Consider the following 72,089-nt stretch of genomic DNA (forward strand, 5'->3'; position numbering starts at 1 on the left):
ATTCCACTGGTCTATGTGCCTGTTTTTGTGCCAATACTATACTATCTTGATTACAGCTTTGTAGTAAAGGCTAAAGTCCAGGATTGTGATGCTTTGGTGTTCTTTTTCAACATTACTTTGGCTATTTGGGGTCTTTTGTGGTTCTATACAAATTTTAGGATTGTTTGTTCTAGCTTTGAGATGAATGCCAGTGCAATTTTGATTAGGATTGCATTCTATGTACCTATTGCTTTGGGTAGTATTTACATTTTAACAATATTTGTTCTTCCAATCCATGAGCATGGAATGTTTTTCCACTTCTTTGTGTCTTCTTCATTTCTTTTATAAGCTTTCTATAGTTGTCAGCATACAGACCTTTTCCAGACATTTAAAGAAGAGTTACCATGTATTCTTCTCAAACTGTTCCAAAAAATAGGAATGGAAGGAAAACTTCCAAACTCATTCTATGAGGCCAGCATTACCTTGATTCCAAAACCAGACAAACACCCCTCTAAAAGGGCAAATTACAGGCCAATATCCCTGATGAACTGGATGTAACAATTCTCAGCAAGATACTAGGAAATCAAATCCAACAGTACATTAAAAGAATTATTCACCACAATCAAGTGGGATTTATTCCTGGGCTGCAGGGGTGGTTCATTTTTTTTTTCAACGTTTATTTATTTTTGGGACAGAGAGAGACAGAGCATGAATGGGGGAGGGGGCAGAGAGAGAGGGAGACACAGAATCGGAAACAGGCTCCAGGCTCTGAGCCATCAGCCCAGAGCCTGATGCGGGGCTCGAACTCACAGACCGCGAGATCGTGACCTGGCTGAAGTCGGACGCTTAACCGACTGCGCCACCCAGGCGCCCCCAGGGGTGGTTCAATATACACAAATTGATAAATGTGATACACCACATTAATAAAATAAAGGATAAGAACAATATATATGATCCTCATAATAGATGCAGAAAAAGCTTTGGCAAATACAGCATCCATTCTTGATAAAAAAAAAAAAACTCTCAAAAAAGTAGGTATAGATGAAACATACCTCAACATCATAAAAACCATGTATGAAAGACCCACAGCTAATATCATCCTCAGTGGGGAAAACCTAAGAGCTTTTCCTCTGTGGTCAGAAACAAGACAGGGATGTCCACTCTCACCGTTACTATTTAACATACTACTGGAAGTCTCAGCCTCAGCAATCAGACAACAAAAGGAAATAAACGGCATCCGAACTGGCAAGGAAGAAGTCAACTTTAACTATTTGCAAATGACATGATACTCTTATGTAGAAAACCCAAAAGACTCCACCAAAAATCGCTAGAATTAACACATGAATTCAGCAAAGTTGCATTCCTATACACCAATAATGAAGCAGCAGAAAAAAGAAATCAAGGAATCAATTCCATTTACAATTGAACACACACACAAAAACATCAAGGTATTCCTAGATCCCTAGGAATAAACCTAAACAAAAAGGTAAAAGAGCTGTACTCTGAAAAGTATAGAACACTTATGAAAGGAATTGAAGAGGGCACAAAGAAATGGGGAAAAATCCCATGCTCATGGATTAGAAGAACAAACATTGTTAAAATGTCTATACTACCCAAAGCAATCTACACATTCAATGCAATCCCTATCAAAATAACACCAGCATTTTTCACAGAGCTAGAGCAAACAAGTCTAACATTTGTATGGAACCACAAAAGGCACTGAATAGCCAAAGCAATCTTGAAAAAGAAAAGCAAAGCAGGAGGCATCACAGTTCTGGACTTCAAGCTATATTGCAAAGCTGGAGTCATAAAGACGGTATGGTACTGGCACAAAAACAGACACATAAATCAATGGAATAGAATAGAAAACCCAGTAATGTACCCACTACTATATGGTCAGCTAATCTTTGACAAAGCAGGAAAGAATAGCCAATGTAAAAATGACAGTCTCTTCAACAAATGGTGTTGGTAAAATTGGACAGGACATGCAAAAGAATGAAACTGGGCCACTTTCTTACACCATACACAAAAATAAATTCAAAATGGATAAAAGACCTAAGTGAGAGAAAGGATGCCATCAAAATCTTAGAGGAGAACACAGGCAGAAACCTCTCTGACCTCAGCCACATCAACTTCTTACTAAACATGTCTCCAGAGGCAAGGAAAACAAAAGCAAAAATGAACAACTGGAACTTCATCAAGATAACAACTTCTGCAGAGTGAAGGAAACAATCAACAAAACTAAAACATAGGCTACAGAATGGGAGAAGATATTTGCAAATAAAATACCTGATAAATACTTAGTATCCAAAATCTATAAAGAATTTATCAAACTCAACACCCCCCCAAAAAAAAATCCAGTGAAGAAATGGGCAAAGGACATAAAATAGACATTGTTCCAAAGAAGGCATCCCGATGGCTAACACACACATGAAAAGATGCTCAATTCAACATCACTCATCATCAGGGAAATACAAATCAAAACCACAATGAGATACCACCGCACACCAGTAAGAATGGCTAAATTTAACAACTCAGGAAAACAGAGATTATCGAGGATGTGAGGAAAGGGGAACGCTTTTGCACTGTTGGTGAGAATGCAAGCTGGTGCAGTCACACTGGAAAACAGTATGGAGGTTCCTCAAAAAATTAAAAATAGAATTACCCTACAAAGGTAGTTCTAGGTATTTATCCAAAGGATACAAAAATGCTGATTCAAAGGGGCACATGCACCCCAATGTTTATAGCAGTGCTATCAACAATAGCTAAATTATGGAAAGAGCCCAAATGTCCATCTGTTGACTGGTAAATGGATAAAGAAGTATACACACACACACACACACACACACACACACACACACAATGGAATATTACTCAGTGATCAAAAAGCATGAAATCTTGCCATTTGCAACCATGTGGATGGAACTGGAGTGTATTACGCAAAGTGAAATTAATCAATCAGAGAAAAAAAGTGTCATATGATTTCACTCATGTAGAATTTGAGAAACAAAACATATGAACACAGAGGAAGGGAAGAAAAAATAAGATAAAAACAGAGGGAGACAAACCATGAGACTTAAATACAGAGAGCAAACTGAGGGTTGCTGGAGGGGAGGTGGGGGGGGATGGGCTAAATGGGTGATGGCATCTAATTTTCTCCTCAGCTCCTTTTGAAGCATGGTGATTTGGGGGTGGGAGATGGAGAGAAACGTTTCTAATTTTTCTATGTGAATACATCTGCTTTGACATTCTGTATTTATTTACTCAATTTTGGTAAGTCATAGAAAATTACCATTTCACCCAGGTATTTCAGCCTAGAGTTATAAGTAATCTCTTAAGATTTAATTTTCTCTATCTTGATGGTCATCTCTTCTTCCTTTTAGGATTTCTGCTCTGTGTATATATGGTTTTACGTTTCTGGATTAGGTTATCTACTACTTATTTATTTTGTTGGTTGTTTTCAAAGAACTGGGCTTTTATTTGTTAATTCTACTGTTTCTCTGTTTTCCAACTTGTTAATTTCTGACCATCCCTTATTAATGGCTACTTTCAGTTTATTCAATTGTTATTAATTTAAATTTTGGAATTTGACATTTCATTCATTTTTCTTTCTTTTGTTTTTCTTGATATAAATATAAGGCTGTCAGGGGCGCCTGGGTGGCTCAGTCGGTTAGGTGTCCGACTTCAGCTCAGGTCACGATCTCACGGTCCGTGAGTTCAAGCCCAGTGTCGGGCTCTGGGCTGATGGCCCAGAGCCTGGAGCCTGCTTCTGGTTCTGTGTCTACCTCTCTCTCTGCCCCTCCCCCATTCATGCTCTGTCTCTCTCTGTCTCAAAAATAAATAAACGTTAAAAAAAATTTTTTTTAATAAATAAAATAAATATAAGGCTGTAAGTTTGTCTCTGACCACTGCCCGAGCAACACTCCCTGGATTCTGATATGTTTTCATTACCAACATCTTCTAGCAATTCTGAAATTGGTTTGTATTTATCCTTTGACACAAGAGTTTTTAAACAAAGTTTTAAAATATACAGGCAAAAGAACATTTAAACTTTGTTTTGATTCTTAGTTTTATCATGTTGTTTACATTATTTCTATCTCGAACTGAAATGTTCACGTGGCCTAATTTGTGGTCAGTTTTCATGATTCTTCTATGTGTCCTGGAACAGAAAATGTGTATTCTTTATGATCAGAGCACAGACTTCAACAGCTATTCACAAGACCTACCACACCATGCTATATCGGACTTCTCCATTCTAACCTCCTTGTGTCCCCTGGATCTGTTTTGGACTGATAGAAGAGCACTAAATCTAATAGTGGGATTTCTTTCTGTTTCTCCTATTATGTCCTATAGTTTCTGCTTCATAACAATTGTGGCCGTGTCATTTGCTGCATAAATAGCTGTCACTGAAATGCAATCATTATGAAAAGTAGCCCACACTCTGAGGTCCTTCCTCCTCTCATTTAATGTTTTTTGGCCCCAAATGTGTCCTGTACAATATAAATATCATGACCCTTGTATTCTTTTACTCAAATCAACTTTACTAAAACAAATTTATATGCAATAAAATGAGCCTGTTTTAAGTGTATAGTTAGGTTAAGTTTTGCCAAACGTGCATTCCTGCATAGCAGCTACCACAACCAAGAACATTGTCATCCCCAACCTTGGGCCTCATCCCATACCCCAAGCAGACACTGACATCCTTCTGACACTATAGATTAGATTTGTCTGGTCTAGAGTTGCATAATAGTGGAATCATACAGTATGCACTCTTTTTTCTGGGCTCTTTCACCCAACATAATGTTTTTGAGGTCCATCCACGTTGTCAGGAATCTATTCCTTTCTGCTGTTGAGCAGTGAGTTTCCATTGTATGAGTAGTCTGGTTGATGAGTAGTCAGTCCTTGACATACTGATGATAATTGGATGTGTTTCCAGGTTTGGGTTTTTATGAATGAGGCTGCTATGAACTCTTCAGTACAGATTTTGGTTTAGACCAATATCTTCATTTTTCTTGGATAAATACCTAAAAGAGGAATTGCTGGATTGTATGGTAAGTATCTGTTTAACGTTTTAACTGTTTTCCAAAGTGTTTGTACCATTTTATATTTCCATCAGAAATGTACGCATTATAGCTGCTTCATCTGTGTCAACACTTAATATTACCAATCTTATTAATTTTAGTGTTCTGGTGGGTGTGCAGTGGTATCTTATCATGGTTTTAATTTTCTTTTCCCTGATCGCTAATGATTAGCACTTATTGACTAGTCACTCCATTTTGAGGTGCCTGTTACAATCTCCTGTCCAATTTTATTGGATTGTGTGGTTTTCTAGTTCTATGTATGTAGTTGTGTATGAGTTCTTTTAAAAATCTGAATACAAGTCTTTTATTACATATATTTTGCAATTTTTTTTGCACTCCATGACTTGTCTAATCACCATATTCCCAATGTGATCTTTTGATAAGCAGATTTCAATCTTTATAATGTCTAATATTCCATTTTTATCTCATGGTTATTGCTTTTTTGTGGGTCCTAAAAAATCTTTGCCTAACCCCAAGTCATGAGGACACTCTCTTCTAACATTTGTTTAAGCATTTACATGTAGGCCTATGAGCCACCTCAAATTACCCTGTGTGTATAGTGTGTGTGTCTGTGGAGGGTCTATGAAAGGAGAAGGCCACAGAGGGGGCAGGGTGTCCACCCATAATGGGAAGGGTGTCCATTCATATGACCACTGAACTGTACATATTCAAGGGAGAGTGCAAGAGGCCCGAAGAAAAACATGGGTTAAAAGGGGAAGGCAAAGCAAAGATTTAAGCTGGTGGGGAAAGAAAACTCTTTCAATTAATGGTTTAAGAGGAACCAAACACCTATATTAAAAAAAAAAAGAAGGGGCGCCTGGGTGGCGCAGTCGGTTAAGCGTCTGACTTCAGCCAGGTCACGATCTCACGGTCCGTGAGTTCGAGCCCCGCGTCAGGCTCTGGGCTGATGGCTCAGAGCCTGGAGCCTGTTTCTGATTCTGTGTCTCCCTCTCTCTCTGCCCCTCCCCCGTTCATGCTCTGTCTCTCTCTGTCCCAAAAATAAATAAACATTGAAAAAAAAAATTAAAAAAAAAAAAAAAAGAAAAGAAAAAACAAACCTGAAACTTACAGACATTATGGGCATCCTGATAGGGTACACTAAAAAGACACAACATCATCTCTGTGGTATCCCTGCCCATAACGTAATGATATAAATGCATAACTAGAATCTAAATCATGAGGAAACATCCAACTACCCCAAATTGAGGCATGTTCTACAAAATAACTGGTCTATATTACTCCAAGATGTCAAAGTCACAAAACATCGAGAAGGGCTGAGCAACTGTTTCAGATTAAAGGAGACTAGAGACATGACGACCAAATGCAACATGTGACCTGAGACTGGATCATGCGCCAGAAGAGAAAAAATGCTATAAAGGGAATTATTGAGACAATCATCAAAATTTGAATATAGTCTGTGGATGGCATTGTGTCAATATTAAGTTTCCTAATTTGATCACTGCACTGGCTATGTAAGACAATGTTCTTATTCTTAGGAAACACACATTGAAGTACTTAGGGATAAAAATAATACCAAGTATAGTCACTGATGAAATTAGCCTTTGTTTAGAAGTTTTAATAAGCAACTTTTGCAAAAGTACTAACAGCCACACAATTAAAATGTTTTCAACAAAGTGTTCGTTTGGAATAAATTTACTAATAACAATTAAGCAAGGAAAATAGGGCATGTAAAGAAAAATCCTCACAAACACATAACTAACATATTTTAGTGTGTATTTCTGTAACAGTTTTATTTCTATTGCTTTCTGAATATCCAGAGTGATCCAAAATGTTCAAATGAAGGAGCTAATCCTGGAGCCAACTTCCCATAAGCTGAGGACTAAGTTTCTCTTGGGGAAAAAATGACAGATGTTGCTAAACTTCCCCCCCAAAAAAGTCTACAAAAAAATGGAGTCTTGTTGATAATTCATGGCCATGACCATTTCTCCACACATTTATCAGCTATGAACATTTGTATACAAATTTTCGTGTGGACATACCTTTTCATATCTTTTAGGTAAAAACCTCAGAGTGAAATGATTGGGTCATATGATAGATATAGGTTTAAATTTTTAAGAAACAAGCTGTTTTCCAAGTAGTTGTACCATTTTACACTCCCACCAGCAGCATATAAGAGAATTCAATTGCTTCACATTCTCACCAACAACTGGTATGATCAGTCTTAAATTGTAGCCATTCTAACCTCATTATAGTTTTAATTTGTATTTCCCTAATGACTCATGATGTTGAGGTTTCCTGTGCTTGTTATCCATATATCTTCTTTGTTGAAGTGTCTCTTCAAACCCTTTGTCTGTTTTTTAAAAATTGGGTTGTTAGTCTCATTATTTAGTTTTAAGGGTTCTTAATGCATGCTGAATACAAGTCCTTTATTAGATGTATGATTTGCAATTTTTTTCTCCCAGTCTGTGGCTTGTGTTTTCATTCCCGTAACAATGTCTTTCAAAGAGCAGAAGTTTTGTTGTTGTTGTTGTTGTTGTTTATGAAGTCCATTTCAGCTTTTTCTTCAAAAAAAAAATGGGATCTTGCTTTTTGAGTCATATGTATAAAGTGCCCACACCCAAAATTTTTCCATAAATTTTATAGTTTTATGTTTTAAATTATCTATTTTGAGTTAATATTTGCATATGGTTCAAGATATGGATCAATGCTCATTTTTACATATTATGCAATTATCACAGTACCATTTGTTGAAAAGACTTCTTTTGCACTGAATTACATTTGCACCTTTGTAAAAAAAAAATAGTTGTAAATATATGTGTGGATCTATTTTTGGACTCTATTCTGTTCCATTGATCTATTTGTCTATCTTGTTTCAATACTGCACTGTCCTGATTACTACAATTTATAAGTCTCAAAATTAGTATTATTCCCCCAACCTTCTTTTTCAAAATGATTGCAGCTATTCTGGGTCCTTTGCATTCCCATTTGAATTTTAAAATCAGCTTATCAATTCTACAAAGTAGCCTGTTAAATTTTTAATTGAGCCAATAGATCAATTTGGAGAGAAAGAACATCTTAACAATACCATTACCATAGTATATCTCTCCATTTATTAGGGTGTTTTTTAATCAAGAAAAGATATTGAATGTTATCAAATACTTTTCTGCATCTTTTGAGATGATCATAGCTTTTTTTCTGTTTTGGTTTGTTATCATGGTGAATTACATTTATTGATTTTCAAATGCGAAACAAATTTTGTAATGTTTCATGTACTTAAATTTCTTTAAATAATTTATTCTGAGACAATTGATTCACATGCAGTTTTAAGAAATAATGTAGAAAGACCCTGTGTATGCATTACCCGACTTTTCCCAATGGTAACATCTTATAAAACTATACAATGTGTTGTGTACAATGACACAACCAGGATATTGACATTGACAGAGTTATGATACAGAACAGTTCCATAGAGGATCCCTCTAGGGCTCTTTTATGGTCACATCCCTTTCCCTCCTACTTCTACTCCATCCTTTAACTACAAGCAATCACTAATATGTTTTTCATTTCTTTAACTTTGTCATTTCACAAGTGTTTTTGGATAAGTGTTTTTTCACTCAGCATAATTCTCTAGAGATTTATCTAGGTGTTGTATGTATCAGCAGCTAATTTCTTTTTATTGCTGAGTAATATTTCATGGTATAGATATGCCACAGTTTGCTTAACCATTCACCCACTGAAGGACAACTTGTTCCTTCTAGTTTGAGGCTTTTATGAATAAAGCTGCTATATACATTTGTTTACAGGTTTTTGTGTGAGTGTAAATCTTCAATTTTCTGGGATAAAGGCCCAGGAATGAAAATTGCTGGGTCATACAATAGTTGCATTTTTAAAAAAAATTCCAAACTGTTTTCCAGAATTCCTATACCATTTTCTATTCCTTCCAACATCATATAAGTAAGTCTCTCCATATCCTCAACCATATTTGGTACTAACACCACCCTTCATTTTAGCCATTGTGATAAATATGCAATGATATCTCATTGTGCTTTTAATTAGCATTTTCCTGATGAATAATGATGCTGAACATCTTATCATGTGTTTACTTTCCATCAATATCTTCTGCAGTGAGATTTCTCTTCATGTCTTCTGCCTATTTCCTAGCTGGATTATCTTTTTCCTTATTGAAGTTTGAGAGTTCTTTATATATTTTAGTTACTAGACCTTTTCAGATATGTGGTTTGCAAACATTTTCTACAACTCTATAGCTTTTCACCCTTTTAACAGGATCATTCACAGAGCAAACATTTCTGATTTTGATAAACTCCAATTTATAAATTTTCCTATTATGTATCATGCTTTTGGTGTCAAGTCTAAGAATTCTGCCTAGTGCTAGATCCTAAAATTTTTCTATTTTTTTCCTAATAGTTTCATTATTTCTATGTTTTACATTTGGTTCTATGATCCATGTAAAATTAATGTTTATATAAAGTGTGAGATTTAGGTGGAGGTTCATTTTTTTTTACTTATGAATGTCCGATTGCTTCAGAATCATTTATTGAAATGGCAATTTTTCTTCCATTGAATTGATTGTGCACCTTTGTGGAAAAATCTTTGAGTACTTTTTCAACCCTACCCTTTTTCTCCTCTCCCTCTGGGACCCTGATGTCATGAATGTCAAATCATTTGTCACAGTCCCATAGGTCCTTGAGCCTCTGCTCATTTTTTTTTTAGTCTATTATCTCTCTATTGTTCATATTAGGTAATTTCTATTGTTTTATCTTTCAGTTCATGGACTCTTTCCCCATTCTACTGTTTGTTTTTTTTAATTTCTTGTCAAGTTCCTCATTCTAGTGTTGAACCCATCCTTGTTGAGCTTTTATTTTGGTTATTATAGTTTTTAGTTTTAAATTTTGTTTGGTTCTTCTTTACACCTTCTATTTCTTAAGACTTTCTATTCCATTTCTTTACTGAGGCCTTTCTATTTTTCATTTGTTTCAAGCATGTTTGTAATTATTCACTGAAGCATTTTTATCAGATAATTCTAACATCTGTTATCTCAGTGTTGGCATCTATTGATTGTCTTTTTCATTCATTTTGAGATCCTCCTGATTCTTGGTATAATTAGTAATGTTTGGTTAAAATCAGGACATTTTTGTATTATGTTATGAGATTCTGGATCTGTTTTAAATCTTGTTTTAGTTGGCTTTCTTTGACAGTGCTCTGGCAAAGAGAAGGGGCACTATCTTGTTACAGTCAGACAGAGGTAGAAGTCAGATAGAGGTAGAAGTGATAGAGGTATCACTGAAACCCTCCAGTGATACACAAGGAGAGGAGAACTCTGTTACTTCTGGGTGATGGAGGGAGTTCCAGCTCCCCATGTGGTCTCCACTGATAACCACACTGGAGGTGGCCTCATTCCTGCTGAGCAATATGTAAGTCCTAAGTCTTCAACAGGATCCACTGACACCATTCCAGTGAGGAGGGAGAAATATACCTCATTACTGATGGATAAAGGTGGAAATCCATTCTTTCTGTGGTCTCCACTGAGCTGCAAGGAGTCATGCTTCATTTCCAACTAATGGGGATGAAAAGCCTGGCTCTCTATTTGGCATTCTGTAGTATCATTCTTGTGAGGGTGAAAGTCTACGCTCCTCCACTTGGCCTTTGTTTGCATGGTGGGAGTGGGGCCATAGTTTTCCTTTTATGTGGTTTATAACTAGAATAGAGAGATTAATGTCTCAAAGTTTTCTGCCTTTCTAGGTTGTCCCTTTCCTGATCCTTTGATTTGATCCCTTTCCTTGATCCAAGAGCAAGCTTTTGTTGGGACTAGTTTTGTCTGCATCATTGTTATTTCTAGGTTACCAGCTTTTTCAGCTCCAAGCCTGAAATGTATAAAGCAGAAAGAAAACCCAGAGAACTTACCACCATGTTGTTCCTCAGTTCCTAATGTCCCTGGTGGTCTCCCTTCTTTTCTGTACCTTGTAGAATCTTTTTAGGTTTGTTTTATATACAATATCCAGATTTTTAGTTGTACTTAGTGGGTGGAATAGGGAAAAGTAATCCCATGTCCCAAAGAAGTAGCCAGTTTCACATATTTTTATTGCTATATTATTTGGTGTATTGAGATTTGTGACAATTTTATCTCCGTTATAAATATACAGTGACATTTTATCTTGTTTCATAATTTGTGTCTTAAATTCAATCTGCCTTGTCTTCCTAAGGTTGAATGGGTCTTTTCTGAATCACTTTAATTTCTTATCTATAACATATATGTTGGCTTTGCTATTTCTTTCAATGAGTTAATTTAATGTGAATTTGGCATAACAGATTTTTTTTGTCTTAATGCCAGTATCTTACATTTTCTATTTACAATTTTTTTTTAATTTTCTCATTCTTGTTATTTCACTTTCTTCTTTCTGAAGTTGGGTGTTTTCCTTCTGGTAATTTGAAAGGTTTTCAATCTGTTTAATTACTCCAGTTTCTTCTTTCATATATTATACTCTAACACTTTTCTTAGATTTAGCATATTTAGAGAATATCTATTGACCACGCACTAAAGAGGACAAGAAAGTGAAAGGCTGCCTCTTCGTCACAACTTTCCTCTCCTTGCTTACTTTCTGATTTTTTCTGGTTTTAACTCATGCTCATTTCTATTTAAGTTCTTCTCTCTCTGGGACCCTTTATAACTGTTTCTTGATTTTTTTTAACTTAGAAAATATCTGTGCCATCCCACTGTGAGAGATCAATATTCTAATATTCATACTCCCTTCCCCAAGCCTCTTGATTTCTTTTGTCAATTTTACTTTATCATCATTTATGACATTTTCTTCTGAGACTCCGTCCTATAGTTGTGGGACTTTACTTTTCTATAGTATTAAGTCTGTGCTCATCCCCTATCTTTGCCTTGTAGGTTTTCCTTTCATCTCTTAATTAAACAGTTTTATTTTATTTAACAGAGCTAACATCCAGAAATTCCATATTTGAGACTACTTCCTGCTTTTCTACTTGAATGACTGCTTGACATGACATAGCACCTGTTGACTTCTCAGTGCTTCAGTGTCCTCATGCCATCTTTGGCTGGGCAATTTCTTTTTTCACCTCTCTCATTAATCATTATATCACTGCAATCTTTTTTTTTTTTTTTTAAGTATAACTGGCGTTACCACCCCAACTGAAAATGCCTGTGGGATTTTCACCCTTGGATATTTTTCTTCCAGAAAAAAATTTTTCATATCAGGCTTCTCTCAGGCTTTCTTAACTGGGTTCCCCAAGAAAAATAAGTCATAATACCTTAAGGCATCCATTGCTGATAACAAATCAACTTGATTTCTCTGCATCTGGAATAGTACTAGTCATAAACCATCCTGGGAGAACTGAGAAAATAGTCACTTAATCATTTTTTGTGTCCTGTGGTCCAGCTGAGGAGCCCTATTGAAAAAAGCAAAAATGTTGGTTTTGCTTGTATTTTTCTTGCTCATGTGTACCTTGCTCAGTTCTTGCTAAATCTTTTCCTTATTCTTATATATTCAGGTCAATCACCTCAATGTTCCCCTCCACCCATCTATGACCCTTTGAGGACTGGACCCTCCCAAACTAGAAGACCAAGTCAAACTGTGTGCCTTGCTGGGTGCAGGCCTGGGCTCTGGCTTCTGTTCAATGGCCAGCACAAAAATCCACTCTACCCTGCCCATAACATATCTGGTCCAAGGCAGAGGGATCTCAGGTGTCACCCCTAAGTCTAATAGCTGTTTTGCTTTTGCCCAGTTTACCTTTTTCTGGAAGTTGGTGCTTTTCATATCTTTCCCTCGAATCAGAAGGGAATAAAAGCTAACAGCAGGCAGCTGAGGGCTACCATGTTGAATCCCCTGGCACGTTTAGTGTGCCAGCTCCCTCATCCTGCTCTCTGAGGTCTTCTCTCATTTGTCTTATCCTCTCTTTGTCTTTGGCCACATTTCTGTCTGTTGTTGGTGATAAGCTGCACTGGGTGTTCCATCTTTCATTCTCCTTGCCAGCTAGTGACCCCATCCTATCCCAGAAGAAATCACCATCACTGTGGTTGGGGCAAGAGGAAAGGGGTGAGAAAGACTCCACTCTCTTTGAAACTTTCACCTCCTTTCCCAGGGCTGCTGACTCCCATTTCATTCATACTCCTGCTGACAGGATCAGTGGGCATTTTCCCCAAGACTCTGACTTCAGCCTTCTCTCTTCACAGCTTCTAGGCAGGGTGGAGGCAAGTGCTGCTTTGCAGCAGCAAGCTGGTCTGCCTCTCTCCCTTTCAACAATAAAGACTTTTGCTGTTACTTGGCTTAACTTCTCCAAATTCCTGTGTTGTTCATATCCTTGTGTTTGAGAGTAGTAAGACTGAGAACTGGTTTCACCCAACCTCCTAAGCCAAAAGCAACTGACAACTCTGCAAAAATGTGGAGTGGTGACTTTGATCCCTAGCTTATGGATGAAGAAACCAGGAACTTCTTCCAGAGCTTCAGCCAGCAAGTGATGGGGCTATATAGCATGGAGGCTTCTCATTCCCATCTTGTACTTTTACTTCTTAAATATGGTAGGGACAGAAGCAAGATTTCCTGATCAAAATTGTTTCATTCAGTATGAGTGTTTCATTTAGTATGAGGTGTCTTGGTGGAAAGAACATTTGTTTTCTTGGAAAGAACTCCTTAACAAGTGCTAGAGTAGAAAGGCAAAGGAGTTGGCTCCTTCTCCTCTCATTGTGATCAAGGAGGGCAACAAGCCTTCAGAAAAGAGACAAGGTGATGTGGATGTACAGCACAGTAGAGAGGATTTTAAAGTCACTAGAGGAGTTTAAATGTGGTAAGGAAAAGAAAAATGCTGAGACTGTGTAGGATATGAGCTGGGAGAGAGCAAAGTGGACTTCAGAAAGTCAGGCACATCTTAGAGTCTTATACGAACCTCCTCCCCCCCACCCATGTACCACTCAGTATGGTCGGTGTTTCTCCTTTAAAGCTTCTGAGGGGTAATGAGATGTGAGGAGTCCTGTACCTGGTGGATATAGAGTAGGACTAGGGACAGTGTACAGACCTTGATGCTGGGGCACAGACGTCAGGAGAGTGAGAGTCTCCATGAATTAGCAGAAATCCCTAGGAACTTTGGATTTTCACTAGGCTGGGGTCAAGGCTAGTCTTATCTAATCTTTGCAGGACTTGAACTCAGACTTGCTAGCTTCCCGGTGTTGGTCCCTGACTGCTGTTCCAGAGGTAGCTGGGCGCTAATGTTAAGAGCACAGGCACCGGAGTCAACTGACTAGATTCAGATCTTGGTTGTTGGCTCCTCCATTTGCTCATCTCTGATATGGGAGCAGTAACAGCACACAAGGTAGACTGCTGGTCTGAAGGTTAGAGTGGTCTCTGTAAAGCACCTAGACAGTGCCTAGGACTCGGTAAGTATGATGCGAAGTGTTTAAATGAAGTCTATAAACCTGATAAAAGTGCCTATCCCGTGCTGTGAGATAAAGGGACAAGGAGGTTCTAACTGTGCCTTGCACTCCAGAAGTGTTCAATGCACACAAGTCACTGCTGTCCACTATCTTGAGTTTTGCAGGACAGCATTCCTAGGTCAGCTCCCCACTAACTTTGCCTTCATGTTGCTTTTCTGTGGATTCTGTCCCTGTGTTCTGCATATTTATTCATCTTTTGCCAGTTGGATCTAATGAAGTTTCTTCTCAGGCTTGTGTTTGATCTCCATTTCTCCCAGATGGTTCCCAAATGTGGCAGGAGAGGCTGTCAGCGCAGCCATAGTGTGGTTCAGACTCCCCTATGGTAGAGCACGTGTGGGATGGCTGAGCTGAGGACGGCAAGGGCCCACCTGCCCCCGAGGTCGGAGGGCACAGGTGAAGCAAGAAGTTCCAGACCCACGGGGGACTCTCCATGTGTCAGGCCACGCCCCACCAGCTGAGGGAGCGGAGGCAGCCATGTAGACCCAAAGCACAAGTTGAGCAGAGAACTGGAGACGGCACATGGACCCCGCGGGCTGCCGTCTCTTACGGGCAGCCCTCAGTCCCACCCCAGTCAAGCCCCCACGGCAGAGGTTCCCAGCCGACTTCACAGAGCACAAAGGCAGGAGTGGCCAAGGGGCCCTTAGAACCGCTGATGCCAGGCCCAGCCCAGCCCAGCCCAAGTAACTCTGACCCTCTGGACCGGAGCCCAGGCCCAGCCGGCTTTGGAGACAGCCCAGGTGATTTTAAGGAGCGGCCGCTGCCTGGGAGGAAGAGAAGCCCTTCGCATTCCTTACGTGCTGTGGGAGCTACAGAAACCAAACAACACACTTTGCCCAAACACCACTTGGAGGAAGATGAGAGCAACTCCGGCTGCAGCCGAGCATTCCTTCGGTGAGGGGGCCGAGCTTCCTGCCAGGCTTCCTGGAGAACTCCGGCTGCAAATCCCGGCAGTAACCGTCTCACAGCCCGGGGCCCCGGAAGACGAAGGCCCTCGGCCCGCACCCCGGGCTGGGGCGGCTCTAAACCGGGGCCACGGGCTTCGAGGAGCGAGGCTCTTCCTGCCCTGGCTGGGTTTGCTCTTTCCTTTTCCTCCTGCCGAGGGGAAGCCCGAGGCTGGCCTAGCGGCGGACTCGGCAGTCCACGGCGCCCCCTAGAAGCCCACTTGGCGCCTCGGCCCTCACCCCCACCCCCTCCCTGGGTCCTGACCAGACAGCGCCACGTCACCTGGCCACCACACGGGGACCACCTCACAGGACCACCACGTGGAGGCCACCACATGGGACCACCTCAGGAGACCCCCTCATGGGACCACAGCCGGGGCTATGTCACAACCCCCCTCACGGGACCACTTCGGGGACCATGTCACAAGCCCCCTCACGGGACCACTTCAGGGACCATGTCACAAGCCCCCTCACGGGACCACTTCGGGGACCATGTCACAACCCCCCACGGGACCACTTTGGGGAACCACGTCACAACCCCCCTCATGGGACCACCTCAGCGAGACCGCCTCATGGGACCACTGCCAGGGCTATGTCACAACCCCCCTCACGGAACCACTTCGGGGACCAGGTCACAACCCCCCCACGGGACCACTTTGGGGAACCACGTCACAACCCCCCTCACGGGACCACTTCGGGGACCATGTCACAAGCCCCCTCACAGGACCACTTCGGGGACCATGTCACAACCCCCCCACGGGACCACTTTGGGGAACCACGTCACAACCCCCCTCATGGGACCACCTCAGGAGATCCCCTCATGGGACCACAGCCGGGGCTATGTCACAACCCCCCTCACGGGCCACTCTGGGGAACCATGTCACAACCCCCCTCACGGGACCACTTCGGGGACCATGTCACAAGCCCCCTCACAGGACCACTTCAAGGGACATGTCACAAACCCCATCATGGGACCATCACAGAGGACCACCTCAGGGGGATCATCACTGAAGTCCACGTCACAGACCCCCTCTTGGGACCATTTCATGGGACCTCATTATAGGACCACTAGGCACTCACCCGACTAACCAGACATAGAGCTCTCTGCTTCTCTCCTTCTCTCCTCTCGCACTTTCTCTCTCCCTCTGTCTCGGGAAGAAAGCCCTTCCCAGAATCCCCCAGGGCAATCGTCCTCACACCTCATTGGCCAACGAGGCATCACGTGTGTCTTTCTAAGCCAATCACAGGCTGGGGAAGGAAATGCACGTCTTCAGCTGGGCGAGAGGCCCAGGTCGCACGCGCAGGGGCGTGGCCTAGGGGCAGTGGAGGAGGTCTCTCCAGGGCGCGGGGCTGTCGTGCCCTGAGGTCCCCGGGCGATCTGAAGGGCTGGGAACCCTTGTCTGGCCCTGGGCCGAAGGAGCAGAGGAGCCACTGCCGAACGAAGGGGCTCCACAGGAAGTGGGAGCTTGGCGCCAAACCGCCGGACCTCCGCGTCTCTGGGTGTGCGGGCTGGAAGCACCTGCTGTTCCCGGTAGTGTGTGCAGCAAGGACAGCTTTCCTGAGGCATCGCGGGATGCTGAGCACGTTCTGGCGATGTCCACACTGAGGCAATGGGACCCCCCGACAGCCCCCGGCCACAGGCCTGAACGCCCATCGGGAGATGAGAAAAGTGGGGCAGAGCCCGGATTCGAACTCTGGGTGGTCCCGTCCTGTCCACAACTCCATGGACCCTGCCACGAGCACTCTGAAGTCTCTTCTTATGGGACCACCTGGTTAGCCCCTCCCTCCTCCCTGGAGATCCGGTCAGCAGGAGTACTCTTCCTGTGTCAACAGTACTGTGGACGATTGCTGGATGCTGTTTTTAAGCAGGCTCCACACCCGATGGGGGACTCGAACTGGCTACCCTGGGATCCAGAATGGCACACTCCCCAAACTGAGACAGCCAGGCACCCCGATACAGCCATCTTATGAAATCATTCCTGTTCCTTTCCATATTTAGCAGGTGAGGCAAATGAGGCATGGAGAGGTTAAAGTTACTTACCCAGACTGACATGGCTAAAGAGTTGGGGAGCCAAAATTTAAGTCCGGGATGATCAACTTCAGAACACTTCACCACAGCCTAGGACGGTTTTCGGAATGGTTTCTGGGCTGGGTGTGTCATTCACTCATGGTCATCTTTCCTAGCCTTCTGGGTTTGGATGGACTCAAAGCTCTCCCAGGGTCAGGAACTTAAAAGAGGAAAGAGTTCTTCTAGGTCTAAATGGAGGAGACTTTTCCTGACACGAGCAGACAAAAGGAGTCCCTGGTGAGGGAGGCTGCTGATTTCCATCTTAGCAGCATGGGTCAGGCCGACCGAGACTGCAAGACTCAAGTCTGCAGGAGGGCTTCTAAGCTGTACAGCTTGCTCTGATCGCTTCTGTTTCTGCTGGTCTGCTTTGCTTCGGCAACAGGCAGAAAACTATTATTCTTAAAAATGCCTTGTTTAAAAGAGCAGCCAGGAAAGGAAAGCCAAGGAAATGTATCCCACCCATGCTGATGTCAGAGGAAATGGGAACCCCAGGAAAGAGCATTTCAAGAAACGGGAGATGAAAACACTGCTTGAACAGTGTTTCTGGGTTCAGAAGGGGAAAGTCCTCATGTTTCCATGATGTTTGGTTCCAGGTGGCTGTGTCCCATGAGACAAGGCAGCATAATGTTGGGCGGAAGGCTACGGACAGGCTGTAAGGGCTTTGCGTGACAGTCTGGCTCCCTTGAGCTTTATACTGCAGTGCCAAGTGCCCTGAGACCTGTGCCCACGAATACTTGCATGCAGACTCTGAGGTGGGGGTCCGGGATGTGTAATGCTACAGGGTTTTTAAGAATTAAAAATGGAGGGGCGCCTGGGTGGCGCAGTCGGTTAAGCGTCCGACTTCAGCCAGGTCACGATCTCGCGGTCCGTGAGTTCGAGCCCCGCGTCAGGCTCTGGGCTGATGGCTCGGAGCCTGGAGCCTGTTTCCGATTCTGTGTCTCCCTCTCTCTCTGCCCCTCCCCCGTTCATGCTCTGTCTCTCTCTGTCCCAAAAATAAATAAACATTGAAAAAAAAAATTTAAAAAAAAAAAAAGAATTAAAAATGGAAACAAAGATAATGTCCGCCAGTAATTAAATGCTTAAAGAAGTTCTAGAAATTCACACTGGGGAATACCATGCAGTCATTAAAAAGAATGGAAGAGCATCAGGGAAGTGCAAGTTAAAATCTGAGGTCTTACTACACACCCCAGAGAAAGGCAGACATCTAGAAAGACTGATAGTGCTAAATGTTGGTGAGGATGTAAAACAACTGTAACTTTCATACACTGCTGAAATATAAAATGGTTCCGTTACTTGGGAAAATTGACAGTTTCTACTAAAGCTATATATGCATCTCCCTTTGATACAACAATTCCACCCTAGGTAAAATTAGAAAAATTAGTGTGTATGCTTACCGGAAAACACATACAAGAACATTCATGTTGCCTTTGTTCGTAACAAAGCAAAAACCAGAAGCAACTCAATTGTCGATCAACTGGATAGTGAATAAATTATGCTATCATTCATCAGTGGAATATTATACGGCAGAACAGAAACAACATGAAATATATAACAACATGTATTAATCTCACAGATATTATTTGAGCAAAAGAGGCCAAACACAATACAAAACCTACCAAATGCTTTTAATTATATTAAACTCAAGAACAGGCAAAACCAATATATCGTGCTAGAAATCAAAATAATTATGTCTGGGAAACAGTATTCACTGGCAAGAGTCATGATGGAAGTCTCCCGTATCTTGATCTGAGTGGTGGTCACAAAGTATAAATGTATGTAAAGTTCATTGGGTTGGACCCTTAAGATGTGGGCACATTTACTGTGTGTGAATTATTCCTCAATCAAAAAGGCAAGAGAAGTTAACAACGGTCAGCCTAGAGATTATTTTTGTTGTATGTGTGTCCGTATTTTTAATACTTTACCAAGTTGCATGTAATGAAGAGGCATTACTTTTTTTAAAAACCAATAATGTTTAAAGCTCTAAAATTATGTGCTAAACCTGTCTGTGTTCACAAGGAAAGGTACCCATGATATACTGTTGACTGGAAAAAAGTATGTAGCAAAATGCTAAGTATAAGAGATTTCTGATTCATATTTGAATGAAAAAGACCTTCATTCCGATGGGAACAAGAGAAACCAAGACAAAATTTTACTTTTCTAAGAGTGGAAAGAGGAGAGGACAGAAGGAAGCCTTGAGAACCAAACTCCAGAAAGAAACAAGCATGGCTGTACAGAGACATGACGGCTGCCCGCGTCCACACTGAAGTCTGGGTAGAGTTGGCCTGTTCTAGATGAAGAAGCTTTGTGAAAACAAATGACTGTCAGCTTGACTTTGGATGCTGGTATGGGCCGATGGACAAATCGGAGTGCAGAAAAGCCATAAGGGCAAGGATAGAGCACTCAACCTGAACAGTTCTCCCCCTCCCCCACTCCAAGTTTTGTCATGAAAGTGGCAGTGGAGGAAGGTTGGAGAGAGAAATCACAAAGTCCCGTGCTTGCTTTTGGTTAATGGATCCCATATCCCTGCACGAGGTGAAGCTGCAGTCAGCCCCTTCTCAGCCCAAACACTGACAAACTCCAAAAAACTACAGCTCAGGACTTACGGTTTGGCTAATCACAAATTAACGCAACCGGAGGAAAGCTGCAGCTTCGCTGGCTCCAGTAGACACTAGCAGAAAGGTGAATGATTAGTTCCTCACCTTTACTGCCTTGGGAGGAAACAGACTACGATCTGTAAGGAAGAAACAGAGCAAAACAAAAATACTCGTGTCTTTTATTCTTTTCTGCACAATGTGAAGAATACAACAAAAACAATTATAAAACATGCAATTAATCAGAAAAATATGACCCAGGGGCACCTGGGTGGCTCAGTCGGTTGCGCATCCAACTTGAGCTCAGGTCATGATCTCACGGTTTAGAAGTTCGGGCCCCGCGACGGGCTCTGTGCTGACGGCTCAGAGCCTGGAGCCTGCTTCGGGATTCTGTGTCTCCCTTTCTTTCTGCCCCTCCCCCACTCCTGCCCTATCTCTGTCTCTCAAAAATAAATAAGCATTAAAAAAAATTTTTTAAAGAAAAATATGACCCATACTTACAAGGAAATACATTCTTGGAAAGTAACTATCAATGGTTCAGTTACTGGAATATGAATAAACTAAAATAACTATTTCAAATATAAATGAACAATGGTATATTTCAGGCAAGGAATGGAAATACATAAAAAAGAGCTGAAAAATAAAATATGTGAAAGAAAAACAATCAGCAGATGGGCTTAGATTGGACAGTGAAGAAGAAGGTATCAGTGAACTTGAAAAAAAGGCCAATGAAAAGTACCTAAACTGGAAAAAAGAGAAGAAATATATTTTAAGAACATGACAAGAATATGTGTGAAATACAGAATCACTATGAAGTTTTCTAATATCAAGTAGTATGAGATACGAGCATTTTGGAGTCCAAAAATAAGAGGAAAGAGAGAATGGAAGAAAAATATTTGAAAAATTAATGGCCAAAATATTCCAATCTGATGAAAAAGATCAACCCATATCCTCAGGAAATGAATGAATCTGAAACAAGGTAAATACAAAGAAAACCACAACTAGCCATAATCAAACTACTGAAAGCCAAATATAAAGAGAAATCTTAAAAGCAGTCAGAGAAATATGTATTAATAGAGAGAACAATGATTTTTTTAGACGGTTGATTCCATTGGAAACATTGGGGGGCAGAAGAAAATGAAATCAACATGTTTGAAGTGCTAAGAGAAAAAAAAATCTTCAATTTAAAATTCTATAACCAGCAAAATTATCCTTTAAAAAGAGGATAAAGTTGAGATTTTCACATAAACAAAAGCTAAAAAAAAAATAATAATCTGTAACAATTGAACCTCCACTACAAGTAATACTAAAGGCAGATGGGGGGGGTGGAGAGAAATGAAGCCAAATATAAACATGGATCTCTAGCAAGTTCTCAACCGTGGCACTGTTGACATTTGGGACCAAATAAGTCTCTGTTGGCGGGGGGAGGGAGGAGCTGCCCTGTGTTTTCCAGCAACCCTGGCTTCTACCCACTAGATTCGAGGAGCACCCTCCTCCAATTGTGACAATCAAAAAATGTCTCCTGTGGGAATTAGGTCTGCCTGAGAAAATGAAGAACAAAAGGAAACTGTTAATGTACCAAATGTTTGTGTTGTTTGGAAATTAAATGTTTCCCAAAATTCAATGCTCAAATCCTAACCCCTAACGTAACATGGGGGCTTTGGGAGGTAGTTAGGTCATGAGGGTACAGCACTTATAAATGGGATTAGTGCTCTTGTAGAAACCCCCAGAGAGCTGCCTGCCCCTCCCACCATGTGAAGACACAGTGAGAAGTTGACAGTCTGCAGCCTGGAGGAGGCCCCTCCGCAGTGCATGACCGTGCTGGCACCCTGATCTTGGACTTCCAGCCTCCAGAACCCTGAGACATTTCTGTTGTTTACAAGCCATCCAATCTTTGGCACTTTGTTACAGCAGCCCAAACTGAATAAGAGAGTAACTAGGTTACTGTTGATTAATATAAAATAATATTTTTATGTGTTTTTAATTTTTGAAAGCCAGTTAAAAGCAAAGACAGCAATACTGAATTCTGTTGGTTATAATATATGTAGAAGTAAAGTATAAGACAAAAATAGCACAGATATGAAAAAGGTAAATAGAAATATACCACTGTAAGGTTTTTGAATTACAGATGAAGTAGTATAATATTGATTCATGGTAGACTGATAAAAAAAGTATATGTAGAATTTATAAAACAATTAATAAAAATATATAGTTCAAATTCAATAAAGGAGAAAAAGTTGAATACAAAAATACACTGAAATAGTAAAAAAAAAAAAAAAGGAAAAAGTAATACAGTAAAATGGGAACAAAAATATAGAAAAAAAATACAAGGCAGCATATTTAAAACAAACCTTATTAATAATTACAATAAATAAAAATGACCTAAACCCTCCAATTAGAAAGCAGATATTGCCAAACTGGATTCTTAAAATATAAAAGCTGATTATATGTTGATTGTAAGAGATGTCAGAAAGATAAAAATTTAAAAAATGGAAAAAGTTAAGCCCTGAAAACATTAATCATAAGAAAGCTGGAGTGGCTGTATTCATAAACACCAAAGTAGATTTTTTTTAAATGTGTTTATCTTTATTTATTTTTGAGAGAGAGGGAGAGACAGAGTGCATGCAGGGGAAGGGCGGGGAGAGAGGGAGACACAGAATTCAAAGCAGGCTCCAGGCTCTGAGCTGTCAGCACAGAGCCCGATGTGGGGCTCAAACTCAAAAACCTCAAGATCGTGACCTGAGCCCAGGTTGGACACCCAACTGACTGAACCACCCAGGTGCCCCAAAACCAAAGTAGATTTTAAAACGGGAAATGTTAGTGGTGACAAGGAACATTTCATAATGATAACAGCATTAGTTCCTTAAGGAAACATAACAAATATAAATATATTCGCACCTACAAAGAGATAAATCTAGTATTACTATTGGAGATTTAACTCTTTTCTCTTTGACAAAAAAATATTAGTAAAGATACATAGTACCAAACAAGTGTCAGTTAGCTTAACCTAATTGACATTTACAAAACACTATACCCAACATTTGAAGAATACACATTATTTTCAAGTTCACATTGAACATACTCCAAGATAGGCTGTATGTTGGGCCATAAAATAAAGTCAATAAAATTACTAGGATTGAAAAAATACAGAATATGTTCTCTGACTATAATGGAATTGTTTAGAAATCAATAACAGAAATATATCTGACTGAGCAACTTTAACACACTAGAGGCATAATTCACAGCAGAGGAGATGACTCTGTGTTTGGGAATATTTTTTGAGGGGTCTTCAGTTGAGGAGGGTGAGCTCCTCCCCACCCTACCACTTCCAGAGGCTGACTAAAAGGAAAGATGCAACCGAGAAAGAGATACATTTCTGCATAAGAAAAAATAATAATAATAAAATAAAATAAATAAAATAATGAAATCCTCAGATATTTGGAAATTAAATTATATTAAAATATAAATATCAGAAGTATTTTCACTTCTCTAAAAATCCTCTGTGCTCTATCCACTCACTCCTCAACGATAATTTTTTAGAACAGCGTATTATTATATCAAAGCCATAAGCAATAAAAAGAAAAAATAGGTAAATCAGGCTTCATCAAAATTTAAAACTTTCATTCTTCAAAGGATACTATCAGGCTATATTAAGATATAATTCACAGAGGGGCGCCTGGGTGGCGCAGTCGGTTAAGCGTCCGACTTCAGCCGGGTCACGATCTCGCGGTCCGTGAGTTCGAGCCCCGCGTCGGGCTCTGGGCTGATGGCTCGGAGCCTGGAGCCTGTTTCCGATTCTGTGTCTCCCTCTCTCTCTGCCCCTCCCCCGTTCACGCTCTGTCTCTCTCTGTCCCAAAAATAAATTAAAAAAAAAAAAAGTTGGAAAAAAAAAGATATAATTCACAGAATAAGAGAAAATATTTGCAAATCATGTATCTGATAAGGGACTAGTATCCAGAATATATGAAGAACTCTTACAATTCAACAGTAAAAGGACAAATAACCAACTTTAAAGTGGACAAAAAAATTGAGTACACGTTTCTTCGAAGAAGACACGCAAATGGCCAATAAGCACAGGAAGATATTGCTCACATCATTTAAGGTTTTACTTTGAGTTTTTAAAAGTTTTTATTTATTTTGAGAGAGACAAAGACAGTGCAAGCAGGGGAGAGGCAGAGAGAAGGGAAGAATCTCAAGCAGGCTCCACACTGGCAGCACAGAGCCCCGCACGGGGCTCGAACTCATGAACTGTGAGATCACGACCTGAGCCGAAACCGAGAGTCGGATGCTTAACCGGCTGAGCCACCCAGGCGCTCTTTAAGATTTATTTTTAAGTAATCTCTACACACTCTACGTTGACTGTGGGGCTCGAACTCACAACCCCAAGATCAAGAGCTGGATGCTCCACTGCCTGAGCCAGCCAGATACCCCGACGTTGCTCACATTATGAGCCATCAGCGAAATGCAAAGCACAACCACAGTGATATACACTTCCATACCCTCTAGGATGGCTATGATAAAAAAGACAGACAATAACGAGTGTTAGCAAGGATGTGGAGAAATTAGAACCCTCGTGCACTGTCATAGGAATACAAAATGGTGCAGCCACTTTGAAAACAGTTTGGCAGCCCTTCAAAATGTTAAACACAGGGTTACCATATGATCCAAAAATTCCACACCATGGCACATACCGAAGAGAACTGAAAACACGTCCACATGAAAGCTTGTACGTGAATATTCATAGCAGCATTATTCATAATAGCCAAAATATGGAAACAGCCCAAATGTTCATTGTGATAAATGGATCCATAAGAGATGGTGTGTCCAAACAGTAGACTATTATTCGGCCATAAAAAGAAATGAAGTACTGATTCACGCTCCAATGTGGATGAGCCATGTAAACATTATGTTAAGTGAGAGAAGCCAGTCCCAGAAGATCACTGTATGATCCCAACTACATGAAATGTCCAGGATGGGGAAATCCACAGAGACAAAGAGTTGACTGGTTCTTGCCAGGAGCTGGGAGGGTGTGAAATGGAGAATGGCCGCCAATGGGTATGAGATTTCTTTGGGGGATTGTGACATGAGATGCTACTGATGGTTGCACAACCTTATGAATATACCAAAAAACACTGAATTATATACTTTATTTTTTTTTTATTTTAGACAGAGAGAGAGAGCATGTGAGGGGGGAAAGGGGCAGAAGGAGAGAATCTTAAGCAGACTCCATGCTCAGCACAGAGCCTGACACAGGGCTCAATCCCATGACCCTGGGATCATGACCTGAGCTAAAATCAAGAGTCAGAGATGTTTAACTGACTGAGATACCCAGGCACGCCTGAGTTGTATACTTTTATTTATATTAAAAAAATTTTTTTTAATGTTCACTTATTTTTGAAAGAGAGAGAGAACGTGCGCACATGCATGAGTGGGGAACAGGCAGAGAGAAAGGGAGACAGAATCTGAAGCAGGCTCCAGGCTCTGAGCTACCAGACAGAGCCTGACATGGGGCTCAAACTCAGGAACCGTGAGATCATGACCTGAGCCGAAGTCAGACACTTAACTGACTGAGCCACCCAGGCACCCATATATAGCTTCAAAAGGTAGATTTTATAGTACATGAATTATATCTCTAAACCTTTACTAAGAAATAGTGGAATATTATAAACAACCTTATATCAACCGCTTAGATGAAATGGATAAAAACCTTGAAAGATAAGCCTTACCAAAACTGACCCAAAAATAAATAAAATGGAATTCATACTTCAAGACATTCCAACAAAGAAATAACAAGGTCAGATGGCTTCAATGGTAAATTATATTAAGCATTTATGGAATAAGTTTTCCATAAAGTCACAACCCTATTATTCACAAACCCTTTCAGAAAAGAACAAAGGAGCATGGAATGCTTCCCAAATCATTTTATAAGGTCAGAATAATCTTAATACCAAACCCTTGCAAAACTAAAGAAAAACTACAGACCAATATCTTTACTGAACATAAACGAAACACACACACACACACACACACAGATGTTAGCTAATCAAACAGCAATACACAAAGGATAATCCTTCATGATCAAGTGAGGTTTATTCTAGGAATGCAATTCAAGACTCAATAAATGTATTCACCAGATTGAATGGTTAAAGGACAAAATTCATGAGATCATCTAAATAAAAAGTACTAAAAACCTTGTGACAAAATTCAAAACCTATTCATCTTAGAAACTATCAAAACACAGGAAACAGAAAAGAACTTAAGTTGAAAACTTACAGATAACATTCAGTATTAAAATACTGAATGTTTTGAATCTAAAATCGAAACAAGGCAAGGATGTTGGCTATTACTACTTCTAGTCAACATTGTACTGGTGTTCCTAGCTAAAGTCAATAAGAAAAAGAAACAAAATTGATAAACATAGGAAAGGAACAAGTAAACCCTTCTTTGTTGGATATGGTTGTGTATGCAGAAAACCCTAAGGATCGGGGCATCTGAGGGGCTCAGTTGGTTGAGCATCTGACTCTTGATTTTAACTCAGGTCATGATCTCACGGTTCCGGGGGTTGAGCCCCAAGTCAGGCTCCTCACTGTCAGCAAGGATTCTCATTCTCTCTCTCTCTCTCTCTCTCTCTCTCTCTTTCTCAATCTCTGCCTCTCTTCTCTCTTTCTCTCAAAATAAATAAATAAATAATCTTAGGGTGGAAAAAAGAAAACCCTGAAGATCAACAACAAAAAATTTTAAGGATAAATGAATTAAACAAGGTCATAGGTTATAAAGTCAATACAATAATCAAATGAATTCTTATACACTAGTAACAATTGGAAAATGCAACCATTTAATGGAAAAAATACTAGTAATAGCATCAAAACTTAACAATACTTAGGTTTAAATGTAACGAAAGATATGCAAGACCTATTCACAGAAAACTACAAAACATGGCCGAGAAAAATTCAAGAAAACCTAATTTTGAAACTACTGAAAATCCATTTGTGAAGATATGTATCATGCTCAAGGATTGAACAAGTCAATACTGTTAATATGCCAACTTCCCCAAAACTGATATCTAGGTTAATAAATGTCAACAACGATCCCAGTAGACTTTCTAAAAATAGAAAGTAACAGTTGATTCTAAAATTCACAAGAAAATGCCAAAAGATCAAGATTTGGGGAAAAAAACAACAGCAAAATCAGAGCACTTATCCTATCTGATTTCAAGACTTAGTAAAGGTCTAACAATTATGAGAGTGTGGTATTGATGTAAAGGCAGATAAGTAGATCAGTGAAACAGAATATAGTCCAGGAACAGACCAGCACTTTTATAGTCCATTTATTTTCAACCAAACCACTGAAACAACTCATTAGGGGGAAGTCTTTCCACAAATTGTGCTTGAACAACTGGTTAATCATAAGGAATAAATATGAATCTTAATGCCTATCTCACAACATACATGAAGAATAGCTCAGGGTGTATCAAAAACCTAGTGATAAAAAATAAAATTGTAAAACCTCCAAAAAGAAAATCTGGAGAATACCTTTGCAACCTTTGGACTGACAGGATACACAGAGATTACTATGAAAAAAAAAAAAAGACAACTTTAAGTTTATCAAGATTAAAAACATTTCCATATACGGGCACCTGGGTGGCTCAGTCAGCTAAGCGTCTGGCTTTCGCTTGGGTCATGGTCTCGCAGTTCATGAGTTCAAGCCCCATGTCGGTCTCTCTGCTGACAGCTTTGAGCCTGGATGGAGCATGCTTCAGATTCTGTGTCTCCCTCTCTCTACCCCTCACCCGCTACACTCTGTCTCTCTCTCTCTCAAAAATAAATAAACATTAAAAAATTTAAAAAGAAAACATTTCCATATCAAAACCCATACTTAAAAATAAATTGGCAAGCTACTGAATGGGATACAATATTTATAATACATATATCTGAAAAATGACTTATATTCATAATATATAAAGAACCTACCACCCAATAATAAAAAGACAACCCAATTAAAAGTGGGAAAAAGACTCAAAGAGTCATTTCTTTTTATTTTATTTTTTTAAGTTTTATTTATTTATTTTGAGAGAGAGAGAGAGAGACCATGAGCAGGGGAGAAGCAGAGAGAGGGAGAGAGAGAATCCCAAGCAGGCTCCATGCTGTCAGCACAGAGCCTGATGTAGGGCTCAAACTCACAAACCATGAGATCATGACCTGAGCCAAAATCAAGAGTCAGATGCTTAATTGACTGAACCACCCAGTTGCCCCTTAAGGAGTCATTTCTTAAACAAATACAAAGGTATCTAATAATCACTCCAAAAAAAAATAGGTGATCAACATCATTAGTCAACAGAGATATACCAATTAAAACCACTCTGTACTAACAATAAGGCTAAAGTTCAAAAGACTGACAACATCTAAGGTTGGTGAAGATATGAAGGGTTGGCCTTGCATGGACCAATCATGACACCATGCAAAAAACAAGTTTGTGATAAACAAATTCTGTGTCCTTAGGTTCCCTCTCAAGAAGGTATTTTGACCCATTCTATTATATTTTTCCCTCCTGTTGTGAACTTGCAAATTCAGCTCTAAATACAGAATGTTTGGCATGTGGCCTCCAGGCCAGATGTGACCCCAGTGAGGTTATCACAGAGCTTAGAAAACATTTTCAAATCATGATCCAGGATCTGGCATCTCTTAAAAACAGCTTTCATTTCAGGGGGATCTGCTGGATGGAGGACTGTCTGGCCTGCCAGGACTTTCATAAGAAGAGATTTGGTCTTTCCTTTGCTCTGAGCCACATACTTTCTTCAGCCCTGTTGGCACCAACCTCAGGTGGGTCATAGACCCAGCATCACAGAGAACTGACTAGGTCAACAGGCACACACATCAAAAGTGTTAACCCATTGTATTTTAAGTAATTCAAATTTTCTTTTCAGAGCCCTTCAATGCACATGCTTTGTCCTGAAGAAAATAAATTCAAAATGTTTTCTTTTTAAATCCACTTCTGCATCACCCTGCTTTTAAGTGGTTATGAAGCCGACAGGCATTATTCACAGCAGAGATTTAAATCCTTCTGGAGACTACCATTCACCGCAGTGCTGGAGGAAGCTGCCAACCTCCAACGAAAGCACACAAAATACTACCCCCCTTACAGCCTCTGCTCAGAGATTTCTGGGGAACATTACTGGAATGCTCTGGAATGAACTCACAGAGTAAGTCAGAGATTAGGGATCTGGTTTTTTTCTTTCCATAAATCTCCACTCTCAGAAAAATAAAGTAGGTGATAGCCAGAGCAGTAACACCATCCACCTGGTGGAGCAAAGAGAAGTTTGACACATGTCCTGGCCAGAGGTGCCCTCAGGTCTGCACGTGCTCATGGCCACAAGGAAGAGCAGACCTCTGTCCTCCTATTGCTAGCCCTCCCCCTGTCGCCCCCGACAGTGTGGCATCTGGGTGATTCTAAGTTAGTTGTTTGTAGTCTTACATCACCAGCCTCGAATACTGTTCAGCAGGCTTGTACTGAGCACCTGCCATGCATCTACTAAGTGTCCCAAACATGCGCACGTCCTATAGGAAGAGGGTGATATGTTCAATTTATAAATGAGGGAAGCAAGACTCTGAGAGGAAAGCAAGACTCTGAGATATTAACAATCTGTCCAAGACGACACAGCTCTCAGTGGCAGTTTGGATTCCAACCCACATCCGCCCAGCATTGAAGTCTGTTCTCTTTCAAATGAGCCTACCTGCTCCATGACACTGTATTATCAACAAGGATAAGAAATGTACATCCAGTCAGGGAAGAAAGAACGTCACCATGGAAGTGAGGGCCCCTGGTTGCTTGCCCCTTCCACATTGCCTAAGACAGCAAACTCAGAGGAGTGCAGACCACAGTCCTCTGGAAGGAGCAGGGCCACAGAAGAACACTCACTGGGGAGGCTGGATGCCTGTGTTCTCATTCTGGCTCTGCTGCCAACCTGCTGTGTGGTCCCAAGGAGCTCACTACCTTCTGTCTCTTGCCTCAAATATGAAGGAGAGTCCAAATTTCAAACAGAGAAAATAGCGTCTACCACCCAGATGCATTGTAGTCCTACTACTAAACTTCAGGGATAGACCAAATGCCTACAAAAGAACAGCTACACTAACAGCAGGCTTCTCATCAAGATTAAGAGAATCAAGAAAATAATGGAGAAACAGCTCCAACTGACACCCTAGAATTTTATACCCAGCTAAGGTTTTACTCAGGAGTGAGAATATGATACAAACAATTGGGTGTAGAGACATAACCTAAAAACAATGAACTGTTCAGTTTCCCAGCAGAGTTTGGAGAAAACAGGAGGTTTAGGACAATCTTTCCAGGCAACAGAGAACTCTCAAAACAAGAAAGGGCCTTGGGGCAAAGATAAAACCCAGGATAGGCAGGGAAACAGTCTCTGGGGAAAGATGAAGCCAAGGGTGGGACGGTAAAATGCCTTAAGATTTTGGGAGCTGAAAGCTGGATGTTGCTGTACCAAAAACTCAAAGTCTGTTACCTTGGAGAGTAGACAGCAGGCAGAAGCCTGGTGGGCCTTGAGAAAGGCTTAAAGGAATAGGATAAGAATGTCCTTGGAAGCTGGAAGAAAGGGAGTACTCCTTACGCAGCATGGAAAACTTGGAAGCACTTATCTACAGTGATGGGGAAAACAGGGAATGTTCTACTACACGTGATGACCTAGCTGAGGAGATTTCTGGGCAGGAGGTGGTGAAGGCTCTGCCTGGACTCTTCACTGTCTACCATAAAATGCAACAGGAAAGAGACAAACTGAAAATCAAATTTCTCCGATTCCAAGCAAAATTTAAGACGCTTAGAGAGGCACAGTGCTCCCTGTCAGAGAACAACTCTCAAAGTGCTATGGAACTTGAGAATAAAGATCAAATGCAGTAACTGTTCAGAAAAATGTGGTCTCAGAATAAAGATTGAAACCAAGGGTGTGACTGTAAAACCCCTAGGTGAGGCCCCAGAAATGTTTAAAGCAGTGCTTCAAAGATCATTTCAAATAAACAACAGCTTTCTGAGGATCATACAGAAATGCCTTCCCGACCTTCTATGTTAGCCAGAGTTAAGAATTTTAAGGTCACCCTTGCGCAGTAGCCTCACAGGGAGGCTAAGTTACAGAGGGATCTATCCTTCAGGTGCACCTTTTGTGAAATACAGTTTATACAAAGTGAGCCTCGCAATGTTTTTAAAGGAATGTATCAGCTCCGTCCGGAGGGGACAGAGTACCATGGAACTGGCAGTGGTCTTTGGGTTCCCGAACTATTACAGAAAGGAAACAGGCCAGGCAAACTCAGCTGCAAACACTAGTCATTTCTTACAGAGGATGGAGGATGAGTCAGAGAGAGGGTCAACGAGAATGCAAAAAAAAAAAAAAAAAAAAGTTAAGAGAGAAGAGTCCCCTCCCCCCCCTAAGAAATGGATGGAGGCCTGATCAGGTACCTGCTGGTAGATACCCAGCGGTTTGGGGCTCGCTGGGACCAGGGACTGTGTGAGCCTCCCGCTGCAGCCCTGCTTGAATGCGTGCTCACTGAGATGGCCCTGCCCTACCCACCTCTGTATGCTGAGCGTGGAGGGCAAGACGGCTTGTCTCTTTTTCCCATAAGCCTTTGGAGCAAGAGGAACCATGCCTGGAGTGTCTTATTCAGATTCAGACTCAATTAAGGCACAAGACCCTCAACTCTGAGCAGCCGGGGGCAGACAGCAGGGGGCAATCTGTGACCCTTCCTCTCTGAATCTGAGTGAGCTTGTGATTCCGTCCACAAATGGAGGAATGAAGGACGGCAGGGTGGCTCTGTGTGGCCCCCAGGGCTGGGCCTGCAGAGCAGAGGATGTGTGGCTTCCGGGAAGCACTGCGCCATGTGGGAGGACTCCACCTTGGGACAGCCCATCCGAACCACATGGACAGGCCACGCGGGGGCGCTCTGGTCAGCACTGCCAGCTGAGCCTGGCCATTGAGGTGCCCCCGCCCAGACCCCAGACACCACAGGCAGAACTGAGCCATCCTGGGTCCCCTGTCAGAATTCCCAACCCCCAGAGTCCAGGAGCAAAATGGAAGAGCTGTCATTCACACCACTGTGTTTCGTCATGGTTTGTTAGGTAGGAACAGAGAACCACAACACAAACTGAAAAACCTTACCATCTAGATGTCCTCTCTAAAAGAGAGATTAAGGAGCATACTTCCATCAAAAAGAAAAATAATTTGAATAAATGGCGTGTGTAATAAGAAAAATGGTAAGCAAAAATGAACTGTTGGGATTTCATCAAAATAAAAAGCTTCTGCACAGCGAAGGAAACAATCAGCAAAACTAAAAGGCAGAATGGGAGAAGATATTTGCAAATGACATATCAGATAGAGGGTTAGTATCCAAAACCTGTAAAGAACTTATCAAACTCAACACCCACAAAACAACCCAGTGAAGAAACGGGCAAAAGACATGAATAGACACTTCTCCAAAGAAGACATCCAGATGGCCAACTGACACATGAAAAAATGCTCAATATCACTCATCTCTAGAGAAATACAAATCAAAACCACAATGAGATACCACCTCACACCTGTCAGAATGGCTAACATTAACAACTCAGGCAATAACAGATGTTGGCGAGGATGCTGAGAAAGAGGATCTCTTTTGCATTGTTGGTGGGGATGCAAGCTGGTGCAGCCACTCTGGAAAACAGTATGGAGGTTCCTCAAAAAATTAAAAATACAACTACCCTACAACCCAGCAATTACACTACTAGGTATTTATCCAAGGGATACAGGTATGCTGTTTCGAAGGGGCACATGCACCCCAATGTTTATAACAGCACTATCGACAATAGCCAAAGTATGGAAAGAGCCCAAATGTCCATGGATGGATGAATGGATAAAGAAGATGTGGTATATAAATATATACAATGGAGTAGCACTCGGCAATCAAAAAGGTTGAAATCTTGCCATTTGCAACTACGTGGATGGAGCTAGAGGATATTATCCTAAGCGAAATTAGTCAGAGAAAGACAAAAATCATATGACTTCATTCATATGAGAACTTTAAGGGACAACACAGGTGAACATAAGAGAAGAGAAGCCAAAATAATATAAAAACAGGGAAGGGGACAAAACAGAAGAGACGCATAAATATGGAGAACAAACAGAGGGTTGCTGGAGGGGCAGTGGGAGGGGGGATGGGCTAAATGGGTAGGGGGCATTAGGGAATCTACTCTTGAACTCATTGTTGCACTCTATGCTAACTAATGTGGATGTAAAGTTAAAAATAAATAAAAAGAAAAATGGTTAAATTACTTTTTGAAAAGTTTAGTCTTTTCAGAGTAAATTACTTTTTGAAAAGTTTAGTCTTTTAAAAAGGTAAAAAAGGGGCACCTGGGTGGCTCAGTCGGTTAAGTGTTCAACTCTTGATTTCCAGCCCCATAAGTTCAAGCCCCACGCTGGGCTCTGTGCTGATGGCACAGAGCCAGCTTGGGATTCTCTGTCTCCCTCTCTCTGCCCCTCCCCTGCTCATGCTGTCTCTCTCTTTCTCTCTCAAAATAAATACTTTTTAAAACTTTTAATTAAATAAATAAATAAGTACATGAATAATGAAAGCATGCTAAGATTTCATATTCTGCAGAAGATAGAAATACTGAGTAGCTTTGGACTTTTCTTAGAAAATTTCTATTGCATAATGAAATTTTAAGGTAACCTCAGAAAGAATAAAATTATAAATCTTAGCTTCCAAACTAACAGAGAAGGGGAGAATAGATTTTTTAATAAACATATCAATCAGGGGCACCTGAGTGGCTCAGTCAGTTAAGTATCAGACTTCAGCTCAGGTCATGATCTCTTGCTTTGAGGGTTTGAGCCCCCATCAGGCTCTCTGCTGTCAGCACAGAGCCTGCTTCAGATCCTCTGTCCCCCCTCTCTTTGCCCCTCTCCCACTTGTACGCATGTTCTCTCTCTCTCTTACAAATAAAAATAAGCATTAAAAAAACATATCCATCAGAAGTAAGGAAAGAAAGAAAAAAAGCAAAGGGAAAAACTCTTGCAAGTAGAAAACTCAAAATAAGATGGTAGAAAAAAAGTTCAAATGTGTCAGTAATTATCGTAATTGTAAATGGATTAAACTCATATTTTAAAAAATAAAGATGGGGTGCCCGGGTGGCTCAGTCGGTTAAGTGTCCAACTTCAGCTCAGGTCATGATCTCACCGCTCATGGGTTCAAGACCCACATTGGGCTCTGTGCTGACAGCTTGGAGCCTAGAGCCTACTTCAGATTCTATGTCTCTCTCTCTCTCTGCCCCTCTCTGGCTTGAGCTCTCTTTCTCTCAAAAATAAATAAACATTAAAAAAATATTAAAAATAATAAATAAAATAAAATAATAAAATTTTTTAATTAAAAAAAGTTTTAAATAAAGAATAAAGATCAACAGACTTTATGAAAATAAAATAAAATAATACTCAGTTAATGCTGTTTACATGAGACACACCTAAAATAAACCACACTGACAGGCTAAAAATAAAGAAAAAGTATAGCTCAGGTTAACACTCATTAAACAAAAACTTTGTCTATGTTAGTATTAGACAAAAGAGCACTATTTGAAAAATTACCAGGGATGAAGAAGGACTGAACGGTCCCACTCTCTCTTGCTCCCAAACAAACTCAGTGCTAACGTGGGATTTATCACTTGTAGACAGGTGGCATGAACATTTTGTTGTGGCCTCTGGAAAATAACCACTGCCATGATATGCAATTTCATCTTGTTCCTGACTACAATGGAACTTTCTAGTTGCGCTACTAAGTTTGATGTTAATGATGGATTTTTTATGAACATCCTCCTTCAGGTTAAGAATAATTCTGTTCTTACTTGTTAATGTTTTGTTTTGAGTGAGTATTGAATTTTATTCAATGCTATTTTTGCACCTATTACCATTATTGTGTGGGTTTTTTCTTTAATCTGTTCCTGTAGTACCGTGAGTGAGTACATTTTCTAGTGTTGAACAGGATCGTTATTTCTTCTTTAAGCAGCCAGCGCCTTTTGGACTTGGGGAAGAGCACTCATAGATTTGATTATATTCACAATGTTTTAGTTCTTAAAGAAAGCAAATACAACAAAATGCCAACATATGTTAAACCTGAGGGGTGGCACAGTGGGTGTCGAAAACATTGTTTCCGTATTCTTTTTGTTTGACATATTTCATTTTGAAAATGCAAAGAATGAATAGCAGTTCGGATTTTATAGACCAGATCATTTCAAAAAAAAAGCTCAAGAAAATTTCTTAGAATATGGACGAGACTATGAAGTGAAAAAAGTTATGAGAGGAAAATGAAGATGTATGGGGAACAGATGCAAAATATCTTATGTAAAAGATCCTTACCTCACACCGTACAGGACAATGTACACACATAGACTATTAGACAGTTAGAGATTGGTTTTGAATAATTAAAAAAAAAAAAGAATGGAACCTCAAGAACTGGGAACACAATACAAAGAAACAGTCTAGAAGGGAATCTGTGGTCCAGTCTCTTTAACATGGTGCTTCAGAAACCATGGGTTCTCTCCAGCTCCCGCCCAGAACAATTTCAAATATCTGGCTCAGGCAAGGAGACCCTGATGGACATGGCGACAGCTCCGGGCATGTGCCTTCAATGTCCTCGACTCAGTCCTCTCTTCACAAGGCTCAAAGGCCTCCAGAACCTCCTACCAGCCACACTGCACCCCCTTGGCTGAAGTGTTGCCTCCAAGAGGAAAGGGTCAAGGAGTCATGATCCCCTGCCAGGAGGGCAGAAACTTCTATCCAAAGCACAGAGGTTTCTGCTCAGCCCAGCAGGACTGCCCCGGTGCTCCTCCCCAAGTGAGCATCACCCGAGGGTAAGGAAGTCCCCACTTCCTGCACAGAAAGCATGGGTCCAGCCTCTGCCCAGAGGCCCAGAGCCCCAAGCTCCGGGCTTTAGCAGAGCACAGGGTCCCAGCTTGGGTGGGGAGGGTGTGGGTCAGGGAGCCTGGAGTCTGGGAATCCTGTGGCTGCATCATCTGAGCAGATAAAAGAGTGGGGCCCGTGTGCACCTGAGGGATGAGTCCCGGGGCAGAGCTGCCCAGCTCCGTCTTCTAAGTCCTGGCCTGGCTGGCTCCGCTCTCTCCAGGTGGAACGAGCGTGGCCATGGTCAAAAGTCACACCCCAGCCCGGTGAGTGGGTTCACATCCCCATGAGGCCAGGGCAGAGGTCCCATGGCCAGACACCACTTCCTGTTGAGAGAGCGTGGCCTCCTGTGGCGCTGTCCTTAAGGGCTCCCCTTGTGGTGGTTCTGCCTTGGGGGGGGGCATGGGGGGACAGGTACTCAAGGTCAGTCTGGGGCTCCTGCGACAAGAATGCACTTCCTTTCTGGAGTGAGAAAAGTCGGTCTGCGTGCAGGGGACCAATGGCCAGTTGACACGGTGGGGCACAGAGCCCAGCTGGGACCCCCTTATCACCACCCGTTACCCCACGCCTTGTTCCACCAAAACCCGGCCTTTAAGTGCAAGGTGGGCTGTCACCATGATTGTCACTGCCTGCCTGCGGCTGGGCCCTGGCAGATGGAAAGCTGGCACTGGCAGGGTGGGCGGCAGGGACAGCGGTGCTGTGGGTGGGGTGGGTGGGTGCCCCTGAGCCAGGTCCAGCTAGCCCGTGTCCCCAGGCACCCACAGAAATGGCAAGGGTGCTGTCTGATTGAGCCCCGACTGCCTGCCTTGGATGCGGTGGCAGACGGTGGCAACCACAGTGGAGACCTACATGGTGACAGACCATGATGCAGAGACTGGCCTCGAAGACGCCACATGACGAAAGGAGCTGTGTGTATGGGGTTCCACTTGCATAAAGTTCAAAACCAGACAGGACAACCTGGTCCGTTAGGAATGAGGACTGTGGCTGCCCTGGGGTGGGGGTGGGGGGGGCTGGAAAGGGCCCGGGACTGCTTTTCCCATGGGAGGTGGGACCAGGACTCTGTCCTGTGGGAGGCCGGCTGACCACATCCAGGCAGTCTGTGCACGTTTCTGTGGGGGGTACGCCTGCTAGGCGCCAGCCTCCATGGTTCTAAGGAGTTTCTGGACTGAGATACACTGACAGAAGGAAGCCACCACTGTTTGAATCCCATTCTAGGGAGGGGGAAACTGAGGCCTGCAGAGATTGAGCTGCAGTCGGGACGCAACCCCGCCAAGCCTCACTGCCCACCACCGTGCCCAGACCAGTGAGGGCAAGCACAGGGGGATGGCAGGGAGCCGGGGGGGGGGGGTGGGCTCTGGAACTGGGGCTGAGGGAAGGGACCATGAGGGACGATGGCCCTCGGGGCTCAGGCAGCAGCAGCTGCCAGGACGGCCGCAACACCACACACTGACCCCCTGAGATAGAAACCACGTAGACTGTGTACAAACCCCAAAGCAAAGTCATTTCCTTGCGTCTGTTCTGTAATTGCTTTGTTAACATGTAGGTGCAGGTCATGCTTTGCAGTTTGGGGTGTTTGGGGTCTGTACCAGTCAGATGGGCTGGGAGACAAACATCCCCAAACAGCAGAGGCTAAAAGCAGCAGGTTTTGTGTTTGTTTCTCACTCGCTCACCTCATGTGTGTGTCTGTGGTCTGAGGACACAGCGCTGAGAGGGACTCACTTTGAAGCCACACGGGCATCTCACATCTTGGAGGATGTGAGCCATCCACCTGAACAGGTATTCTGTCCGCATCCCAACATCACCCCAGCCCCTGTGTCTCAGAGGACACACGGTGGCAACACCAAGGACAACCTGTGACGGGGGCAATGAGGGGCTTGCCCGGCCCCTGTTGGAGCTGCTGTGCCCACCGGCTGCCGTGGGTCAGGGTCCAGAAGTGACCTTGGTCTGCCCATTTGGGTCCACACAGGACATCCCTCAGGATGGAGAGAGGGGGAACACCCCTACTGTGAGACGGACCCCATTGGGCTGAGATCGGGTCCCTGTCCCGCTCCCCTCTTTGGCATTCCCCCAATCACCCCGGGACCAAGTGTCCTGCTCACTCCCGGGACAAGAGGTCGCCCTACCGGCCTGCCGGAGGTGGGGGCACCAGCCTTAGCGGGGCCTGGACGTTGTCCTCCCCCCAGGATGGGGCTGGGTCCCCACCCCCACCCAGAAGTCTGGGCCTCCCCTGGCCACTGTCGGCTTCAGGAGCTGAGGGCCTCTGTGAATCACCCCTTCCCTGTAACATGTCAGTTGACTCTAAACAAACACACTGAGAACACATCTGGAGAAGGATTTCTGCTGAACTGGAAGAAAGGAAATGAGGCCTTTGAGAGGACGCCAAGTCCCGCCTGCGGAGTGCCGAGGAGACATGGGCGGCAGGAGGGGCTTCTCGTCAGCCAGCTGCTTTATCACCACGCAGCCACGGTCCAGGGTCCCAAAGCCCGTTGGAGACCCGAGGGGCCCCGCAGGACGAGCCCTGGCCCGCCTCCCCCTGCCCCCACCGTGTCCCGCTCCCCAGACGCCGGCCTGGAGCACCCTGCCCTGGGCCTCACAACTTTGGGCGGGGCCGTCCAGATGGAGTGTCTGGGTGATGAGAACCTCCTGCCTTCCTGGAAGCCACCGCACTTGGCCTTGGAGGTGCTGGTGCAGGTCACTGACATGGCTCCCGAGGAAGGGTCACGTTGTAGCCTGGGCCCCAGCTGGCCAGCCTGCACGCAGGGTGTGCTGGGAGCCGGGCGCTCCGGCAGAGGGAGGGGCAGCTCTCCATTCCCACAGTCAGACATCTCCCCGTGGGCTCCCTGACTTAAGGAGCGTGCACACTCACTGCACCCATGCGGTTAACAGGTTCGCACACTGTCTCATCCGCCTTCCTCCCGATGGGGCGAGGACACCCTTCCAGGGGAGGCTGTGGTTTTCCCAAAACCACACAGCTAGTGGGTGCCCAGGGAAGGCCTTGAGTACACACCCAGACCCCAAGGCCGGGGTGGCCCAGGGAGGAGGCCGGAGGCTGGGCAGGGTCATGGGACTGTAAGGGCTTGCTCTGGGGACAGAGAAAAGCAGCCACCTGAGGCCCGCTAGGAGGGACATTCTTGGGCTCCAGGACACCAGATGGGGTGAACCGGGTCCCTGACACTGGGCTGGGTGGCTATGGCAGTAATAATAACAGTAATGTCGACAACACGGGTGAGAGCCCTCCGCCCTTGTTAACTCACTCTGCCCTCGAAACAGCCCCGTGTTAGGGGGACGGGAGAAATGCTGTCATTGCCCCCTCCTTACAGACAGGGAAACCGAGGCACAGAGTGGCAGTCACATGGCAGGTGAGCACCCCGGGCTGGGCGGTCCCGGCCTCACGCCTCATGGGATGTTCCACCAGGACGGCAGGGGGTTCCTGGATGGCAGACTGGGTTAGGCCTCCGAGGCGCGGGCCGCGGAGGTCCCGGGAGGAGACCAGGCAGGGGATAGGCCCTGCATTCTTCTTCCACCTACGGCCAGGGTCTCCAGGCCTCCCCAAAGATCTGAGCGTCGCCAACGGGCCAACAGCACATATATGTATCGTACTGGCTCAGCCATCAGGAGTTCCCCTGTCTCCTGCCGGCCCAGACGATGTCACGCATCGTGCTCTCACCAGGACCGCGAGTGGCCCCAAGCAGGGAGGCACGTCTTGACTGCAGGTACATCATCCACTTTCTGCCCAGCTCTGTGCCTCAGTGGTCCTGTCCTACAGGCATGCGCACGCACACACGCACATGCACACGCACACACACGCACACACCACGTGCAGGGCTACAGGCGGGTGAGGAGCATGACGAACACCCCCCCCCCCCCGGACACGTCTTCTTTGTCCCCGCTGAGCCAAGGAGGAGGTGTGGCTGGGTCAGCCCACCTGGGGGTGACCCAGACCCCTCTTGAGAGCGTTCTGTGGGGGGCGCGGGCGGGAGCCACAGGCCAGCTGCCGCTGCCGGAAGCCCATAAATATTTACACTGTCTCCTGCCAGCGAGTCGAGACGCTTCCAAAGCCCTTCTCCCAGGATGTTAGCATGAAAACAGCGCTGTCGGGCTTCATCCCGTGACTAACAGTCCTTGCTTTCTCTTGCTGTTTTTGATAACATTTTAACTCTTCCATTTCATGAAAAATGAAGATGCTTGGTCCTCACACCACAGCGCTCGGCGTGTAAACTGCTCCTTTCTTACCGTCACCCACAGCACAGAGGCTGTGACCCCTGGTGACAGCGCCCCGGGCGGCAGCGCCCTCCCGAGATCCGGAAGCCCAGCAGCACCTGCCCGAGGGCCAGGGCCACCTGCCACCCTCGCCCGGGGCTGGACCCCCTCAGCGGCCCCGCTGCCGTGGGACATCTGTCCTGCCCTCTGCAGACCGACGCCAGCGGGGCTTAGAAAGCCGGGAGGCCTGCCTTCTGCTGTGGTCCTTGTATGGAACTCACTTTACTTTTTTGTCTTCATTTTTTTTTATCAGCAATATGTATTTATTGAAATAAAAATGTTTATATATATAAAGGATTTTCTATTATATCAGTTTACATTGATACTATAAAAACAGTACACGGATGTGTCGATGTCTGCACACAGAGAAAACATTAGGGAGGATACAAACAAAAATATTAAAAGGGGGAATGATGGGGTGGTGGGTGGGCTTATGGAATTTTTTATTCTTTTTTCTAGGGGAAGGTGCAACTTCTTTTTCCCTTCCCTTTCTTTTTTTTGTTTTTAAGCAGGAGTACAGTCTTGGTGTTTTTTGTTTTGTTTTATTTTTTGAGAGATAATTCACATACCATAGAATTCACCATTTTCGATGTATAATCCAAGGCTTGTAGTATACTCACAGAGATGTGCACTATCCCCACGACCTAATTCCAGAGTATTTTCGTCACTCCAGAAATAAGCCCTATATCCATTAGCATTCCCCTACCCCCGGTGCCTGGCAGCTATGCTTTCCATCTCTGGATTTCCCTATTCTGACATTTCATCCATGTGGAATTATACAGTATGTGGCCTTTTGTGACTGGATCATTCACCGAGCATAATGTTTTCCAGGTTCGCCCATGCTATAGGCCGGGTCAGGGCTTCACCCCTTTTTGTGGCCGAATAGCATCCATTGCGTAGACACACCCCCTTTGGTTTATCCATTCATCAACTGATGGGCATTTAAGTTGTTTCCATTTTTTGGCCAGTATGAGTAATGTTGCTATAAACGTCTATGTAGAAGTTTTTGTGGATACACTGTTTTCAGTTCTCTTGGGTAGATACTTAGGAGCAGAATTGCTACATTGTATGGTAACTCTAGGTTTAACTTTTTGAAGTACTAGCAAACTCTTTTCCAAGGTGGCTGCATTTTACACTTTTACCAGCAATGTATGAAGCTCCTCATTGCTCTGCCTTCTAGCCACCGTTTCATAATATCGTGTTTTTTATTGTAGCCACCTTAGTGGGTGTGAAGTGGCATCTCATTGCGGGTTTGGTTTACATTTTCCCACGGCTATGGACGTTGGGTATTTTTTCATGTACTTAGTCATTTGTATGCCCTCTTCAGAGAAATGTCTATTCAAGTCCTTCGTTTACTTTTTAATCAGATGTCTTTTTATTATGGAGTTGTAAGACTTCTTTAAACATTGCTGATCAGATATATGATTTGAAAATGTTTTTGCTGCTTCTGTGGATTGTGTTGTAATTTTCTTAATGTCTCCTTCGAAGCTCAAACATTTTTAGTTGTGCTGAAGTCTAAATAATCTACCTTTTTTGTAATGTGTGTTTTTGGTATCATATCCCAGAAACCATTACCTAACTCAGGGTCATGAAGATGTTTTCTTATAAGGGCTTATAGTTTTATCTCTTACATTTAGGTCTTTGATCCAACTCGAGCTACTTTTTATATATGATGCGAGGTGGGAATACAACTTCATTCTAGTGCATGTGGATATCTAGGTGGTACAGAACGACTTGTTGATTAGATTATTTTCCCCTCATTCCATGGTCTTGGCAGCTTGTTGAAAATCAATCCACTGCAAATGTAAGGGTCTGCTTCTGGGCTCTCAACCATGTTTCATTGACCTAAATGTCTGTCCCTAGGTTAGTATCACGCTGATTTGATTATTGGAGCTTTGGAGTAAGCTTTGAAATTGGGAAGTGTGAGTCTTCCAAAGTGGTTCTTATTTTTCAATATTGTTTGACAGTTTGGATCCCTTGAACTTCCATACGGATTTTAGGATCAACCTGTCAATTTCTATTTTTGAAAAAGCCAGATGAGACTTTAGCTGAGTTTGTGATGACTCTGTAGACCACTTTGGGGAGTATTGCCATTTTCATATTATGTCTTCCAATCCATGTATGTGGGATGTCTTCGCGTGTGCTCACATCTTCTCTCATTTCTTTCAACAATGTTTTGTAATTTTCAGTGTATAAGCCACTCGTTTCTCTTGTTTTCAACAAATTCTCTTGGACAAAATGCTTTTTGCAGTATATGAGGTGTGAGTCAGCAAAAATGAAAACAAGCATTGTGAATGGGGTTGTACAGAAAGGTCAAAAAATAACTCTTAGAGAATTGTTATTTGGGGGAGGTCCAAACACACGCTGCCCCTTCCAGTGGCTGCTAGGCTGCTGGCTGGGTTTTGAAACAATCACCAGGTTATTGGTTTTGAAGGGCACCACAAAACCGGAAGGAGGGGGGGAAAGGATGGGAACAGAGCAAATTAAAACTCCACATTCTTACTGCGATTCAGTGGTTTGACCTGAATAAACACTCTTCTGACTGCTGCAAATTTTCACCGATTTCCAAAGTTCCTTCAACGTTGATTTTGACCGTTTTTGCCAGTGTGAGCATTGTTTTTATATGGTAGCAGGCTTTCAGGGGTTCTTACTCTTCCTTTCCCACCAATGTCACTTCTGTAACTTCCATGACATGGACATCACATGACAGGAACTGCCATGGGCCCAAGTCCCTTTCTTCCCGTCCTTTTGTATCCTCTGAGTACTGATTCCTCACAACAAGATCCAAGAACAGAAGGAGACTACCGGGATAGACCCTCGTCCAAGGAGGAGCAGGGGATGGGGAAGGCTGGAAGAGGAGGAGTCCCACTTTACTCTTGATGAAACACTTTTAAAGAGATCACTGCGTCTGGCCTCACCATATCACTTCCGGTGTGGACAGTCAGCTCCATTGTCAGGTGGCTTGGTAGCTGGTCAGGAGAGCTGAGATGAGGATCCTGGGCTCGGGACCCCATGACCACTGTGCCTCTGTCATTGCTACCTGCCACTATAGGACCTTGTGACAAGCCCTGGGACGACCCTGTCCTTGCTTGGCCCTGCAAATAGCCCAGTGCAGAGTAGGCATGAAATAAATCCTTGTTAAGAAGGCAGTGTTTTGGAAGCCACATTTTCTTTTCATGGACTTTTTTCCCTTTCTATTTTTTTTAACTTATTTTCTAATATACATCCAAGTTAGTTAGCATATAGTGTAACAATGATTTCAGGAGTAGATTCCAGTGATTCCTCCCCTATGTATAACACCCAGTGCTCATCCCAACAAGTGTCTTCCTTAATGCCCTTTACCCATTTAGCCCATTCCCCCTCCCACAACTCCTCCAGCAACCCTTCTGTTTGTTCTCCATATTTAAGAGTCTCTTATGTTTTGTCCCCCTCCCTGTTTTTATATTATTTTTGCTTCCCTTCCCTTATGTTCATCTGTTTTGTATATATATATCTCACAAAGAAACATCACCAAAACAAAATAATAAAAGGCCAGAGAAATGGCAACTTATTAGGTAAAAGTTGCAACTATTCTTTAGATTGAATCATATGAAAATGCTGTATCCCTTGGATAAATACCTAGTGGTGCAATTGCTGGGTTGTAGGGTAGTTCTGTTTTTATTTTTTTTAAGGAACCTCTATACTGTTTCCCAGAGTGGCTGCACCAGCTTGCATTCCCACCAACAATGCAAAAGAGATCCTCTTTCTCTGCATCCTCTCCAACATCTGTTGTTGCCTGAGTTTTTAATGTTAGCCATTCTGACAGGTGTAAAGGGGTATCTCATTGTGGTTTTGATTTGTATTTCCCTGATGATGAGTGATGTTGAGCATTTTTTCATGTGTCAGTTGGCCATCTGGATGTCTACTTTGGAGAAGTGTCTATTCATGTCTTTTGCCCATTTCTTCACTGGGTTGTTTTTTGGGTGTTGAGTTTGATAAGTTCTTTATAGATTTTGGACACTAACCCTTTATCTGACATGTCATTTGCAAATATCTTCTCCCATTCTGCCTTTTAGTTTTGCCTTTTAGTTTTGCTGATTGTTTCCTTCGCTGTGCAGAAGATTTTTATTTTGATGAGGTCCCAGTAGTTCATTTTTGCTTTTGTTTCCCTTGCCTCTGGAGACATGTTGAGTAAGAAGTTGCTGCTTCCAGAATCAAAGAGGTTTTTGCCTGCTTTCTCCTCAAGGATTTCAATGGCTTCCTGTCTTACATTGAGGTCCTTCATCCATTTTGAGTTTATTTTTGTGTATGGGGTAAGAAAGTGGTCTAGGTTCATTTTTCTCCATGTTGTTGTCCAGTTTTCCCAGCACCACTTGCTGAAGAGACCGTCTTTATTCCATTGGATTTCTTTGCTTTGTCAAAGATTAGTTGGCCATATGTTTGTGGGTTCATTTCTAAGTTCTCTACTCTGTTCCATTAATCTGAGCATCTGTTTGTGTGCCAGTACCGTACTGTCTTGATGACTACAGCTTTGAAATACAGCTTGAAGTCTGCTTGTCATGGATTTTTTTTTTAAATCAACTCCTTCAGGACATATCTTGAAAAAGTGTAGTCCAATAAAATAAGTATCTCAGAAACTTAGTCATAATACTGCCATTAGGAACCAGTAGAAGTCAGATGCCCACTTTTTAAAAAATTGGATAACTATGTAGAAAAAATACAAATACAAAATTAGTAAAATAATGGAAAAAAGGATCCCATTTGCAATAGCAAATAAAGAAAATAAAATATAATTTAAAAAGTGTAATGCCTATAAACTTTTATTGATGAATATAAAAGACCTAAATAAATAAGGAAACATAGCACTCTTAGTCAAGAAAACTCAGCATTATGAAGATGTCAGTTTCTAGCCAAAGTTAAAGCTAGAAGTCTCATGGAGTCCCAAACTGACCTGAGAATTCTCAAGTTTGTTACAGTGGGAAAACAGAAAAGGATTGCCAGAAAAACTTTGGAACAAAAGAACTTAATCAGATCTCAAAACACACAAAGGTACAGAGGTCAGAAGAGCATGGAATGGATACAATCAGTCTCCTGGAGGAGTAATTGTTTATGTGCAAGAGGAAGGCTGCATTATCATTGTAACAGCATAAAACAACATAAATGCATTCAAAAATGAAGTGACTACATTCAAAATATTTGGGGTATATATATATATCTCACAAAGAAACATCACCAAAACAAAATAATAAAAGGCCAGAGAAATGGCAACTTATTAGGTAAAAGTTGCAACTATTCTTTAGATTGAAGCATATGAAAATGCTATTTTCATGAGACTTTAAAAGTGACTGACCATCAACAATTTTACTTTGGATCTATTTATATATAAATGAATGCATTAAAACAAAAGAGAAAAGTTGTATGTCAAATAGTTAAAAGTTGTTGCCTCCAAGAAAAAAAAAAGAGTAGGGTACAAGAAAAAGAAGTATCGGTTTTAACACTGTTCAAGAAAAATGTGTTCATGTATAACGTGTAATTTAAGATGAAACGAATGCCCCATAATATAGAGATCTCATAAACCAATAATAAAGGTATAATGGCCCCAAAAATTAAACAAAAAGCACTAAGGGGCGCCTGGGTGGCGCAGTCGGTTAAGCGTCCGACTTCAGCCGACTTCAGCCAGGTCACGATCTCGCGGTCCGTGAGTTCGAGCCCCGCGTCAGGCTCTGGGCTGATGGCTCAGAGCCTGGAGCCTGTTTCCGATTCTGTGTCTCCCTCTCTCTCTGCCCCTCCCCCGTTCATGCTCTGTCTCTCTCTGTCCCAAAAATAAATAAACGTTGAAAAAAAAAAATTTTTAAAAAAAATAAACAAAAAGCACTAAAAGAAAAATAGAAATGCCCAGTAAGCGTATGAAAAAATAAAATTGGTTAGTCAAATATTCAAAGAACAATTAATAATATCCAGTGCTTTCAAGATATCAGTAGGATAGGTACACACACACACACACACACACACACACCACCAACAGGGTTGGCTATGCATTAGTTCAATCTTTCTGGAAGCAATTAGAAAATCTATATCAAGATACTTTTTTTTTAATTTTTTAACGTTTATTTATTATTGAGAAACTGAGAGACAGAGCGTGAGCAGGGGAGGGGAGAGAGAGAGAGGGAGACACAGAATCCGAAGCAGGCTCCAGGCTCTGAGCTGTCAGCACAGAGCCTGACGCAGGGCTCGAACTCACAAACTCCGAGATCATGACCTGAGCCGAAGTCGGTTGCTTAACCAACTGAGCCACCCTGGCGCCTCTCAAGATACTTTAAAAACGCATGCCAAGTGTTCTGCTTCCTGTTAGCACGTAGAAGGTCATGGCAGATCATAGCTCCTCTGGTAACAATAGAGAGCACCGGACATGTTAAGATGCAAAAACGTAAAACCAAGTAGGGCTGTGGAGACAAAGAAGTCAAAATAGATGAAGTTCCAGAGAGAGATGAGCCTCACTGGGGACCATGTCACCACTTTTTCCCTGAGTGCATTTTCACATCTGAACATAGGCAAATAGAAAACAGGTCTCTCAAGGCAGAAGGACTATCCTAGGGTACAAAGAACCCCGAAACCTTTAAACAGCCGAGTAAGATGGCATGAGAGAGTCTGAAGGGTTTTCAGACACAAGCTAGCTCTCCCTCGGCTCCGGGGCCTGACTGAATTCCCATGAAAGAGAGAAAAGTCAATCAGAAAAAGGTCCCGTTGAGCTGAGGAGACATACCAGAGCTTGGGAAGATGGACGTCACAAGAATTTTCAGGGCAGAATTGCAGAGAAGAAGCTGTGCAGAGAGAAAGTTCCAGAATACTGGAGAGGGGCTTAATCTGCTGTTGAAAGCTAAGATGAGTCTCCCTGTGGCCGGCCAGGGAGCTGTGAGGCGGCTACAAGCCAAACGTGCTGTAAAGAAAACATGAGGGGCGCCTGGGTGGCTCAGTCGGTTAAGCGTCTGACTTTGGCTTAGGTCATGATCTCGCAGTTTGTGAGTTCAAGCCCCGTGTCGGACTCCGTGTGACCGCTCAGAGCCTGGAACCTGCTTCGGATTCTGTGTCTCCCTCTCTCGCTGCCCCTCCCTTGCTCATGCTCTGTCTCTCTCAAAAATAAATAAACAATGGGTTGCCTGGGTGGCTCAGTCGGTTAAGCATCCGACTTTGGCTCAGGTCATGATCTAGTGGTCTGTGGGATCGAGCCCTGTGTCAGACTCTGTGCTGACAGCTCAGAGCCTGGAACCTGCTCCGGATTCTGTGTGTGTGTCTCTCTCTCTGCCCCTCCTCCGCTCATGCTCTGTCTCTCTAGCTCTCAAAAATAAAATAAACATAAAAAATTTAAAAATAAGTAAATAAATGGGGCGCCTGGGTGGCGCAGTCGGTTAAGCGTCCGACTTCAGCCAGGTCACGATCTCCCGGTCCGTGAGTTCGAGCCCCGCGTCAGGCTCTGGGCTGATGGCTCAGAGCCTGGAGCCTGTTTCCGATTCTGTGTCTCCCTCTCTCTCTGCCCCTCCCCCGTTCATGCTCTGTCTCTCTCTGTCCCCAAAAAAATAAATAAACGTTGAAAACAAAAATTTAAAAAAAAAAAATAAGTAAATAAATAATAAACATCAAAAAATAATAATAGGGGCACCTGGGTGGCTCCGTCGGTTGGGTGTCCAACTTCAACTCAGGTCATGATCTCATACTCCATGAGCTCGAGCCCCGCGTCGGGCTCTTTGCTGACAGTTTGGAGTCTGGAGCCTGATTCAGATTCTGTGTCTCCCTCTCTCTCTGCCCCTCCCCTGCTCGTGCTCTGTCTCTCTCTGTGTCAAAAATAAATAAAAACATTTTTGAAAAGTTTAAAATAATAATAAAAATAATAAAATAAAAAAATAAAAATGGGCACAAACATCCACAGAAATTTCATTCCTCTGGAGGCCAGTAACTCTTTTTACAAACGTTTGCCAGTGAATTAGTCTGAAATGTAATCATTTACTCAAAGTTTGGAGGCTATGTGAATGTCCAACATTACAGGAAACCTCTCATCATGACGAAACACAGGACTGTCTGGAAGGACGGCATTCAGATTCAGGATCCCCAACTTGGCGGGGGGGCGGCCTTCATGGGGGCGAGGCCATTGCTTAGAGCACTGACAACACAGCCTGTGTTTGTGAATGAATGATGGGGACCCGGCAGTGACCTGGGAGATGAACCGCCGTGCTGCGCCCAGTACAGGGGGGCTTTGCTGGGGTCTTGGCCAGTGTGGCCGGGTGAAGGGGGCTGGGGGCCCCTGCCAGGCTCCAGGTTGGCAGAGGCGGGTTTGGGAAAGCATCATGGACAAAGGGCCTGTTGCTGGGATGCAGAGTCAGGAGGGCGCCGCTAACAAGGACAGTGGAGCCCAAAGATGTGACAGCAACTCAGAGGTACCGTGCCCCGAGGTTGCAGGCAGACCCATCACGCGAGGGAGAGGGGAGCTGGTCCACCCCTAGGCCCCTCGTCCCTGGAGGCCGGAAGGGTTGGACAGCCCTCTGCTGACCCAGGAAGGGGGCTGAACTTGGCCCTCCTGGAAACCCTACCGAGCTTTTCCCTGGACTCCCATCTCCCCTTGAAAAATTGGATCCTTTGATACAGATGAAAATGCAATTCCATGGAGGAAGGACATTCTTCCCAATAAATGGTGCTGGGACGTCTCCATTCTGATGCAGACAGAAAATGAAGGGAACTACCAGAACTGGGCCTCACCGCTCCTCACACAAAGACTGACTCAAAGTGGGCCCGGCACCTGGATGTGTGCGCAACCCTTAGGAGACAAGGGAGTCTGTATGACCCCGCGTTAGGCAATGAGCCTTAGACACAGCACCGAAAGCATGACCGATACTGATACATTGGAGTTCATCAAAATTAAAAACTTTGCTCTCTGAAAGACACTTTTAAGAAATTAAAAAGGCAAGTCACAGACTGGGAGAGAATGATCATAAATCTCTTATCTGACAAAGGTCTCTCAAGACTCGGCAAGAAGAAAACAAACAACCCAATTAAAACAAGTAGCGTAAAAAAATCACGTCACCAAGGAATATCTAGGATTGCAGGTGAGCACACAAAAAGGTGTCCAACAACACCGATCATCGGGAAATGCAAAATAAAATCACATGAGATGCCACCACACACCACACAGAATAGCTATTAAAAAACAAAGTAGGGGCGCCTGGGTGGCTCAGTCTGTTGAGCGTCCGACTTCGGCTCAGGTCATGATCTCACGGCTCATGAGTTCAAGCCCTGATTCGGGCTCTGTGCTGATGGCTCAGAGCCTGGAGCCTGCTTCTTGTTCTGTGTCTCCCTCTCTCTCTGCCCCTCCCCTGCTCACACCTTTGTCTCTCTCTTTCTCTCAAAAGTAAATAAACATTAAAAATTTTTTTTAAAATGACAGAAAATAAATCTCTCAGTATCAAGTGTTCGAGGACGCAGACCAGCTGGGCCTCTCGTGCCAGGCCGGCAGGCTACAGCTTGGTACGGCCCCTCTGGAAGACAGTTTGGCAGTTTTTATCAAATGAAACACACACTAACCATATGACCCAGCACACCCAGTCCTAGGATTAATCTTAGAGAAATGAAAACCTGTGTTTACAGCTAAAACTTGTACATGAATGTTGATAGCAGCATTGTTCATAATCACCAAAAACTTAGAAAGCCCAAATGTCTCTCAGCAGCTATGGGCTTTGTCACAACATAGAAGGGAAGCTACGCAAAGGAGCTGTGGACACACCCAACAACCAGGCCGACGGTGCTGAGTGAAAAGAAGCTGGGAGCAAAGGCAGCGTGCTCGGGCTTCCGTCCTAGGGGTGCTCTGGAGGGCAGAGCCACGGGGTGTAGGGAGATCGGCGGCCACGGGGCATTGTTTGCCTCAGAGGGTAGCACCAAGGAATTTGGGGGATGAGGAAACTATTCTGTGTCCTGGTCTGGGGGGTGGGGGGGACAGGGCAGGGCGTCACATAGCTTTAGGCATTTATCGCATGAAGATTTAAAAATAAATTTTTGAGCTGCACCTGGGTGGCTCAGTTGGTTGAGCGTCCAACTATTGATTTCGGCTCGGGTCACAATCCCAGGGTCATGGGATCGAGCCCCACACTGAGCTCCATGCTGAGGGTGAAGCCTGCTTGGGATTCTCTCTCTTCAACTGTGTCTCCCCGCTCGTGCTCTCACGAACTCTCTGTCTCAAAAATAATAATAAAACAAAATAATAATAAAATAAAATGAAATAAAATAAAATGAAAACAATTTTTTAAAAGTCCAATAAAAGAGAAATCCCACTTAAAGACCAGGCCGATATTCTCATTACAGAGTCAGCTGCATGGACAGTATTCGTTCCCCTTAAGGAAATGAGGATTTTTGGGAATCACTGGGACGTGCTGTGTAGACTGCGGGCTCAGTGGAAGGGGTGTCTTTGGAGTTTTGAATCCGATCTCACAAGGAAGCGTTGGTGAAGATTTCCACCAACCGGGCGTTAGAAGGGGCTTGGGTGTGGTTTTCTGCAGTGAGGGTTGGCCAGTGGGAGCCCCCAGCCGGAGCCCTGCCTCTAATAGCCAGGTGCGCCCCTGGAGCCCCGCGGCTCCTCTCCTGAGCACAGACTGGCCGTCTCCGGCTGCTGAAAGTCTTGTTCGGTGAGGTCCAAGGGCGAAGTGTGGGCAGAAATTCGGTCTTGAGTTCGCAGCAACAGATAAACATTGCTATTGTTGTCAGCTGGAGTAACTTCATCGTGGTCGATGTGCCTGCGCCCCAAGTCAAGAACTCAGAAAACCAGGGTCCGGGCGTGGGCTGAGTCCGGGGTGAGGCCAGTCAGCCCCACCGTGAAGAGTGTGGAGGGAGAGGTGGTGGTCCCGACTGCAAGGAGGGCAGAAAGGCAGCTGGAGGGAGACAGAACTGGGGCGGGGGTGGGGAGGAAGAGCACCCCACGCGGCCCCGAGGGGACGCGGAGGCCAGCCCGTTGGAGGTTCTGGGCCCAGGACGGCGGGCAGCTGTGAGCAGCTCCCAGGAGGCTGCTCCGCCCGCACCGCTGGCCTGGCCAGGGGGCTCGGGGCAGAAGATGGCACAGCCTGGCCCACCTCGCGAGTGTGGCTTCCAGAACCCTGGCTGGAGCAGGTGCCGGCGGGGCAGTTTCCCGCTTTCTGGACAGGGCCTTAACGGACCGAGCTCAGATAACCGGACTCTGAAATCGCCACAACGCCGCCATCCGCCTCCAGTTTCCCCAACCTTTTCCAAACCACAGCCCAGTCTGGGCATCGTCCCACGGAGCATTCAACTTCCGCAGAAAGCTGCGGTCAAGGGGGAGGGTCTCTGGGCGCCGACAGGCCCCAGATGGCTTCCATCACGCCTCCCCACAACCCCGGCCGTCCTCCCACGCTCGGCCCGCAGGACAGCCCACGGCGGTCCAGCTCCCGGGCTGGGGGAGGGGGGTGCGCAGAGGAGTCGGCAGCTTTCCCAGGATAAAGGAGGCCGGCTGTCAAGACAGGGCTGGGAGGGTCAGTGGGAGGGGTGTGGGGAGAGAAGCCAGAGAGAGGGAGGCGGTGGCTGGGCCATTCCACGGGAATGATCCCATGACCGAGGGAAAGCACTGGGCCTGCCCCCCCCCCACCCCAGCGTGCCATCCGGAGGCGGGACGGAAGCCAATCAGACGATCCCCAAACACAGAATGACAAACCGTGAGGCCCAGGGCAGGGGCAAGCACTAGGTGGGACGAGGGCCTTCCTCCCCAGCAACCCCGGGCTGGGGCATCCTGTCCACGGGACACCCACCGGCCCACCGGCCTGGACGCCACAACCCCGGCAGCGGGCCTGCCTTGGGGCAGGGGTGCCCTGGGGCCTCACAGAGAAGAACAGAACAGGCACACTCCCCCTCCCCCAGGCTGGCAGAGCAAATCCAGACCCTCTCCTTCTTCAGGGCAGGGAGAGGGAGCAGGGCTTGTACAAATGGGTTCTCCCAGGGCCCAGGATGGGAACCCAGCTTCCCTCCAACAGAACGCCTAAGACCCCTGAACATTCCTAGGCTGAAAGATGCCCCTGAGTTAAGAAAGGAGCTGTCACTGTGCTATGGTCCATTCTTCTCCCAAATGCTTTTGTTTTCTCACACGGTCACACCTTCGACAACCTCTAGGCAAGTAGGGCGCCACTCCAGGCCAGAACTGCTGAACAGCGGCCCAGGTCACAGACCCAGGACGCGAACCCACATTGTCTGACTCGGATGACTACTAAACTAACTTCCCCAGGATTTGATTTACTGATCACAAACATTTTGCTAACTACAAAGCAAAGTGAGAATAGCTCTTAGGACAATTGTTTTGAATGTGTACCCAAATGAAGGTGTGACTAGGACTCACAGTGGAGATGTTCCGATGGCTTTTGCTGGGCAATGCAGATGTTGATTCAATGCTCCAGCAGTTTCCATGATGAAGGCTGCTGCCCACCTACCAGGCTGCCCAGTGTCGACCCCCGTGGCACTGGCCACCTGCGGCCGGCAGGATTCAATTAGGACTTGAGTCTTGTCCCAAGTACACCTGTTCATCCTCCAAGAGGCAAGGGCACCCAGCAGGCTCTCAGAAGAGTTGTTGAAACATGAATGAATGAATGAATGAATGAACGAATGAACGAGGCTGGTGGTCAGTGTGTGGCCTTGATGGCATCCGGGCCTCTGAAGCTCTCTGTTCCTGGCCCTGGAACTCCCTGGCTCCACCTCTCTCCAGGCCTCACGGAGAACCATGGAGAGCTCATTCCCAAGAAATCCTCATGTCCTCAGAGACTTGGCCCCTGCAGGCCTGTCCTGCTCTGGTTAGGAGCTGGACAGACTGTAAGGAGGGAGGGGGGCCTCTCAGAGGCACTGGGACAGTCAGCATTAAACCATGACCCTCAGATGCAAAGTAGCCTGGAAGCAGCAGTGGCCAACCCGTGAGTCACAAGGACGTGAGTGACCCAGATCTCGCCGTGGACCCAGTGAGTCAGCAAGCAGCAGAGGACGTCCCAGGTCCCCACGCTGCGGAAGCTGGGAGCCAGGCCTGAGGCCCCCCGGCCCAAATCCCTTCATGTCCTCCAAGACTCACCCCTCCACAGTGACCCCCAGGAACTCTGTCCTGCAACCCCCGGTGGTATTCCTGCTGCCACATCTATACCCAGGGTCTGTGCCAGAGCTCACATGGACGTTGACATGTTCAGGAATTTTGAGACCTTGTTGCTAAACACAGCCATTATTAAAAATCAAATTAAATAAACGTATGATTAAATTATCTTAAAAACAAAGGTAATGAACACTCAAAGTTCCTCACTGCCTCATCACATGGTTCCATTTTAGGAACATCCGTGCTTCATACTCCAAGCAAAAAAAAGGCCTAAATAAATCCACACTCAGACATCTCACAATCAAACTTCTGAAAACAAAAGGCAAAGAAAAATATCTTTAATGCAGCCAAATAAAAAATGACACATAACTTACAAAAGAACAGCAATTGGAATGACTAGAGATTTCTCATCAGAAACCACAGAGGCCAGAAGGAAGTGGTGTATTTTTCAAGAGGGGAAAGAAAAGAAGACCAATTCAGAATTCTGTACACAGCAAAAATATCCTTCAGGAATGAACATGAGATACAGATATTCTTAGATGGAGAAAAACGAAGATAATTTGCTATCAGGAAACATTCCCTAAACCAGTGGCCAAAAGAGTTTCTCAGACACAAGGAAACTCGAGGAAAGAAGAGCAACAAACACGGTCATAGATTTCTTCTCCACTTCAGTCCTTTAAATGTTTGATGATTAAAAGCAAATACTATCCTATTGTGTCATATAATTTGCAGCATGTGTACAGTTTTCAGCTGAACATGGACAAACACAAAATAAAAGATGGAGAACACAGGAACCGACGTGGGGGCAGGATTTCTATAAAACACACGACATGGTAAAAGGTTGATTCTAACTAGGCTGTGAAAGGTTAATAAGCATATTGCAATTGCTGAGAAACTACTAACATTTTTTTAATCAACAATGCAATAGATAAATTAAAATAGAATATAAAAAACGTTTTTAGAATGTGTAATAGAATGTTAAAAAATATTCAAATGATCAAAACAAAAGCAAAGAATGAAGAAACAAAAGAATAAAAAATGGAAGGAAAAGGCAACAAAAGTAAAATAAAATGGTAGGCCTGAATCCAAACATATCAGTAATTACATTACATGTAAGTGGTCTCAATTAAAATACAGGGATTATCAGAATCAATTTTTTTTTTTTTAATTTTTTTTTTTTTCAACGTTTATTTATTTTTGGGACAGAGAGAGACAGAGCATGAACGGGGGAGGGGCAGAGAGAGAGGGAGACACCGAATCGGAAACAGGCTCCAGGCTCTGAGCAGTCAGCACAGAGCCCGACGCGGGGCTCGAACTCACAGACCGCGAGATCGTGACCTGGCTGAAGTCGGACACTTAACCGACTGCGCCACCCAGGCGCCCCAAGAATCAATTTTTTAAAACATCACTCAGCTAGGTGCTATCTACAAGAAACTCACTTCAAATATACTATCAGTAGGCTAGTGTTAAAAGGATGGAAAAAGATATACCATCAAAGCACAAATCAGAATAATTGGGTTGCATCTATTTTTTTTTATTTTTTTATTCTTATTTTTAAAAAATTTTTTTACATTTATTTATTGTTGAGAGACAGAGAGAGACAGAGCACAAGTGGGGGAAGGGCAGAGAGAGAAGGAGACACAGAATCCGAAGCAGGCTCCAGGCTCTGAGCCATCAGCACAGAGCCCAACGTGGGACTCAAACTCACAAACTTCAAGATCATGACCTGAGCCGAAATTGGACGCTCAACTGACTGAGCCACCCAGGCGCCCCTTGGATCAAGTGGACCTCAGGGAAAAGCAAACTATCACAGGTAAAGAGGAAAATTGATAACAAAAGGGTCACTTCATCAAGAAGACATAACAACCTCAATGTGTGCCTAGCAACACAGCTTCAAAATACATGAAACAAAATTTGTGAAGACAGAACTGGAAGGGAAAATAGACAAATGCAGAATTGTAGCTGAAGACATCAACACTTCTCTCCCAGAACCAACAGACAGAAAACCAGCAAGGACAATGAAGAACTGGATGTCACTGCCAACCAGTGGGATCTGGCTGCCTTTTACGAAACACTCCGCCCAACCAGAGCAGAAAGCAGACATTTTTCAGGTGCACGTGGAACACTTACCAAGATAAATGATACTCATAGTCTTTAAAAGTTGTTTCATAAAGAAAGAAGAATTGAAGAGTATGTTCTCTAACCATAATGGAATCAAACTAGGTAACAATAACAGAAATATAAGAAGAAATATCTCTGAATGCTTAAAAATTGAGCAACATACTTCTAAGTAATCTATGGACCAAGAGTAAGTCTCAAGGAAAATTAAATGTTATATTTAACTGAATAAAAATGAAAATATGACATAACAAAATCCATGGTATGCAGCTAAAGTAGTCTTTCTAGGAAAATTTGTAACACTAAATGTTTATATTAGAAAAGAAGAAAGATCTCAAAATAATAACCAAGCTTTCACCTCAACAATCTACTTTAAAAGGGGGCACCTGGGTGGCTCAGTCAGTGAAGCATCCAACTCATGATTTTGGTTCAGGTCATGATCTCATGGTTTAAGAGTTCAAGCCCCACGTCAGGCTCTGTGCTGACCATGCTGAGCCTGCCTGGGATTCTCTGTCTCCCTCTCTCTCTCTCTACCCCCCCCACTTGCTCACTCTCTCTCTCTCAAAAATAAATAAATGAAACATTTTAAAAAAAGAATCTACTTTAAAAGAACAACATTAATCCAAATCAAGTAGAAGGAAAAAAAATAAAAGAGAAATCAATGGGAACAAAAGCTGGTTTTTTGAGACAATTAAGATCGATACAAATTTGGCAAAACCAACCAAAAAAGGAGAGGAGGCACAAGTTATCACTGTCAAGAATGAAAGAAGAGATACCAAAATTCCAGATTGCAGATATTAAAAGGGAAATAGTCGAATACTAAAAAAACAAAAACAAACAAAAACTCTGCACACATAAAAACAACTTAAATGAAATGAACCAGTTTCTCAAAAACTGCCAAGTACCCAAAACTCACTCAAGGTGAAACAGATGACCTAAGTAGTTCTACAACTCTTAAAGAAATTGAATTCTTATCTAAAAACCTTACAAAACAAGAAATACCTAGGCCCAGGGTGCCTGGGTGGCTCAGTCGGTTAAGCGTCTGACTTCAGCTCAGGTCATGATCTCACAGTCCATAAGTTTGAGCCCCGAGGAGCCCCGCGTCGGGCTCTGTGCTGACAGCTCGGAGCCTGGAGCCTGCTTCTTGTTCTGTGTCTCCCTCTCTCTCTGTCCCTCCCCTGCTCATGCTCTCTCTCTCTCTCTCTGTCTCTCAAAAAGAAATAAAAACATTTAAAAAATTAAAAAAAAAAGAAATATCTAGGCCCAGATGGCTTCACGAATATATTCTCCCAAACATTTAAAGAAGCAGTGACACTAATTCTACTCATTCTCTTCCATAAAATATGAGAGAACACTTCCGAAGCAACTTTATGAGGCCAGCATTATCCTGATGTCAAAACTAGATAAAGATAGCATGCACACACAAAAAGAAAACTACAAACCAATATTCCCCAATAACAAAGATGAAAAAGTCATCAGCACAATGTTAGCAAACAAAATACAACAATATATAAAAATAATAATAAACTATGACCAAGTGGAGCTTGTTCCAGAAAAATGCAAATGTCCTTCAACAAGTAAATAAACTGTGGTACATTCATCAAATGGAATACTACTCAGCAACAAAAAAAGGAACAAACTATCCTCAGAAAGTTAAAATAGAAACACCACATGATCTAGTAACTCCACTACTGGGCATTTACTCAAAGAAAACAAAAACACTAATTCAAGGAGATACACACACCCCTATGTCTATTGCAGCAGTATTTATTTTTTTTTATCAAATTTTTTTTAACATTTATTTATTTTTGAGACAGAGAGAGACAGAGCATGAACAGGGGAGGGTCAGAGAGAGAGGGAGACACAGAATCTGAAACAGGCTCCAGGCTCTGAGCAGTCAGCACAGAGCCCGACGTGGGGCTCAAACTCACATACCGCGAGATCGTGACCTGAGCCGAAGTCGGACGCTTAACCGACTGAGCCACCCAGGCGCCCCTGCAGCAGTATTTAAATAGCCAAGATATGGAAGCAACCCAAGTGTCCACGGATGGATGAATGGATAAAGAAGACATGGTATGTGTACACACACACACACACACACACACACGGACACACACACACACGGACACACACAGACACACACACACACACACAGATACACAGACACACACACAGACACACACACACAGACACACACACAGACACACACACACATGGACACACACACACTGAGACACACACAGAGACACACACACACAGACACACACACACACGGACACAGACACAGACACACACACAGACACAGACACACACACACAGACATGCAGACACACACACACACACACACACACAGAGACACACACACGGGAGTATTACTCAGCCATCAAAAAGAATGAAATTTTTCCATTTCAACAACATGGATGGACCTAGAGGGCATACGCTAAGTGAAATAGGTCAGACAGAGAAAGGCAAATACCATATGATTTCACTTACGCGTGGAATCTAAAAAATAAAATGGCAAACAAGCAAAAAAGAGCACAGATAAATACAGAGAACAAACTGGTGGTTGCCAGAGGAGAGGGCTGGGGGACCGGGGAATAGGAGAAGGGGATGAAGAGGCACAAACTTCCACTTATAAAATAAATGAGTCATGGGCATGACAAGTACAGCATGGGGAATACAGTCCATAACACTGTAGTAACGTTGTCTGGTGACAGGTGGTGACTGCACTTACGGGATGAGCACCATGTAATGTATAGAATTGTCCAAACACTAAGTCATGCATCTGAAATTAACACAACAGTGTATGCCAACTATACATCAATAATAAAGGAAATGTTTAAATTTTTTTTACATTTATTTGATAGAGAGAGACAGAGCCCAAGTGGGGGAGGGGCAGGGACAGAAGGAGACAGAATCGGAAGCAGGCTCCAGGCTCTGAGCTGTCAGCACAGAGCCGGACGCGGGGCTCAAACCCATGGACTGTGAGATCATGACCCGAGCCGAAGTCAGATGGTTAACCGACTGAGCCACCCAGGCGCCCTGATAACAAAGGAAATGTTTAAAGTGAACAAACCATTGACACATGCAACAACTTGCTTGAATCTCAAATGCATTATAATGATAGAAAATTCAACCTCAAAAGATTACACATTGTATGGTTCCATTTATATAACATTCTTAAAATAGCAAAATTATATAAAGAACAGAATAGGGGTTTCCTGGGATGGGGGTTTGAGGGGGAGTGTGACTATAATGGGATAGCACGGGGGAGCTCCTTTGGGGTGATGGAAAAGTTCTACACCCTGACTGTGGTCATGGCCACACAAGTCTATAGATTCATGAACTCTATCCCAAGAAAGGCAGAGAGAGAGGAAACTGGAGAAATCCAAACAAAATCTGTAGTTTGGTGACAAGGACTGTTTCCTGCTTTTGACCTGTTTGATTTCCATGATGTTATGTAGGATGATATCCCTGGGGACACTGGGTGAGGGATACGTGGGAACTCTGTACTAGATTTGCAACTTCTCCGTGAATCTAAAATTATTTCAAAATAAAAAGTTTTTTTAAAAGGGAGGCAAACAAGTAGAACAGACCCTTCCCAGGAGGAGATCTACAACTGGCCGGTCATGAAGCAGGACGTGCACCACCCCCGCCCCCCCCCCCCCACCAGGCACCGGGGAAATGCAAGTTAAAGCTCTGATTAGATAGCATGATAAGAACTAAAACTGCGGCAAAGTTGGATGAGGATGTGGAGGACGGAGATCCTCGCGCCCGCTGGGGGGAATGCAAAATGGCAGAACCGCTGTGGGAAACGGGCGGTTCCTTGAGCGTAACCGTGCGCTTTCTGTGTGACCCAGCCATTCAGTTCACATATTTACTCAAGAGAAGCACAAAGACGCAGCATCACAGAGGCTTCCGCGCGAGCGTGTGTAGCAGTTTTATTCACACTGGTCCCAAACTGGAAACAACCAGCTGATGGACTGGAAATGTGCATGAACGGGTGATTGTATAAACAAACCGCAGTATATCGCATGATTAAATACTCAGCAATTAAATTGGGATGCATCTCCAAAACATACACCGGCCAGAAGAGCCCGCGTTGGCTTTCCAAGGGAAACTAACCTATAATTACAAACTGCCCTCAGTGATAACATGGGGTGGGGGCAGTTTATTGCAAAGGGTAGGAGGGATCCCTTGGGGGGGATGGGCATGTTCTCGGTCTTGATCATGCTAATGGTCACACAGGTATATAAACTTGTCAAGATTACCAAACTTGCACTTAAAATGGTGCGTCTTCCTGTATGTATAACTTTCCGTGCAATACATACTATACCTCAGAGAATGTGATTTGTAAAAGCCCTCCTACGTTTCTAAATGCTCTCCTGGGGCGAGAAAGCCCCACTGAGGACGAGGACTCTCTAAGGACTATTATCATCGCCCCCTGGGCTTGCTTATGACTTTGGGTTTGCCGATGAGACGCTGCAGGGCAGGGCCTGCACCCCTCCACCCGCCGCCATCTGCTCCTCCGCCTTCCTGGTAACTGACTCTTCCCTCGTCCAGCTTCCCAGCCCGGCTCGGCCCCAAACCAGGGAGGGCAGGTGAGTCCTCTGCCCCAGGCTCAGGAAAGAGCACATGACCACCTCCGGCTGGGGAGATGAGGGAGGAATCTGGGAAGGCTTCCTGCTCCCAAGAGACATTCCAGAGAGAGGCGTTCCCAAACTAGCCCGGGGCCCTCGCTCACTCTCACTCACTGTCCCTCCCCCGCCTGCTGGCGGCAGCCCAAGGCGTTCCTTTCCTCCTTGACCAACTTCCTTTGCCAAAAATGGGAATGAGTCTTGCATAACCAGACATCTGCGAGCCCAACATCCAGAGGAAATTCAGGCAAACGCCACAGGGAAGTCGGGGGATCGCACAGAACAAGCCTCAGCCGGAGGCGCGGGCGCCGCCCCTTCCCTGTGACCTGCCTGCCGCAGCTGTGTCAGGAGCCCTGGGGGACCCCGGACGTGGAACGCCGACACGGCCTCGCAGCCCATGAAATGTCAACGTGTCTTCCAAGGACATTTCATCAGATCTGCTCTCTGCACAGCCACCTACTGCTTCCTCCCAGTGGGGGGTCCGCCTGCCGCTCTTCCCACCGACCTGTTCTTCAGGGACATTCTAGCTTGACTTTTAAATATGTACATTCGCTCGGCCAGAACGACGCTTCATTCAAGATGTATACTTGGAGACTACTCGTCTCCGAGGAGGAAATGTTAGTTTCGTTTGGCGCACAGCCGTTTTTAATGGGTGCCGTGGATGATTGTTACTTTAAAAAGGAAAAAAGGTGACGGCAGAGGGTCCGAGTCATTGTTTAACATCTACAACTACAAGGTCGGGGACAGGCCAGCAAGGCGAACGGCCTCCCGCCCTCACACCTCTCCAGTCGGCTCCGCTTTGCCCTGACAGCCCCCTCAGAGCCTGCACACCCTTCACCCACCCACCCTGCAGGCGTGCCTCGATGCATTTGGCCTGCGGGCCTCACCCTGGGCCCTGAGAACAGCCCTCTGCCCTGTCCCCCAGGCCTGCTGCCTCGGACGAACCCCGCAGGAGCCAGCGGCTGGGCCTGGAGAGACTGAGGACGTGCAGCGGGGTCCGTCCTCCTGGCTGCCCAAAGAATCCCTGAGGACAGCCTAATGCAGCCCAGGCGCCTCCATGAGTCACGCGGAGACCCACATCTGGAGCCCCTCAGGCCTGCCAGACGGGCTGGCACGAAGGCTTCCCGCAGAGCGCCTGGCCTACACGCCGGCCGCCAGCCTCAAGACAGGACAGGCTTTCTCGGCCCTGCCTGGCCCTGCCTCTCTCTCTCACCCTCCTCTTCACCGTAGAATTGAGCTCAGAGGTCCCCCTTCCACTGTGGGGTGCCACTCAGAGGGGTAGGGTCTGGGGACATGGCAGTAGAGGGCCGATTCACTTTCAAAATGTACAGAGAGGGCAGAAAGGCCAGGGGCTTAGGGGCTACGGACCCCTGCAGACAGCCCCCCACACACAGCCCAGCTGGCACCGGGGAGGGTCTCCCGGGTCACTGTGGGGACCCTAGACAGGGTCAGGCAGAGTGGAGGCTGGCTATCTGTGTCCTACAAGAGGAGCCCCGATCAGGAGTCAGGGGCAGGGAACCAGCCTGGGGCTCCCTCGGGGCCAGGGCAGGGCGGCCCTGGAGCTCCCCAGTAGGGCGTCGTCAGAGCCAGGGCAGGGGCGGGCGAGGCTGAGGCCAAGCGTGTTCTCTGCTGACCTCACACCCATCCTTCCCTTCCTCCTTGCTGCTCCGGACAAGAGACAACATGTGCCAGTCTCTGCATCGAGGCGTGGTCTATGAGGTGCCCGTGGAAGCGTCCGGGGGGGCCGCCGGGAGGAAGCCGGCCCTTCTATAAGAGCTCCCTCTGGTCCCTCCCTTAGTCTCTCGCGGTGGGCGCGGGCACAGGAGTGAGGCGGCAGTGTGAGGGTGGAGTCACGTGTGCAGGGTGAAGGGCATCCTCCCCACGGCGCCACACAGCGCCCGAACGGCTGTGTGAGAGGATGCTCGGGCCTTACCGCCAGGGGACCTGCTGAGGCCACTCCCGGGCGGCCAGGGAGGCCGCGGCCGCCCGCCTGCTCCTCACTGGCCATCTCTCCTCGACCGTGGGAGCCCCGCGGGGTCTCCTGTGACTCTCAGCTTCCCGCTCCCCCAGCGGTGGGTCCTGAAGCTGACGGATCGCGGGACGCCCCAGTGGGGGGGGGCCACAGAGATCCACGTTCTGCAGCCCGGCCCCGGGCTCCAGCGGGCCCTGTTCGCTCAGAGAATATTCCCACCCATCTGATGACTGCACGGCTCTCAGAGTGTGGTCTGGGGGTCCCAGCAGCTCCAAAGATTCTTTCAGGGGGTCTGCGAGGCCAACCTACTTTGATAATAATCCGAAAGGTTGTTTGACCTCCTCACCCTCATCTGCTCACAAGCTCACGAAGCACAGAGTCCCTTGATAAGGTTTCAGATCCCAACCAAGTGATACAAAACCTCCCATTTTGTTCTTCTGCTAGAGATTATTTTTTCTATTCAAAGTCTTTGAATTTCCATATAAAATTTAGAATCAACTTTTCAGTGTGTTCAAACATGCCTGGTGGGATTGGCTGAGATCACATTAAATCTGAAGATCAGTTTGGAGGAACCCGAGCTCCATGCCGTGGAGGCTGCCAGAACCCCGAGCTCAATGCCAGAACCCCGAGCTCCATGCCACGGAGGCTTCCAGAATCCCGAGCTCAACGCCAGAACCCTGAGCTCCATGCCACGGAGGCTTCCAGAACCCCCGAGCTCCATGCCACGGAAGCTTCCAGAATCCCGAGCTCAATGCCAGAACCCCAAACTCAATGCCGTGGAGGCTTCCAGAACTCCCGAGCTCCATGCCACGGAGGCTTCCAGAACCCCTGAGCTCCATGCCACGGAGGCTTCCAGAATCCTGAGTTCAATGCCAGAACCCCAAACTCAATGCCGTGGAGGCTTCCAGAACCCCCGAGCTCCATGCCGTGGAGGCTTCCAGAACCCCCGAGATCCATGCCGTGGAGGCTTCCAGAACCCCCGAGATCCATGCCGTGGAGGCTTCCAGAACCCCCGAGCTCCATGCCACCGAGGCTTCCAGAACCCCCGAGCTCCATACCGTGGAGGCTTCCAGAATCCCTGAGCTCCATGCCACGGAGGCTTCCAGTCCATGAACATGGACCACTTCTCTGCCTTTCTCATCTTCTCCAACCTCAGCAATGAGGCCTAGTTTTCAGTGTGGTCTTGCACCTGTTTTCTTAGATTTGTCCCTAAGTAATATGCATCCTTCGATGCTTTTGTGACTGATGGCTTTCATTTCTACACTAGAGCACTTGGCTGACCTCACGAACTGCACAGCGTTCCGCAGGACAGCCTGGTGCAGAGTCTGTGGGGTCCGTTCCGCTGACATGGAGATGAGCAGCGGAATTCCGGGAACACGCTTCTCGGGCGCAAAGCCCTCTGACCCGCGTCCTTGGATGCGGCGATGCACTTTTCTCTGCCGACCCAGTTCCCCGGAGCCCCAGAGCCCCGAGGTCAGCCTGTCCTCAGGCGTTGTCTCTGCTGGAGCCCTCCGCCCGCCCCAGAGCGACCCGCCAGCTTCCTCTCCCACACGGCCCGCGTGCGGCCCGGCACGCGGCTCTTTCCCACTCTGCCATCTCTGAGCGGAATGTGGCTTGTCCCTCAGCCCTGCACTGGCCTCTTCGCCATCCTGCAGGTCCCTGCTAGCCCGCCGGCCCCTTTCACAAACCGCAGAGAAACCCTCAGGCTGCGTGTCCTCGGAGCCCCACCAAGCGGGCCACAGCGAGGGCACCAGCAGCGGCCTCTGTGAAAGAAGTAGCCGGACGAAGCCTCCGCGCCCCACTCGGGGCCCGCTGGCGGACAGCCCGTGAGCGTGGCCGCCTCCCGACAGGGTCTCCGTCCCCGGGCCCGAGAGTCCTGCTCGGCCAGCTGGGCCCGCGCTCGAGGGTTTCTCGTCCACCGCACCTGGGTAGCACAGCTGGAGGTGCCGATTCAACGGCCTTGTGCGTCCTCAGCAGGCCCGCGCTCAGGACCCCCAGGTTCCCAGCAGCACGGGGAGCGGGACGGCCTCAGCGGCCCGGCGCAGGCAGAGCGCTGGCACAGGCGCCAGACACCCCCAGAACCTCGGGCCCACCGCCACTCCGCCACCGCCACCACTCAGAGCAGGTTAGCGAGGACGGTGCTTCCGGCCCCGTGGGCACTCGGGGACTCGGGATCCCTCCACCCGACGGCTGTGCCCCACCAGTGCCCCACGGTCCGTCCCTGGAGCCCTCCGCACCCAGGCAGGTGAGGGAAAGACGACGTGGAGGGTCACGGGGCGGTGTTTGCGGGGCGGGCTGGAAGGGCGGCCGTCGCCTCCCCTCGGGATCCGCGGCCACAACTCGGCCCCGAGACCCCACCCGACAAGAAGGCTGGGAAACGGGGTGTCGCTGTGCGCCCCAGACGCGGGGGAGCACACAGCCCCACCTGGTCCAAGTCCCAAGCCCGCGGTCTTCCCCTGTGTTGCCCGGCACAAGCTTCCTCTCTGGGCTGAGGTCCCTTGTCACCGAGGGCAGCCCTGCCCCTTCCTGACACTCCCGTGTGACGGTCCGAGGGGCCCGGTGTTGGGAGACCCCTGGGCCATCCTCAGGGGAGGCCGCGTTCCTCTGGGCAGCCGCAGGGGCCTGGGAGCCGTGAGCGCGCCCCCTGCAGAACCCTCACCTGCCCGCGGGGGTGCGCCTGCAGGACCCCCAGCTCGGCCCCGCCCGCGGCTATGCTCCAGGGACTCTTCCCGCGTGGGAAGTTGGTTCTCGCACATCCGCCACCGTGTCCACGCTGTGCTGCAGTGCTGTGGGATTCTCGGCAGAAAACTGGGGGAAACGGGAAGCAAAGAAAGAAAATGCCATTTTGAAAGGAAAAGAATGAGTCGGCATAGCAACAGATTTCTTAGAAGTGTTTCTTAACACACTAAATAATTATCTCTCTGGCCCGGTTTTCATTAAACCGACCAAACCTGATGATGATTAACGGTTTTGCGGTATGAACACACAGACCACGTGTAAATCCACGTAGAAAGTTTTCCGACATCACCGAGCCCTAACTTTGAAAAAGAAAGTCCTTTAACCATCACCTTTCAACTGATTTTAAGTGGCCAACCTTGAGATTTCCCTTTACCCAGCTGAGAACCCTCCAAGTTCGCTTTTACCAGAAGGCGCCAAGACCCGGGCGAGCACACCCTCCCGCTGCTGGCACATTGGTCACACGCTGACCCTCCGGGAAGACAGCCACACTTTGCACCGAGAAACTTCTCTCCTTCTCTCTGGCTGCTTAGTCATCTCCCAGCTCATCTGGCAGTTGACTGGGGCCCCCTCGAAATGTTTCCATTTATGGCCAGAATTTGGTCTTCCCAGTTTGGTCACACAGATGGGAAGGCTTAAGTGAACAGAGGGCACCGCAGAGCCGCTCGGCCGAAGTGAGAGCCTGGACGCCCGGGCTGCAGCTGTGACTGGACGGGCCACGCCTGGCGCACACCACACACTCCCATCACGTATGGCGCACACGCCTGGCAGGGAATCGGGCCGCCCCGGGGCTCACTGGGCACAGTCTTCTTGCCTGGCTTGTTCTGTGTGTATTTAACGTCTAATACCCCCGTGAGCCTATAGGTCTGTCTGGTATGGGGAGGGGCAGGCAGTGAAGGGTGGGGAGCCCCCCAGGCTGGTCACTGCCTCAGCCCAGGACGGGGGCTGGGGTGACCGCCACGGTCCCGGACATCGGAGGCCGGGGGAGGTGCGGCACGCCCCTGGAAACCAGCCCCCGAGCCCCTGTGCCTTCTTTGTGCCCTGAGATCTTGCTCCCGTCTCTTCCCTCCGAGGACCCCAGCCCCTCAGGGACCGTTCGGCGCTCCTGTGGCTTGACTCTCCGGGCGACCCAGGCCGCCCCGTCGCCGTGCCCTTCTGCCAGAGCAGCAGTGGGCATGGATGAGGCAGGAGCTGTCCTGCACAGCCTGAACCTCCAGGGAGGGGGCCCCGACCCCAGGAAGTCTCCTGTCCTTCCTCAAGCTGTCAGCTGAAGTGCAGCCAATTTTCAAAACAGCATTTCTCCCTTTATGGCAGGCTGAACAAGAGCAAACCCTCTTGGTCTCTGGTTCTGCCGCGAAGACTGCATTCAAGCCTCAGGAGGGCTGGGCCCCGGGGGTCTCCCTCCCCACGTTGGATGCTCAGCGGCCAGAGGGAAGGGGGGGAAGGCATTAGATTGTGCATTGTGAAGCTTTATGCCCTTCAAGAGACTTACTTTTGTGCCTGGAGCCAGCATTCCTTCCCAGAAAGAGCAAAGCTTCCCCATCTGGGGCTGGGCTTTCCCCCTCCCCCAGAGAGAGGGGTCTGACCCGTCGCCACGGCCCGGGTGGGTGTCTGTGGGCGGAGGAGACATCCCGATGACAGTACGTAGGGCTCATCTGTACTCCAGGCTGGCTCGGGAGCATCTGCGGCTCATGGAACAAGTGAGGTGGCCTGGCCGATGTCATTTATAGCGACAACGGCCCACACAGACTTGCACATTTTCACTGTCCGAGTCTGGTTTTCCAAAAGTTAAAAACGTGCCTCTCACACAAGCATGGGGTGAGGATGTAGCAAAGATCGTCTCCAGCTCATCCATGAGCAGCCAGGGAGGTGACAGGCCTGGCTCAGAGTCCTCAGAGGAGCAGGGACAGTCTGTCCGTCAGGAAAGACTTTCTGACACGAGCGTGCTGACTTAGAGTCGGGGTGTCACGTCCTACGGAGCAGTCACATCACAGAGCCTTCCAGGCCTCTCCCAGGAACAGCCAGCAAGCCAACAGGAAACGTCACGGAGCCTGAGCCCCCAACAAGTGGTAATACCAGACACGGGCTCACGGGGACACAGTCCCGGATAATCCTTGCGTGAGCCGCTTCGACGATGCCGCAGGATTTTACTGGAACCACGCACCACACGCCTTGTCGCCTGATGGCCAGGCCTGAAGTACCCAGAGGCTAGAGGCAGGGATGCTGGGACCCCCACGCTGAGCTCTTCTACCCCCGGGGTGGGTGTGGACAGGCTTGTGTGCTCATTCAACTCTCACCTGTGTTGTTTTCTCACATGTGACCGTCTCAGAAACAGCGGCCGTTGTTGTTATTCACAGTATTTGCCTGGCAGAGTCGTGTGTCCCATAGCTACATTCTGAAAAACTGACAGAATATTTACGCCTGTGATTAAAGGGAGTGATGGTGCACAGTTGACAGTCAGGTTCCCTGACCCCCCCCCAAGCCCATCGAGGACACCATGAAATGACACAGAAGGACGCAAATGGCCACGGAGAGAGCGGAAGCGCCTCGTCCCGGAGCTCTCCGACAGGAGAAGGGGTTGCATGACTAAAGGCATTTGTTAAAACTGAGTCACACTTAGGAAGTCATCCGTACGTGATGCCGTGGGACAGGGGCACCTAACTTTCCCCCACACGACAGCTGCGCGGCTGACGAGGAAGAGCACCGTGGCCCAATCCTGGACTCACTGCTCCCGGTCTTGGAGCCTCGGGCGAGTTGTCTCCACCTACCCAGACCCTGCTGCCCAGTTGTCACAGGCCTTGCACTTCTCCGAGGAGATGGAAGAAGCCATTTTACTGGGGAGGAGAAAAGCAACCCAGGTTATGCCACGTGCTAAGGGACCTGCCTCTTCCCTTCCACCCTCAGCAGTGACATTGTAAAGCTCAGTGTTTCCAACCCAAGCTTCATTTGGCCTTGCCTTCTCAGTGACGAGGTGACCGTCGTAAAACAGAAGTATCACGAAAACCCATTCAGCCATTCCACCCTGTGGAAAATGGGTCACAGGGTGACCACAGTGAGTCATTCTGGATGGGGTACAGCACACACACCCCCGCCCCCGGCTGCCTGGGTCCCTGGGAATTTCCAGTGGAAAGTCTCTGCTTCCAAGGCTGGGATAGCCTGTCCCAGTGGGGACACTTGAGGAAATCGATGTAACTCAATTCAATTTAAAATAAATGTTTACGGAGCTTTTATGAGTCTACCTTTGCCAGAGCCCGGGCACTATCTCAAAGGGGAGCCACATAAATTTGTACGGTATCGGGAATGGTTCCAGAAGTCATTTTTAGGTCTTGAAAGTACGTAGGGTTTGAATAGATGGAGATTGTAGGAAAGGCATTTCAGACACTGGGAAAAATATCAGGGAAGCCGTGAGGTGGGACCTCGAGAACATTCCTGGGGACGGAGAGCCATCTCCTTCACGGGGAAAAGTCCCCGTTCTGGCTGCTTCCAGCTCTCAGATTCGGGTTGCTGCTGGCGGAGGGCATTGCCCCACAGTCTGCCCTTTGTGTCAACGCTTTTCCCTCCTTCCTGACGCTCCTCGTTCTGTCCTGGTTCCTCCATAATCCCGGTCTCGGTCTCAGAGCCATGCTCGCCCCACCCTCTTCCCTAAACCATCACAGCTAGCTGTCAGTACAGACCCTGCCTCCGTGAGGGACCCCATCCCACCCCATTCCCCTTCCCACTCCACGTTAGGCCTTCTGCCTGGCCCTTATTTTGGTTGTTGCAAGACATTCTCACATTTTTTTCCCAAACCAGGCAGGAATTACTCTAACTCCCAGCTGTAGTGATCGCCTCCTTAAATACGGCACGGACTCTAGTTCTGGCTTTCCAGAAAGGTACACTGTCTGAGAAGTGGCTTTGAAGTTTGGAGGGCTAGGGGTGAAATGTGACAACTCAGCTCCTGGGCAACTGGGAAATACAAGTGTAGCCTTCCGGTCAACAGGCACGGTCCTCTAGACAGGATGGCACCCCCTGCCCCACCAATTTTTTAAGTAACCAAATTGTGGCAAGTTCTAATGAAGGGAGCTAAGTGACACGTGCTCTTGAGCCTTCCCTCAGTCCCCTCTTTACCCACCCCCCCCCCCTCAAGCAGTGTCTACAAAAAAGGAAAAGGAAAATGCGGATAAAAAAGAACCAAGTGGAGCCAACACCTTAAGAATATGAACCACTCATCGGTTCATGAAATTTATCATTAATTAAGCGGTGAGAACAGCACAGAGGAACAACCAAGCCCTCGGAATCATTCTAAATCCTTGGATAAGAGGGTCTAACTCTTCAAGGCTAAAGCCTCAGACCCTTTAGAGGTCACCAGAGACACCCACGGGCCCTGTTTTCCAGTTTATTCTGCACACCACCCATTGGACAGACAGTCCTCCACCTGGCCTTGGGGGACGCTGCCTCTTCATTTTCTCATTTGCAGTAAGTAGCTTTAATGTCCTTTTTCTTCAGTTACGAACCATAAAAAGCCCCACACAGGCAGCCCATGCCCACCGTGGGCTCCAGGACCAAGAAGTGGTCCAGGGCTCTGGCCCAAGACTCAGGGGCGGAGGCACCTGCTCCAGTCCCACAGCCAGCTTGGGAACCGCATGTCACCGCGCTCGCCGGGGGCCTCCGCTCCCACTCGAAAGGAACCCGGCCCCACACTAAGGACACGCAAGCCCAACGGGTGCCCAGGTTCCCTGCGCCCAGCAGCGGAAGTCCCGCCCACACCGGAAGTCACGTGGGTGCTGGGGGAGCGAGGTCCACCTCCCCAGGGACTGCAGACTCCGGGGACAGAAGCCCCGCCCCCGGAAGTCACGTGGACTAGAGCCGTGCAGCCCCCGGAAATTCCGTGGGTCTGGACGTTGGTTTACTCGCCGCCCTGGCACCTGCCGTGGGTGCTGGGGGTCCTGCCAGCCCTGCCAGGAGCTTGTCCAGAGTCAGTACTGGGAGAAATGCCCCACCTGCCCATCTCTGCTTCTGTCGCACAGAGAACCCGGGCTGGAGACACTAACTTCACATGACTCCCGAAAGGAAGAGGCCCTAGCAGCTTATTCACAATAGCCAGAAAGTGGGAACAACCGACGTGCCCCTCGGAGGCGGACTGGGTAAGGAAGGCGCGGTACCTCCACGCAATGGAATATCACCGGTCGTTAAAGGAGTGATGTAGGATACATGCTGCAACGGGAACGAACCTGGAAACGTCACACTAAGAGAATCCAGACAAAAAGTCACATATTGTACGGTGCCATTTGTATGAATTGTCCAGAATAAGCAAATCCATAGAGATGGAAGGCCGACCGGTGGTTCCCAGGGACTGGGGGGAGGCGGAAGCGGGGAGCCGGGCTACTGCTTAATGGGTAGGAGGCTTCCTTTTGGAGCCATGAAAATGTTCTGGAACTAGAGGTGGTGGTTACACGACGTGGTGAATGTACTAAATGCAATGAATTGCGCACTTTAAAGTGGTTAAAATTATGAATTTTATCTGAAAGAAAGGAAGGGAGAAATGAGAGAGGGAGGAGGGACAGAGGGGATGTAAGGAGGGAGGGGCGGGGAGTGGCCTCAACAGACTATCTCCACTCCGGTGCCTTGAAGCCAGGCACCCTGTCCTAGTCTTCGAGGAGCACTCCCTCGGAGGGCGTCAGTGATGGAAATGCCACGAGCCACTTTATGGTCAGACAAGAGCCCAGTGAGTGCCCAGGGTGACCAGCTGGCAGCGAGGCTAAGACCCACCCACTGGCACACTTGCCCGGCACCCTGCATGCGCAGGGCCCTTTACTCTGGGTCCTGGTTAGGAGACTGCCCCACCCCGTCCCGTGCCTTGGAGACAGCGTGGGTAGAGCCTGGCCTCTCGTCTGCTCTGCAAAGACCCAACGTTGCAGCAGGGCAACGTCGGGGCCTGTGGGAGGGATAGAGGCCCCCCTGGCCCGTTACGCTTGGCTCCCTGCCTCTTCTTTAAGTTCACAGCCTCCTCCTTTCCCGTCTCCTGGTTCTCGGTGTTCAGTTGCTAATAGCTATCCCTCCTTTCCTATTTATAACCACTTAATAATGCAGACCAACGTCTCAATGTGGCCGGGTGGTTTTATTTAATCCACCCACTAACCTAATGCTAACAGTCAGTGCAGTGTTTCCCCTGACCCTGGCTGAGACTGACCTCATGGGGCTGGCACGGAGGCAGAGGGGCGGCCGGTGCCCGCGTGGAAAAACCAATTTGCTCTTCCACTTCCCGTGTGTGAGCGTGTGTGCGCCCGGGTGTGGGTTGGGTGTGGGCTGCCGAGGCGGGACAGAGCACGCCATTGTTGGAGCATGGGCTGAGTGTTTCTCCTTTCTCCATGCACGCAGACGTTTCTGAAGTCAGTTTGAATTTTTGCGGAAACTTCATTTTTTGATTTTTCCCTCTTGTTTCTCTGGTAACATTAGAAAACAAACACACACAGCTGCGTCACCTGGCTCCCAGCTACATTTTTCCAGCAGACACCTAGGGCTGGAAAGTCAGCAAGGCTCGGACTCCAGAAATTCAAACTAACTCGTACTTAACCCTTGCTCCCCCGTTTCACTCTGCGCTCACCCCCGCCCAGAGCCAGCTGTGCAAACGCCCTCGTCCGGGGCACCGCGGAGAAAGGGCCACGGCCACACTTCCCACTCTAGAGCAGGCTCCTCCCAGACCTGTGCGGGGGGCACACCTGCTCTCCTTTCTCCCACCCTGCCCGTGATTGAAATGTAAGAACAACAAAAATTCACGGCATTCGCCTTCCCCTCTAGCAACCAGGGTTTTGGGTGGTGGGACAGGCTGGCTGTGCCCCGAAGCTGAGAACCCCTTGTCTCTAGAAATCACAGAATCCGGTTGCTAGAAAAATAGTGTTCCTTTATTCCAACTGTTTCATTGTAAAACGAAGCAGCCAAGGAGCAAGCAGAAAGCCACACAGCAAATTAGTGGCAAACCAGGAAGAGGAGCCCTCACCCCTGTGCTCCAGTCACCCTTCGCTCCGCTTGGCCGGCGCCGCCCCGACAGCCGGCTCGCACGTACAGTGCAGAAGGCGCCCGGGTTCCAGGAGCCAGCTGCCTCACCGAGGCTCTTCTCGCTGATGTGGTCTATTTTTGTTCAAAATGAGGAATTCCACGTCTCTACCCAGTTTTGAAATTCAAATATGTACTCTTGACAACAGAAACTTCTCTAGCACACGCAAGCGTGTCGGTCAGGTTCCTTTTACCCATTAATTCACTGAGGGCTCGCTCAGCGCCTGCTATGGGCAGAGCC

This window comes from Lynx rufus, unplaced genomic scaffold, assembly GCF_022079265.1.
Source record: "Lynx rufus isolate CCGP_SWC_20201006 ecotype Redwood Valley unplaced genomic scaffold, mLynRuf1.p SCAF_5, whole genome shotgun sequence".
In the NCBI taxonomy this organism is placed as follows: domain Eukaryota; kingdom Metazoa; phylum Chordata; class Mammalia; order Carnivora; family Felidae; genus Lynx; species Lynx rufus.